General features: G+C 41.7%; 6 protein-coding genes and 2 pseudogenes across 9 annotated transcripts; 6 read left to right on the top strand and 2 right to left on the bottom strand.

Moving 5' to 3' along the window:
• The first annotated feature begins 13,105 nt into the window (after window positions 1-13,105).
• Window positions 13,106-16,761, top strand: LOC121765727 (protease Do-like 9). The gene is made up of 9 exons (XM_042161934.1): window positions 13,106-13,635; window positions 13,928-14,127; window positions 14,214-14,394; window positions 14,954-15,145; window positions 15,709-15,941; window positions 16,020-16,121; window positions 16,218-16,268; window positions 16,341-16,445; window positions 16,524-16,761. Exons 1-9 carry the CDS (start codon window positions 13,158-13,160, stop codon window positions 16,620-16,622), a joined length of 1,641 nt encoding a protein of 546 aa, XP_042017868.1. The 5' UTR covers window positions 13,106-13,157; the 3' UTR covers window positions 16,623-16,761.
• Window positions 16,762-21,159: 4,398 nt separating this feature from the next.
• Window positions 21,160-22,828, top strand: LOC121763736 (anaphase-promoting complex subunit 10-like). The gene is made up of 5 exons (XM_042159801.1): window positions 21,160-21,429; window positions 21,640-21,793; window positions 21,928-21,998; window positions 22,353-22,457; window positions 22,545-22,828. Exons 1-5 carry the CDS (start codon window positions 21,254-21,256, stop codon window positions 22,612-22,614), a joined length of 576 nt encoding a protein of 191 aa, XP_042015735.1. The 5' UTR covers window positions 21,160-21,253; the 3' UTR covers window positions 22,615-22,828.
• Window positions 22,829-24,781: 1,953 nt separating this feature from the next.
• Window positions 24,782-26,921, top strand: LOC121763722 (RING-H2 finger protein ATL47-like). Of its 3 annotated transcripts, none has more exons than XM_042159786.1 (3): window positions 24,782-24,894; window positions 25,265-26,242; window positions 26,587-26,921. In XM_042159786.1, the coding sequence occupies exons 2-3, from the start codon at window positions 25,352-25,354 to the stop codon at window positions 26,659-26,661; spliced, it is 966 nt and encodes a 321-aa protein (XP_042015720.1). In that variant the 5' UTR covers window positions 24,782-24,894; window positions 25,265-25,351; the 3' UTR covers window positions 26,662-26,921. The 3 variants fall into 3 exon arrangements, with proteins under 3 accessions (XP_042015720.1, XP_042015718.1, XP_042015719.1); XM_042159785.1 differs by lacking the exon at window positions 24,782-24,894 and adding an exon at window positions 24,936-25,018; XM_042159784.1 differs by lacking the exon at window positions 24,782-24,894 and having other exon boundaries at window positions 24,926-26,242.
• A 79-nt stretch (window positions 26,922-27,000) lies between these two features.
• LOC121765952 lies at window positions 27,001-35,184 on the top strand (annotated as a pseudogene).
• On the bottom strand, window positions 27,614-31,953 carry LOC121765953 (zinc finger MYM-type protein 1-like). 2 transcript variants are annotated; one of them, XM_042162250.1, is made up of 2 exons: window positions 30,710-31,953; window positions 27,614-30,287 (listed from the first exon to the last, which is right to left on the bottom strand). In XM_042162250.1, the coding sequence occupies exon 2, from the start codon at window positions 30,279-30,281 to the stop codon at window positions 27,912-27,914; it is 2,370 nt and encodes a 789-aa protein (XP_042018184.1). In that variant the 5' UTR covers window positions 30,282-30,287; window positions 30,710-31,953; the 3' UTR covers window positions 27,614-27,911. The 2 variants fall into 2 exon arrangements, with proteins under 2 accessions (XP_042018184.1, XP_042018183.1); XM_042162249.1 differs by having other exon boundaries at window positions 27,614-30,281.
• A 2,713-nt stretch (window positions 35,185-37,897) lies between the features above and the next one.
• On the bottom strand, window positions 37,898-39,003 carry LOC121763420 (protein NUCLEAR FUSION DEFECTIVE 2-like). The gene is made up of 3 exons (XM_042159432.1): window positions 38,815-39,003; window positions 38,534-38,628; window positions 37,898-38,419 (listed from the first exon to the last, which is right to left on the bottom strand). Exons 1-3 carry the CDS (start codon window positions 38,878-38,880, stop codon window positions 38,017-38,019), a joined length of 564 nt encoding a protein of 187 aa, XP_042015366.1. The 5' UTR covers window positions 38,881-39,003; the 3' UTR covers window positions 37,898-38,016.
• Window positions 39,004-39,660: 657 nt separating this feature from the next.
• Window positions 39,661-43,182, top strand: LOC121763416 (pyruvate decarboxylase 1-like). Its single transcript, XM_042159426.1, has 5 exons — window positions 39,661-40,197; window positions 40,267-40,430; window positions 41,476-42,126; window positions 42,208-42,325; window positions 42,685-43,182. The coding sequence occupies exons 1-5, from the start codon at window positions 39,724-39,726 to the stop codon at window positions 43,036-43,038; spliced, it is 1,761 nt and encodes a 586-aa protein (XP_042015360.1). The 5' UTR covers window positions 39,661-39,723; the 3' UTR covers window positions 43,039-43,182.
• Window positions 43,183-44,440: 1,258 nt separating this feature from the next.
• LOC121765982 lies at window positions 44,441-46,607 on the top strand (annotated as a pseudogene).
• The last annotated feature ends 8,081 nt before the right edge of the window (window positions 46,608-54,688 follow it).

Raw genomic sequence — 54,688 nt, 5'->3', positions numbered from 1 at the left:
GGTCATCTTGTTGGTCAGGAGGATATGAGTTGAGGAGCTGATTAATGATGCGCTTTTTAGCGTAACCAAGCTCTTGGCAAACGAGGAAGAATGGCATGGTGAAACCTTGCCCTAATTTCAACTCAGATTATTAGTGTGGCCGGCCGGAATTGAGGATGATAAGAGCATCTCCAATGGCGGCGTCGGCACCGGCACGCCGATTTTTCACGGACGCCGGTGCTGACGCCGAACCATTGCAGCCGGCGTCGGCAAAATCGGCGTGCCCACGCCGATTCTTGGGCTGACGCCGATTCTCACGCCGATCCGCACGGCGCCATTGTAGGCCCCGGATCGGCGTCATACCGGCGTCAGATTTTTAATTTTTTTTTAATTTTTCGAAACACTATACATACGCGCTTTGGACGTCATTTTCATTCGCACCACTTGTTTTAACGAATACTCTCTCTATCTTAATTTCTGTACAAGATCAACAACGAGAAATGAGTAATGCCGGTGGTAGTGGTGGTGGCCGTGGTAGGGATGCTGATGAGTACGAGCGTATGATGAACGAAGAGCTAGATACCTATACGAGCCGTGAGGTTGATCGATGGCTGCAGAGTTATATGCCGCCGGCGGTACCTCGCCCACGACCAGTTGTCCACCGTCGAGAAGTGGTTGATCGTGATCATGTAGCTGCACATCAGCGCCTGTTCACAGATTACTTCGCAGAGGAGCCGCGTTTTAACGCCAACCATTTCAGGCGTCGTTTTAGGATGAGGCGGGACTTGTTTATGCGTATTGTTAACGCTTTGGAGCATCGATATCTGTATTTCCGCTTCAGGCACGATGCGGCTGGCAGACCCGGCCACACCCCTATTCAAAAGTGCACTGCGGCAATCAGACAGTTGGCCTACGGGACTTCGGCAGACATGTGAGACGAATACCTCCACATCGGTGAGACGACTGCCATTGAATGTATGAAATATTTCTGTCAGGGCGCGATTGAAGTATTCGGTGATCAGTATCTCCAAAAGCCTACCCCGAAGATTGTCGGGATCTGCTGCGGATGCACTGGGATCAGCATGGGTTCCCGGGAATGTTAGGCAGCATAGATTGTATGCATTGAGAGTGGAAGAACTGTCCCGCTGTCTGGAAGGGGTTCTACACGACCGGCTACAAGGGAAAGAATCCCACGATGATCTTCGAGGCCGTAGCTGATTACCGGCTGTGGATTTGGCATGCGTATTTTGGGATAGCCGGTTCGAACAACGACCTAAATGTCCTCAACTCGTCGCCCCTTTTCAACGAGCAGTGCCAGGGCGTCGGTCCGACCATCAGTTTTGTCGCCAACGGCAACCAGCATGATATGAGCTACTACTTGGCGGATGGGATATACCCTAGGTGGCCCGCCTTTGTGAAGACGATCCGGTGCGCATTAGATGCGAAGAAGGCCTACTTTGCGACGCGGCAGGAGTCGGCGCGAAAGGACGTGGAGCGCGCATTTGGTGTGCTTCAGGCTCGATGGGCTGCAGTTAAGGGACCAACGCGTTTGTAGAATGTCGACTGCATTGCTGATATAATGTACGCCTGTATTATCATGCACAACATGATTGTCGAAGATGAAGGTGTACAACTGACTAATTGGGCCAACGACGATAATGAAGCAGGTCCAAGCCACGGCGTCGCCGCCGCCAACGTACGAGGTGGGGTACCTCACGATGAAGAAGCCCTCCTCCAAGCACATGCCGACATGCGTCAAACGGATGCTCATATTCGACTCCAAAAGGATTTAATTGAAGAGTTGTGGGCGCGGAGGATTGCAAGACGTTAGTTTTTATTTAAAATTATGCAATTTTTTTAAATGTACTTTTTAATTTAAATGAAAATAGTATATTTTCGCGTATATGTGTCGTATATTTAATTCCGTATTTTGTGTAATTGTTAAGGCTATCCACAATGGCGCCTAGCGCACCGCCTAGCCGAGCGCCGGCGCTAGGCGGTCGCTAGGCGAACCATTGCAGCTTCCGAAAACCGCCGAGCGGTTTTTCGGAATTAAAAATCGCCTAGCGCTAGGCGGTCGTCGGGCGCTGGGCGATGCGCTGGGCGATCCGCTCGGCGCCATTGCAGCGTCGGGATCGCCCAGCGCATCGCCCAACGGTTTTTTTGTGTTTTTTTTTTAAATTTTCGAGACACTATATATACGCGATTTGCACTTCATTTTCATTCGCAGCCGGGTGGGGATGACCCCACGGCACGGAGAAGGTGGACGGACGAGGAGAACGTTGCCCTGTCAAGGGCGTGGGTGAGTGTTTGCGACGATCCTCTTGTTTCTAATAACCATAGGATCGTCAACATGTGGGGCAAGGTAGCAACAGCCTACCAGCGATTTTGCCCGGAGGGGAGGCCACACAACGGGGAGGATTGCCGGAAGGCGTGGAACCGAATCAGGGCTGCCGTCTCCCGATTTTCGGGTTTGTACGCCAACGCCCTCCGCATGCAGAGTAGTGGCCAAATGGAGGACGACTGCAGGAGGATAGCGGAGAAAGCCTTCCCCCAGCCCGGGTTGTATAAGGACTTCACCTACTGGAACTGCTATCTTGTGCTGAACGACTCTGAGAAATTTCGAGTAGGTGTCGATGCTGGCTGGCCGAAACGGCAACGATTGAACTATACCGGGGATTTCAGCGGCAGCAGCGGTGGTTCCCACGACCTCCCCGAGACGGACCAGGTGCTCCCCAACCCTCGTTCGTTCGGCCACCGACCTCGCCCCGTTGGGCAAAAGCGGGCGCAACGGGCGGCGAGGGGGGTCGCTGGGGGTTCCCAGGAGGTCCAGTCGGCATCCCCCTTTGACCGCCAGTCTACAGAGGATCTCAAGTACTTCGCGCGTCAACAAACGCGCCAGATGATGGTGAAGACGTTAGCCGAATGGCGAGCGGCGACGGACCCCCAGGAGAAGAGATTTCTCTTCACATTGCTCGAGAGCATGAATGACGATCTGCGTGGAGGCGGCAGCGGCGGTGGCAGCGGAGGCGGCGGTGACAGTGGCGACGGAGGCGGTGGCGACGGCGACGGCGGTGACGGTGGCGACGTCGACGGCGACGACGGAATCGAGGGAGCCACCGAGTGATTTTTTTAAGTAATGTACTTTTTTTTAATGTAATTTTTATTATTAATGTACTTTTTAAAAATTTTAGTACTTTTTAAAATTTATTGTACATTTTTAATTTATTGTATTTTTTTAAAATTAAAATAGTATTATTAATGTTTCCCGTATATGTCTCGTAAATTAAATTCCGTATATTGTGTTATTAGTGATGTGGCTATTGATGTGGCTGGGCTATTTAGGCTATGGCTGGGCTATTTCTGATGTGGCAGGAGGATTTTTAGTATTGATGATGTGGCAGGAGGAGTTTGTGGCTGGGCTATGACTGAGCTATTGCTGGGCTATCACCACTGTGGATACCCTAATTGTTTGTTTTTCATAATTGAGTGATGTGGCTGGGCTATTGCATGTCCAGATGATGTGGCAGGAGGATTTTAGTGCTGATGATGTGGCAATAACAAGGCTATGAGATGACTATTGCATGTCCAGAACCACTGGAGATGCTCTGAGTGTATTGTCCAACAGCTTGACTGGAGTTTGGCAATTGTAATAATTTCCATACTGGAGACATGGATGGAAAAGTAAGATAATAAAGCAAGACTAATTACACCTATACTATTTGGTAGCAGCAGAACTCTAACCTCAGAACTTAGGTTTGGAACATAAACAGTTGAAAAAAGAAATCCAGCAACAATGTAATATGAAGGAGGTTTCCCCTAATTATGCGCTTGATGAGTCCGCGAATTTTCGATGATGATGAATGCTCGTAAAAATAAATTACGACACAGAGAATTTTACGTGGTTCGATTTACTGAGGTAAATCTACGTCCACGGGGAGAAATGGGGGCAGGTTTGTATTGCTTGATCTGCGAAATACAGCTTACAACACAGACTTGCTATATGATTATTTCTCTAGAGAGATTCTAACCCTTTTCTACCAGATCTAAGTTCTATTTATACATTGAACTAAGATCGTGGCTTACATCATCACTCTAGGTCGTGGAGGTCGTGTAGGTCATGGCCTAAGATCGTGGCCTGAGTTGACGCCACGTGGTAGTGGGTATGTTGGAAGTCGTGGAAATCCTGCATGGGTCCACTAACTCCTTGTTCGGTCGAAAACTGAGACCGAACTGCTTTGGTTGCCGATCTGAGAGTAGAGCTTGATGCCGACCTGAGAGCAGAGCTTGATTGGTTGGCTTTTACCGAGCTGCAGGCTGAGGCCGAACTCTTTGGTAATGCCGAACTCATACTCTTCCTTGGGCTTTGGGCTGATGGGCCGTCACTGCTGTTGGGCTTGTTTAGTCCGTACCCCATCACTACCCCCCCCGAAAGACGAAGTGAATCACTTCGGCGAAGCGAGTCACTTCGGCATTCTGGATAAAGGTACGGGGGAGGCTGACGTCAGGGGACGTGCCTTGCATGTGACTGCATTAAATGCGACAGTAAAATCCGGCCGTTGAATCCTGAAAAGGTGGGATTCGAAACGGTGTGACGATTTTGAAATCTTCGCCGAATCTGATAAATATGCTCTTTCTTCCTCATTTGAACACCTTTGCTGTTGCGTCTTCTATACTCTCTCTTTCTCGAGAAATTTTCTTCCGCTTTCAAGAGCTTCTTCAGACTTTCTTCACCTTCAAAAAGTAAGAAAAATGTCTTCTTCTTCTTCGGAGTCGGGTAGCGGTAGGAAAGGGGATAAGGGGTCTTCTAGCCGGAAGGAATCCGGGGAGAAGACCGTAGAGTATTTTCACAGTATCTTGAGTAAAGATACTGTGATATCCCTTCACGAGAAATATTTTTTACCTGGGGGGAAGGCGGTGGTTCCCGATGATGATCATAGGGCTAACGACCCGCCGGAGGGTTATGCCACCGTTTACGAAGCCTGCTTAGAATGCGGGCTTCGTTTTCCTCTTCCCCCACCTTTTGTAGAGCTTCTTGATTTTTTTCAACTCCCTTTAGGTCAGGTGACTCCGAACTCTTGGAGGCACTTATCAGCTTTTGCTGCCGAACTGCGTAGGCTAGATAAGGATCTGTCTCTGAGGGCAATCCTTAATTTTTTCCAGTTTAAAAGGAAGGGATCTTGGTTTTACCTGATCCCCTTACAGCCTTTTAGGGCCTTCTGCAAAACCAAGTGGCCGAAATGGCAAAACCGTTTCTTTTTTTATAATAGGACTTCGGCTCCGGGCTTTCCTTGGAGAAGGCCGAAGTCCGTGATTCCCCATCCTCGGTTAGAACCGTTGGCCGAGCTCGAGGGCGAGCTCAATAAGATTCCTATGATTAGGAAACAGTATTCGGAAACTGAGCTCGTCAAGGGCGACCTCGTGTTCAATATCTCGTCTTCGGACGAAGAGGCCGAGGGTGAGGATTTCTCTTTATCTTTATGCTCTACTGCTTTAACGAAGAAAACTAACCTTGTTTTCTTGCTTTTTTGCAGTGTTCATGCTGAACAAGGCTACCCGAAAATCTTCGGAGTCCCAGGAGCCGGAGAGGCCGAAAACCACCAGCTCGGCGTCTGATGCCGAGAGGACTCCGAAAAGGCAAAAAACCTCTTCGGATCCGAAGAAGCCGGAGTCGACTTCGGCAGAGGGGAAGGGGAGGGCCCAGAAGCCCCCGAGAGCGCCAGAGAAAGACATGGTCTTGGCGCCTCCTTCGGAGCATATCTGTGAGCCATTTTTATGGCCCACGGACTTTGCCGAGGTGAATTGTCTTCTTGATTCTTTGGCTTTGCTTCTGTCCTGTATTTTTGGTGCCCTCTGTTGACTTTTTTCCTTATCCATTTTCAGAGGAACGATATGCTCTCCAAGCTCGTCGCCGTCGAACTCTCCAAAGCGTCCAACGACTATGCTGAGATGCAGAGGAAATTGGCGGCTGCTTGTCACCGGGCCGAGCAGGCCGAGGCAAACTTTGAGAAAGCCAGAGCTGCTAGGATTTCGGCCCAGGATGAAGCTCAGTTTGCCAAAAACCAGCTCGTCATCCAGCGAGAGCAGACGAAACGGAGTGATGCTGCCGCCGTGGTTGCCCAGGGGGAGGCTCTCCGTGTTTACACGGAGAAACTCTTTTTGAGCAGCCAGTTCTCGGCTTTTGTCGGTAGTCTGGTAAGGCTAATTGCCGATAAGGGCGAGCAGGGGGCCGACGTCGTGCTGCCTCTGTACAGCCGAGAGATAGCAGCTCGGCTTCAGAATCTGCCGCTCCTTGAGGAGCTCGCTTCATCCTCGGTCCTGCTTTCTGCAGACCGAGTCCGGAGTTGTCGAGCTGATCGGGACGAGAACCTGGAGGCTATCTTTGCCTCCGTGGGACCCGTTTCACCCGCTTCGACTTACAACGGAGAGGGTGAGGCCGAGCCGCTGGAGCCGGAGGCCGAAGTCGAGCGGGCCGGGCATCCGGAGAAGGAAGCCGATCAGGAGACGCAGCAGATCGGCTACGGTGGCGCCGAGCAGGCTGGGGAGAGCAAGGAGGCAGAGGCTGAAGCTGAAGCAGATAAGGAGAAGGAAGCTGAACCTCACCGAGAAGGTGGAGACGAAGCTAGCGAAGTATGATTTCGTCTCCCTTCTCTTAGTTTAGTTTCTTCCTTTATGTAAAATGGCCTTGAAGCCCTCCTTGTATAGAAAAATTTTTTTCTTATGAATGAAAAAATTCTTCTTTCTGCTCTTGTGTCTTCGTATAGCCTTTCGTACTCTCTTACTCCCGTTATGGTTTACTACCTGCTCGGTAAGCTGAAATGCCGAACTGACGTAGCTGCTTTGTATTCTTAACTCTCAAGGAGCTGGAGATACTTCACTGGAAACGGCTGTACTCTTCGGCTTTGGACGAAGCTGAGAGAAGAGCTATAGCCGATCAGATGAAGAATGACGAGCTTCTGGCTCGTTTAGTGAAGCTGGAGGCCGATATCAAGGACTTAGAGTCCGATAAGAAAGATCTGGAGGCCGAGCTGAATACGGCCATTGCTGAGAGGACTGCGTATGAGGATTACATCCGTGTGCGCGGGGGAATGACCATATCAGATGTTCAGAGTCGAGTTGACGAACTGTGGGAGAAATATAATGTACTCCGGAGGAACAATGCGCTGGAGAGCTCGGCTTGCCAACAAGTTGTGACATCACTGCGGCGTTGGGCTTCTCGGTACAACATTGTTCTTTCTCGGCGCCCCTCCATAGAAAGATTCCTTCGGCATATCGTGCCAACAGATGCTCGCACTCCAGATCAAACCTCTGGTTCCCTTGTTCAAAATCCTACTCCAAGTCAACAACGAACTCTGGATCAGCCGGAAACGTCAAGACGAGAACGGGCTCAGGAGCAACCGGAATCGTCAAGACAGGGACGGACTGAAATTCGCCGAGGAGTTGTGACTATGAGCGAGCAAGATCGGCAAATGCTTCGTGAAGAGACTCTTCGCCGCCGAGGTGCTAGGGCTTCCCGGGCTCAGAGAAGAGGTGGCAGGTCGATTAGAGCATCTCGTCGACCTGCTTATTCTGCAGCTGCCTGGAACGCCCGAACTCAGCTTCACGAGGATTTTGTGAATAGATGGCTCAACTTTAGCAACCCTGGACAGTAGAATAGTCCTTTGTAATAGCGTAACGCCATCTTGTAGGGTAGCGGAGTTGTGTGCCGAACAAGATTTGAAAATGAAATTTTGTTTTTGTTTTCGCTTCTAACACTGTGTATTTACAGCTTAGCGAAAAAATTTCATCGTACTTGTCCTCGGTCTTATGAAGTAAACTTCTTTGACCGGACTTGTCTTTGGTCTGATGAAATAAACATCTTTGACCGGACTCGTCTTTGGTCTGATGAAATAAACATCTTTGACCGGACTCGTCTTTGGTCTGATGAAACAAACATCTTTGACCGGACTCGTCTTTGGTCTGATGAAATAAACATCTTTGACCGGACTCGTCTTTGTGTTCTAATTTGGCGATTTTCGTCGCCGGGATCGAACTTTCCCTTGTCCTAATTCGGCGAGTTTTATCGCGTGGATCGGACTTTCCCAGTTAACCGAAGTGGTCTTATGCAGTAAACCTCTTTGACTAGACATGGTCGTCCTCGGTCTTATGAGGTAAACTGCTTTGACCGAACTTGGTCGTCCTAATTCGGCGAGTTTTATCGCGTGGATTGGACTTTCCCTTGTCCTAATTCAGGCAAGTTTTATCGCGAGAATCGGACTTTTGTTGCAGTTCGTTTCAGACGAAGTGCTTGATTCTTAAGCAGAATTGTGGTCTTGTATCCTCTTTAGAAGCTTTGACACACAATCGTGGGCTTGTTGCAGCTCGTTTCAGACGAACTGCTTGTTTAAGCCGAATTGTGGTCTTGTATCCTCTTTAGAAGCTTTGACGCACAATCGTTGGCTTGTATGTTCTAAAAAGGGGATCAGCCTTTGAAGAACGAGATACCTCAGTTTTATTTGTAAGAGACGACACTCACATAGACAGACACAACGCACGTAGAGACAAGAACAAGTAAAAAACAAAGAAAACACATAAGACTGACTGACCGGACTGTCTCTTACAAATGGAACTTTTTGAGGTTGGAAACGTACCATGTTCGGGGTACTTGTGCTCCTGACGCGTGAGTCAATTTGTAAGACCCTTTGCCGAGGACTTCTGACACCCGATATGGACCTTCCTATGTGGGTTCGAGTTCGCCCAGCTTTTCTGCTCGGCTTACTTCGTTGTTTCTCAAGACGAGATCTCCCACTTGAAATTGCAGCTTCTTCACCCTTTGGTTGTAATACCGGGCTACTTGCTCCTTGTACTTGGCTGCTTTTAGGCAGGCCAATTCTCTTCTTTCTTCGGCAAGATCTAGTTCGGCTCTCAGTCCGTCACCATTCATTTCTGAGGAGAAATTGAGTTCGGGGACTGGATATGCCGATCTCAACCGAATCACGGCTTCAGTGCCGTACACCATCGAGTTCGGCTCCGGTGTGATTTCGGTCATTTCGCCGGCCTCTGATTCCGGCTGCTGTGATTGCTATGCTTGATGGTGCCGAACTGATTGCTCGGCACTTTTAAGCGCAATCTGCGAACACACTTGCTCTTTTTCGATCACCTCGGATGACCGCTATCTCTCCTTTAGTGGAGAAGGTGTTCGGCGAGGATGCCTCTGATCGCTATGACCGGGCTTCTTTTTGTCTTCTCTAGATGAGCTGTCTAAAGACCGTTTTCGACGGTCTGCCTCATCGGCACGAGAAAACTTGTCCGCAATGTCCCACATCTCTTGAGCTGTTTGCGGACCGCACTCCACGAGCTTTCTGTAGAGAGCTCCGGGCAGGATTCCATTTTGGAATGCCGAAATGATAAGTAGATCATTGAGATTATCTACTTGTAGGCATTCCTTATGGAATCTCGTCAGGAAGTCGCTGATCTTTTCGTCGCGACCTTGACGTATAGAAAGCAGCTGAGCCGAAGTAATCCGGGCTTCCGCTTTCTGAAAGAACCTCCTGTGGAAAGCATCCATTAGATCTCGGTAGGATCTAATGCTGCCTTGGGGGAGGCTATCGAACCACCTTCTTGCGTTCCCGATAAGCAGCTCGGGAAACAGCTTGCACATGTGGACCTCGTTGAGACCCTGGTTCGCCATGTTATATTGATAGCGTCCCAAGAGATCATGAGGATCCACGAGTCCGTCATAGGTTATCGACGGAGTTCGGTAGTTCTGTGGTAGGGAAGTTCGGGTAATATCGTCCGAGAACGGAGTCCTCAATGCTCCGTACATGGCGAACCCGACATCTCTTCGGTATGGAGGAGTTGGAGTTCTCCTGTGATTCCGGTACCGAGGATTCTCTCTCCTGGAAGACATGACACTACTGCGGTAGTGACTGTCTCGTATGGAGGGAGAGGGAGAATCCGCCGTTTTCGCCTCCGGCTGCTTTTGGCTTTTTTGCAGGAAGGTTAAGAATTCCTCCTGCTTTTCAGCCAAAAACAGCTTGACAGCCTCGTTCAAATCGGGCTGCTGGGAAGACTCGGTGTGACGGCTTTTGGAGCGGCTTGTTCCTCCGCCATGAGAACGGGTGGTAGATTTATTCCTAGGCCGTTTTCCAGACCTATGGGATGGATTGGCTTCCTCCTGGTTCTCACGGGCAGGAATACGGGTACTCTGCGATCTGGTATGCATTTTTTGGGTTGAAAAAATGGTCAAAAATTCGCTTTATCACAAATTTGGTTCTTCGTTTCCCACAGACGGCGCCAGTGATGAGTCCGCGAATTTTCGATGATGATGAATGCTCGTAAAAATAAATTACGACACAGAGAATTTTACGTGGTTCGATTTACTGAGGTAAATCTACGTCCACGGGGAGAAATGGGGGCAGGTTTGTATTGCTTGATCTGCGAAATACAGCTTACAACACAGACTTGCTATATGATTATTTCTCTAGAGAGATTCTAACCCTTTTCTACCAGATCTAAGTTCTATTTATACATTGAACTAAGATCGTGGCTTACATCATCACTCTAGGTCGTGGAGGTCGTGTAGGTCATGGCCTAAGATCGTGGCCTGAGTTGACGCCACGTGGTAGTGGGTATGTTGGAAGTCGTGGAAATCCTGCATGGGTCCACTAACTCCTTGTTCGGTCGAAAACTGAGACCGAACTGCTTTGGTTGCCGATCTGAGAGTAGAGCTTGATGCCGACCTGAGAGCAGAGCTTGATTGGTTGGCTTTTACCGAGCTGCAGGCTGAGGCCGAACTCTTTGGTAATGCCGAACTCATACTCTTCCTTGGGCTTTGGGCTGATGGGCCGTCACTGCTGTTGGGCTTGTTTAGTCCGTACCCCATCAGCGCTCGAACGAGCCTTGTTACTAGAAGGAATTAATTAGCTTTATCTACCAATTAGATTTATTTTTCTTTTAATTTTATTTTTTCGGATTTTTCTTTTATCTCTCTTGAGTTCTCTTTTGAATTTTTAACTCATTTGACTTCTTTTATCCAACTATTCACCACCATTTGTGGTGTTGTTGATTAAAAAAACAGAAGAAAACTTAAACCGGTATATATACCAAATACTATTCAATTTCAAATCCTTTGTTCGGTAAAAATGATAGTAGTAAAGCGTGCGCGCAGTGTGCAGTGTGTGTACAATATGTTTGGTGTGCAAACATCATTTGGAAAGGAGCTCCTGTATATGTGTATATACCTGCACTCCCAAAAGACACGCTGATCCGTGAACATACGAAACAACTCCACTTGTTACACAGATCGTATCGCCCTCGCCCCCAATCGGATAGCCAACGACGGTCACCGCATCTTGAAACCCCTTCCCAGAACTCCTCATCCTCTACTGTTAGCAAAGCTGTCCAGTATCAGTTAATGGAGTAGCACAAATTTTGAATTTGTAAGAAGCCTCACTCACCGATATCGCATTCTTCCCCAATTGCAAGCACAGTTTTGGTATCTGAGCCCCTCTTCTTCAGCTTAACAAAACCCTCCTTCCCTCGATAACAAAAAAGCTTGACCACCGCATGCATCGCTGGGGAAGCTGTGTTATTGTTGTCGTTGTCATTCTGTTTGGTTTGGCTGCACATTTTTTAAGCTACTTAGAGGGATATGTTGCATGCCTTTATTTTTAAGCATTTCAACTCATTTGAATTGTTAGACAATCTGAAATCCAAATTATGAAATCTAATATAAAATCCGATCTTATCTGAAAAAATCTGAAATTACATAAAAATATATGCCCAAATACCACACTTGCAAGAAGAGCTAAGATATAAACGCGGGCCCAATATACAACCCTTAATATTCGTGGACACAATTTGGTTCAATCGGGGGCTTAAGCCCATGTCAAGTTATTTTTAAATTATTTTTAATAACATTGTCGAGTTTTTGATATGGTAGGACAATCAAATGCCACAGTAGTCACTAATGTATACTAGTATGAAAATTATAATCTCAAAATTCAAAATTCAAAATTCAAAATTTAGAATCTACAACTCATATCTATTCAATTACTTGCATTTGCCTCGCTGTTAATCACGGTGTTGCAACGGACAATGCATGTGATAGAAAGATAATTTTATGTGTACATAAATTCAAAAGATTGAGATTAACACTCAAACGAACGAATATTTCAGTGTTTATCTCTAGCACGTGACGTGGATGAACAAATTTGAAGAACTTCTTAAATTGTATAGACATTAAAATTATATTGGTAACCTACAATAAATGTAATGGGACCCTAACAACTTTCCCTTTATAGGTGAGTAAATTAAAATTACTCTTGTTTTTTTACTGAAATTAGTAAATTATTTTTTATTATTATCTAAAGTACCATGAAATTATGCTTCCTTGTAGGAGTACTACTTATTGATTTTATTATTTAAATGAAAATTCATTATTCATAATAAGTTTTTATTTACATAGAGCATATGTGAATTATAAAACTTTGTGTTAAACAATTCAAATGATCGAATCTGATTAGTTTTTTGTAAAACTACTATGAAACAACTCCTTAGAGCATCCCCGAGGGAAATAAGTAAATTAAAAGGGTATATTTTTTATTTAACTTGTCCAAAAGGTAAATATAGTTTCTTAAAAAGGAGTACTGAATTCCAAAGAAAGAAAAGGTAAATTGAAAAAGGTATACAAAAATAACTACTTCGTCTATCTTCCATTAAATGTCCACTTTTATCATTTAGTCCGTCCCCTATTAAGAGTACGTTTTCACTTTTCACTGTAAAATATGGAGCAAAAAATAGGTAGGTCACACATTCCACTAACTTTTGTGTTTTAATGTAAAACTATATAAAAGTAAGATTCATATTCCAGTAATTTTTTTGAACTTATATTTTTTTTAATTTTTAAAACTCAGCTCAAAAGAAAGTGAAAACTTAATGGAAATAAAGGAAATACTCCTATATTTACCTTTTGTATTGAGAAAAAGTAAAGATACTTTAAAAAATTAAAAATGATCATATCATCTCAAATACTCTTTCTCATTTAAGAATGAATTTTCATAAAAAAGAAATAAATATTTTAATTATGTGTATTTACCTCCTTCCATCTATAAATAAACCCATGTAAGAAAAGTCTCTTGCGCCAAATTCCTCTAATAAGTCTGAAACCGAATTCTCTCGTCAACCAAAATTCAACGATGTGCAGCGAAACCCAACACCAGCGAGAGATCGACAACACCAACAACATAGCTTCCCCGCCCAACACCACCACCACCGCCGCCGCCGCAGTCGATAACGCGGAGCTCATCATCACGTCCGCCCCTGATCGCCGTCCCTGTGAAGTTCCCGAGCCTGAGCCTCCCGTCTCAGTCCCAGCTTCCAATGGAACAGTGTCTAATTCGCTTATCAAGGCGGAGAATCCAGTTTCTAGAGCTGTCCCGGCGATGGATGCGGTGGTTAAGGTTTTTTGTTTCCATTCGAAGCCGAATTTCTCGCTGCCGTGGCAGAGAAATCGGCAGAACAGCTCGACCAGCAGCGGATTTATTATCAAGGGAAGGAGGGTTTTGACGAATGCACACTCCGTGGAACACTATACGCAGGTTAAGCTGAAGAAGAGGGGTTCGGATACCAAATATGTCGCCACCGTGCTTGCAATTGGGGAAGAATGCGATATTGGTGAGGCTTTCTAACTAATTTGTGTTTGCGACTTTTAATTCAAGTAAAAATCGGGGATATTCAAATTTATGCTATTGGAAATTTGGAATGCAAGATCTTATCTTTGAGCTAGCTAGCTATGATTGTTCATACTCGTTTTACAGGGTTTTCAATGATAGATTAGTGATAAATCTTACTTGTTTTGGTCATTAGGTATATAGAGTTCTAATGATTGTAGATCTCTTTCATTGGCTAAGACTAAAAGTAGGTGGAGTAGTGTTGATATTTATTTGGTTTGTGTGATACTGGACAGCTTTGCTAACAGTAGAAGATGAGGAGTTCTGGGAAGGGGTTTCTCCTGTAGAATTTGGGGATCTGCCTGAGCTTCAAGATGCTGTTACAGTTGTTGGTTATCCAATTGGGGGCAATACAATCTCTGTAACCAGTGGAGTTGTTTCACGGATAGGAATTCTTTCGTACGTTCATGGATCAGCGGATCTTTTGGGATTGCAGGTATAGTCGTATAGAAGATAATTGAGCTCCTTGAATTGGATTTCCAAATGAAGTTTATGATATTTCTGAAATTTTCTTTCTTACAGATCGATGCCGCCATCAATTCTGGAAATTCTGGTGGACCCGCTTTCAGTGATAAAAAAACCTGTGTTGGGATCGCGTTTCAATCACTCAAGAATGAGGATGTTGAGAACATTGGTTATGTCATACCAACGCCAGTCATTATGCACTTCATTCAAGATTATGAGAAGAATGGAAGATATACTGGTTTTCTTCTGGCCCTTCTCTTATTTTTCTTGGTCTCTTTCTAGTCAGATATGCAATTTTTGAAGGGTCTTGTGGATATACCTTCTCATACAGAATTCTTCTATCTTGCCTCTTGAGGGATTTTGGAAAACGATAGAGTACTAATAGACTAAAATATAAAATATTGAGTACTTTAGTAGTAGAGGTCGGGGGCTCTAAGATTGTAGGTATTTCCCCCTCCTTCACCATGAGCACTTAGTGTACATGTTTCTAGACATGTCTTGCTTTAATGTGCTCTAAGTAAGTAAGGATGACGGTCAAGATTTTTTAGTTTGATAATCTTGGTCTCTGGTACTCGTTTAATGGTCTTCATTCTATTACTTGATTGATTTGATACTAATGTCCTTCTCTAGACAGCAATTAATAGATGAGTAAGTGTAGTATCTCATGATATTTTCTGCTTCTTCTTCTTATTTTTAACTTACTGTATACTTCCATTGACTTAAATTTAGCAATTATCTGACTAATCCTTTATTCCGAAATCCAAATCCCTGACACAAAGTATTCGTTTGCCTGCCAGGGTTCCCAGTTCTTGGGGTTAAGTGGCAAAATCTCGAAAATCCAGACTTGCGTTTGTCGATGGGGATGAAACCTGAACAGAAGGGTGTGCGCATAAGAAAAATTAATCCCACTTCACCAGGGTATTCTATTTTGAAACCATCAGATATTATACTTAGCTTTGATGGGGTCGATATTGCGAATGATGGAACAGGTATATGTTTATAAAGGATTCCCTGGTCCCTCCATGAATATGTTTACAGCTTCTATTTCCCTTATCAACCTCTTTCGTGACATGTGCTTGTTGAACTCTATGCTGGTTTTTTAAAATCAAACCTTTTTAAAACTGTTTTTTCTAGTGTCATCATCAGTAGGAGTTTTGGCTAGTTGTGATTTCTAGATGCTGCCTTTTATTTTCTCTGAATTTTGAACTTCCTAAGTAACATTCTAGCATGTAGAAAGAGGCATCCACCCGGCACCCCAAGCCCGGAAGTTCACTTATATGCTTAACTATCATTATTTCCTGAAAAATACGTATATTAGTAGAGATGTAACATACTATAGTTTGTCCTATTGACAAACGACTTATCACGTTATACAAGCAGGAATGGGTAGGGGGCAAATGGACAGGATGTGAAAACTTTAGCCAAGAAATTAGTTGTTAACAATAGGTAAGAAATAATTACTATAAGTGAAGTGCTAGTGTGTTAGACATATCATGATCTCTTTAAATAACCTTACAATGTGGTGTTCATAACATCATTTTTTTTCATGCAGTTCCATTTAGGCATGGTGAGCGCATATGCTTTAGCTACCTGGTGTCCCAAAAGAATACTGGGGATACTGCTACGATTAAAGTTCTGCGTAATTCTGAAACTCTGAAGCTGAAAGTCAAACTTGACATAGACAGAAGGCTCATTCCAGCTCACAATAAGGGGAAACCTCCTTCATATTATATTATTGCTGGATTTCTTTTTTCTACTGTTTCTGTTCCATATCTACGTTCTGAGGTTAGAGTTCCGCTCCCAACAGCATTGGCATCCAATATATGCCTAGCTTTATTATCTTACTTTTCTATCTGTCTCCAGTATGGAAAAGATTTCGAGTTCCTAGTTCCAGTCAAGTTGCTGGACAAACAGCTGTATGGAATGCCCCAGTCACAGGATGAAGAAATCGTTGTTGTTTCTCAGGTTAATCTTGACTACACCATAATGCGTATGTTCAATGTTACATCAGTGAGTGATGATTATGCGGTTAACACTTGTTGGTTGTGAAACTTGGTGAAGGTGCTTGTGGCTGACATCAATATTGGATATGAGAATATCATCAACTCCCAGGTTAGAGGGAAATGCTAGTAGTCTCCTGTGATATGAACATTCTTATTTAGACTTGTGTTTGTATGCATCTAGATTCTTGGTTTCAATGGTGAGCCTGTGAAGAACCTCAAGAGTTTGGCTAGCATGGTGGAGAGCTGCAATGAAGAGTATTTGAAATTTGATCTGGAACATCAAAAGGTGAGCATTCTGTCTCGCTTGTAATATTGGCAAGTAGTAGTAATTTGTTGAACACCTTCAATCTTCTTGTTGGTGCAGCTTGTGGTCCTCCAAACGAAGACGGCTAAAGCCGCAACCTTGGACATTCTGGCGACCCACTGCATACCATCAGCCATGTCGGATGACCTCAAAGCATGATACTATGCATATAATCTGTCCATCCGAAAAATAGTCACATTTTTTTCATATTTGTCTTTCACCAAAATAGTGAAAATAATGTATTGATTATTGCATTTATAATGTTATAAATAAATGAAAAGTACTCCATTCTGTTCGAGATTAAATGTCTCACTATTACATTCATTATTTAATGGAAATACTTAGTCCACTAATAATATTTGGCTTATAACATGATAACGTGCATTCATATTTGATACAGTACAAGGGTATTGATAAAATCTAAACTCTAAATATTGTACAAACTCCAAACTATAATCTGGATTGTTGAAAAATGTCAACAGATGATAAAATTACATCAACAGAAAAATGTCAGCATGATCCCAACCGTTGACATTGTGTTGACATTTTCTGTTGATGTAATTTTATCATCTGTTGACATTTTTTCAACAGTTCAGATTATAGTTAGGAGTTTGTACAATATTTAGAGTTTGCATTTGATTACATCCCGTACAATATATTATTAGTAATGATAAATTAACATAACTATACATACAAAAACTAAGATGATTTTGTTATTTTTAAATAACTTCTGAAAATAAAAGATTTAATTAGTTTTTATATAATTTAAAATATATTTCTATATTTTGATTATTCCTAGACTTCTAAAGTTTAACTAATGAAGAAATATTAGATACTCCTATTAAATTAAAGATCATACAAAAAGAATATATACTAAGTTTACAATAAAAATAAAATTTTACTTCCTACCATAAAAATTGACATGAAGATGTTTTAAAATTCTTTTTACATGAATGATGCCCATTTAACAAAAATAGTAAATAACAAACAAAAAATAAACAAATGTGAACATTGTTTTATGAACGGACTGAAATAGGTAATGCGGACATGATTTCATGGACAAAGAAATTACATTTACTAACTCCAATAAATGATTGATGTATCACAGAGTGATAATGAGTTGAACAAAATGACTTATAAATCCTTTATAATCTTAGGTGCAAAATAATCAGTCAAGACACTTCAAACGTGATTTTCCTTGTCCAAGTTCCTGAAATAATATGATTTTTCCTATTTTGAGGATCAAAAAGGTGCAAACTCTAATGAAATTCAATCTAAAATGAAATCTGATTGAAATCAGTTGATGAAATGTAAAAAATATTAATGAGACTGAGATATTTAATAGGAATATATTTAAATAGAAAAATGAAAATGGAGAATATATGAAGTAATAAAATGTGAATATATTGAATTAGTAGTATTTGATTTTGGGTATCCCAAAATGGTTGTTCCTCCATCTCATTTAAAGATCTGTTTTTTAGACGTCTATTTAAAGTGATATATTTTTCATAATAGAAACACTATGCTCTCTGTTTCATTTTACATTATTTTCTATTCACTATTTATAAGATAACACTGCATAACGATAACACTGCATAAAATCATGCACTAAAGAAAACGTTTTAGTTTAAATGTAACGTAGGAAAAGAAAATGTTCAACATTCATAACTATTTTAATATTCATTATAAAAAAGTTGCATAAAAAGACGCAGTTCTATTATTAACTATTATCACAATTCAAGTGATTTCTTTATACTAACTTGATATTATTAATAAATTAAATGAAATTATTGATATATTTGATTTGAGGGAACATCTTTTTAGGTTCATCAACTTTGCCAAAGTATCATTTTAGATCCGTAAATTTTAAAAATATCATTTTAAGTCCGTCAACTACAAGTTAATATCATTTTAGGTACTTTTTTAATATTTCAAGATTTTTTTTGCAAAAAATGCCCTCAATTCCTTGAGGGGCAATTATGTCAATTTAGTTTGATGGGTGGTCTGACGCTGCTACAATAAGATCGGCCTTTTAAGTGCTTTGACATACTTATGCACTTTGTCATACCGATGAGAGAAGAAAGGGAGGTCTTTCCTCTATTTACTCAAATAATTCATCCATGTCTCTTTCTTTCTCACATTTCCCCCATTCCTTCTCCTCCCCTTTTTCTCTCTAATTCGGAATATCTTCTAAATTTCTACATGTCGACCACTTCTACAAAAAGATGTCACTGGTTACGCTTTAAATATGTTAATTGTTTATGCCGTGAACGAGCAACCCTTAAAATCGCCGCAGATTCAAGGAATGTTATATTTTGTTTGCGAGAAGAAAGGAAAGAATGGTGGGTGCTCATTTTTCCGGTACTAGGAAGTGACGTATCTGGCGCAAAGATGCAGCGGTGAAGGAATTATCAAAATTGCCCTTTGAAGGCCTTAAGGGCATTTTCGTCAGAAAAAAGTTCAAAATACTTCAAATGATATTAACCTATAGTTGACAGACCTAAAATGATATTTTCAAAGTTCACGGACCTAAAACGATACTTTGGCAAAGTTCGTGGACCTAAAAATATGTTCCCTCTTTATTATCAAATTTTAATACAACACTGAGAAGCATTAGAGCATCCGCAGAGGCGGGCGTCCCGGCGGACGTCAGGCCAGCATGCCGGACATCCACCATTAGGCGTAAACTCGGCGGACGCGGACGTCGCTTGCGGATACCGGAGTTCCGTGGCTTTTCGACGACGTCCGTCGGGACGCCCGCCATTGCGGTGCCACAACGGATGTCCCGGCGGACGTCCCGATTTTTAATTAAAAATAAACTCTATATATACGGCTAGTTGAACTTCATTTCATTCGCTGCTTGTTTTAATGAGTTTCTTTCTCTACTTTCATTTCTTTTGAAGATAAATGGAGCACCACGATAGTGATTTCCCCGCCACGAGCGAGTCACAAACGCCGACTTTTCCCGTTAGAGTTGGGGGAAATGCTGGTGGAAGTGCACCGATGTCCGGGATGATGCTCGAAATGGCGTCGATGATGCCCCAACCCCAAATGGCGGGGATGATGCCTGGGTACTACAATATGTACTCCTTGGTGTGCATGGATGAGTGGAATGATTCCCCAAATGCCCCAAATGCCCGGGATGAGTGCCGCGATGACGGGGATGATGCCCCAAATGCCCGGGATGATGCCGGGCATGCCTGCCACAGCGGGGGGAGCAAGCCGCAAGGGGTCCCCCAATCACCTGGGAACAATGTCTATTGCCTCTACATGGATTTATTGTCTAGTGACTTCCCCAGAGTACTCATCTGGAGACTCAGTTCACCGGCATTGAGACTTTCTCTTTTGAGAAGTTGGGGTTATCTCCGGTCAGGGAGTCTCCCAATGAGATGCCACCGGCTGCAGGGAGGACGCAGAAGCAAGGGAGAGGGAAGGGCACTACCTCGTCCAGCGTACGGGGAACGAGGGTGGGGCGGGGGCCGAGGAGGAGGGGGAGGAAGCCGGCGGGAGAAAGAGGACCATCTGGAGCATAGGGGAGTGCGTCGCGCTGGCGAAGGCCTGGATCAGTGTAGTCGAGGATCCCTACGTTGGGGCTAACCAGCATATCGACAGAATGTGGTAGCGCATTAGCCAAAGCTACCTCCAATTCAAACCGCCAGGTAGGAAGTCTCACAATGGAGAGCAATGCCGGAAACAGTGGGAGCGGCTGAGGAGGCAGCTTAGCCGATTTGCCGGCATCTACCAAAACAACCTTCGCACGTTAACCAGCGGCATGTCCGCCGATGATGTGAAGCTTCTGTCTTACCAGCAGTTCCCCAACAGTGAATTAAGTTTCGGGGAATTCAAATATTGGGAGGTATATCTTGTGGTGCAGACTTTCGCCAAGTTTAGTTCGGGTGTTGAAGCTGGCTGGCCGAAGCGGACGAAGATCAACGCCTCCAGGGAGTACAGCAGCAGTGCCGGTTCCCACGAACTCCTTGACGCCAAGGCAGAGTTGCCGACCCCTCAATCGTCTTCCCGCTGCCGTTGCCCGGTTGGTCAAAAGACCGCGATGCAGATGGCTAGGGGAAGCGCCAGCGGGTCCCCCGAGGTCCAATCGGCAGCTCCTCAGATCGATCCAGAGCTCCCCTCACTCGCCCGCATACAGTAGCATGAGACCCTGATACACACCATGAAGAAGTGGTATGCAGCGACTGACCCCTTATACAAGTTGATGCTGAAGGATGTCATCGACAGTATGCAGCACGATTTGGGGATGCCATCCCTGCCCGTGAGTGACGCCGGGACCGGCCACGGGGACGATGAGGAGTGAGACGGTGGTTGCATTTGTTGAAGCTTGAGGTTTTTTTAACTAAGTATTTTTTTAATAATTATGTATGTTTTTTGTTTTAAATAAAGTTGTTGCATTTTTTCCGTATTCGTGTCGAAATTTTAATTCCATAAATTGTTTAATTCCGTAACTTGTTTAATTTGGTAAATTTGTGAATTTTTATTATTGTGGATGTCCGTCGGGATGTCCTTGAGGATGTCCGCCATTGTGCAGTGGGATGTTCTTATGACGTGACAATGCAGTTTGATGTCCTTATGACGTGATATGAAGTGTTTTTGGAATGTCTGTCGGGATGTTCGCCGGGATATCCATCCCAGTGTAGATGCTCTTAGAACAGAAATATTAATCCGAGTCTAACAACAATATATCACCTGCCGAATTAATTCAAAATTTCAAATGAAATCATATTTCGAATTTAGCGCTTAACCCTAAAATCCCAAATCAGGTGCGACGGTGAAAAATGGCTGAGTCGTCGGAGGGGGAAGAGGAAGGGAAGCTGACCGGAGGAAACCCGCAGCTGGTAGTGGACGATGACCTTCGCGATATGGCCAAGAAGGCGGCTTGGAGCGTCAGCTCCTGCAAGCCCGGAAACGGCGTATCTTCCCTCCGCGACGACAATCTCGACACCTACTGGCAGTTACTACCCTTTCACTCTTTGCATCTTTAGACTGAATACTAAGCCTTTTTTTTTATGAAATTGAGGCTTATTTGTCACTGTGTATACGAGTCCTTTCATGAATTTGATGGGTGCATGATGTTTGAATTTTCCAGTGTTAAAAGTTTCAGGTAATGATGTTGTTTGGATTCAGAGAAATGCTTAAAGTTTTAATTTTTGATGCATTTTAGGTCGGATGGTGCACAGCCTCATCTTGTTAACATCCAGTTCCAAAAGAAAGTTAAGCTTCAATTAGTTGTTCTGTATGTCGATTTCAAGCTTGATGAGAGCTACACTCCTAGCAAGATCTCGATTCGAGCCGGTGATGGTTTCCACAACTTGAAGGTAATTGTGAGGTGAATGCTATATTCATCAGATTTGGTTGGGTCACATCACAGTATATTAGTATACTGTTGATTCATTAACTCTGCCAAAGATTGCGCAAGTTATTGATTGATAGGGTCCAATAAAATTTTCAGGAGATAAAAACAGTGGAGCTTGTTAAACCAACTGGTTGGGTGTATATATCATTATCTGGGACTGATCCGAGGTGACTAGCATACCCTTTTCTTTAATCCTGATAATATAGATGTTTTTTCATCATTTGATAACAACATATATTAGTGTAATAGATTCATTAGTATTTGTCTTTGCTGATTAAACTGGTAGCAGTAGCTATTAGATTCTAGTTTCGAACTCTAAAATATTGTCCTAACTCGCACAAAGAAGAACAAGAAACTAGAAGCATGTCAGGACTTTCTTCTGAGACTGGTTAATCATCATCGAAAGATTTCAGGCTGCCTTCTTAAATGATTTTTTTTATGACACAAATCATTTTACTGCCAAAGACACGAACCTTAATGTGCCCTCATTGTAAGAAGAGTATTGATGATGACTATTTCAGGGAAACTTTTGTGAATACCTTCATGTTGCAAATTGCTGTTTTGTCAAATCATTTGAACGGAAGGGATACCCACCTGCGCCAAATCAAAGTTTATGGACCTCGACCGTGAGTTGAAGTTCTAGCTCAATGGCTATCTTTAAACGTGTTATTTCCCTGTACAAGTAAACGACATTATTGTGTATTATATTGCAGGAATCCCATCCCCCACCAACCTTTTCATTTCACTTCGACCGAGTTCATTACTTACTCAATTCTGCGATGAAGTGGATTTCCTTGGTGTGGATTAGAGTATTACGAAAGGCTCCAATGGTTTTTGTAGTAAGACCATATAATTGTTGGTGGTCTTTGCTTTCAGAAATCCTTACCATCTTGTGGTTGTGATATGGTGTAATATCTTTGTAACTACTATTCTTTAGCCAGATGTACGGATATGATTGACAACTATTTGGTATACATTAGCAAGCTTTTCTTGGTTTCTTGGTTGAGTCATTTGTATACACTGTAGGGATGTAAATGAAGTACATAAAATGATAAAATAGAATACACACACAAACTGACACAAAAGAAGAAAAATACATTGTCTGACTAGTTCCTGAAATTAATTTAGAACTATAAGAGACATTTACTTCGAGTAATAGTGCAGACTCTTCTTCTGTCCGTTATACTTTTTACGGTAAATTAAGGCAATTGAAGTTAGTCTGCAGCAGTTTCTGTAACCATTTTCAGCTCTTTTCTTCTTTCACATGGAACCTGTTCACTTCAGCTGAGCAGAATAAGAAGACTACAGAACATCATCTCAGCTGACGTAGATATACCATTCATCTTGATCATCTGTTGCTATCAGTGACAAATACAGAAACACCAGAAGCAAGGGCTGGAATCAGAGAGAAGTGAACCGGGGCTGGAATACGAGGGCAAATCCATGCAAAGATGGCTGAAAAAATGCGACTTGTGAGAAAAACTTCATCCACAGAATCGATCTTGCTGCTGAACATGATGCTGCCTCTGTGTGTGTGACCAAGGCTCTTGCTGTTCTTAACCTCAGATCCAATCATGTATTTGGAGTTTTCCTAAACGAGGTGATGGCTCTTGCTGTTTTCATAAACGTGGTGATGGCTCTAGTTGTGAAAAGAATCAGGGACAGGGGGCATTTCTGTATCTGATATAAAGACCTCGTGAGTCATCCAGATGTGATGCCTGCACTAGCATTCTACTGCTCCAACTAAGAAAATATCCTTCGTTCTTGCAGAATCTATAATGCGTTGAGTTATTATCAGAAACACCTGAATAAGATCATTCCTTTTCTTTTCAAACTGGATTTCCATCACATTCTTGCCAATTTCCAGAAATCCAATCGAATCATTGGACTGGCCAAGCCGGTTCAACATTGTAGCCAAAACCTTCGATGCATGGAGGGCTGCAAGCTGATGGAATCCTCATGGAAACATACAAATGCTGAACATACGAAATGCAGTCCTGCGTAATTGAATATGGTCTTCAAGACCTATCCTTTGTTGATCAAATCAAGAGCTTCCAAGCAAACAACTCGCATGCAGCTGTCACCTGAAATTAGGTATTCGAGTCATAATAGGAGAACCCCACAATTTAGACCAGACTTGGTAACAGCTGAAGTTCTCCACAGATCAGAAAGCGCGAACAATGAGCAGATGGCGAGGCTGCTGAAGTTGGCCTTGAGCTCATATACATTGAGGTTCAAGCATGATATGCCATTAAAATCCTCATCATTCTAATACAAATACAATCCATATACCATTCTCTCTCGCTTTCTCTCTCTCTTTCTCAGTAAGAACAAACATAACTTCTTGAGAGCAGACATTGACCTTTGACTTTGTACTTTTTTTTATCTGTTGTATTAAAATTTAAGAAAACGATAATATTTTTACGACAACTTTGTCTAAAATTCACAATTGACTAACAAACACATCAATGATATGTAAAAGAAAAAGTATTCTATACTTCACCTATAAAACACAAAAGAACAAATGCTTTTTGCAAAAGGGGTTGCTTCTCAGTGACTCAGCAGTTGGAGGAAAAAAAACAACAAAAAAACATGACAATAACTGCAAATTATGATTAGTCATAATCACCCTCTTGAAGAGGGAGTAGTCATGCGTGCAAGGCAAAATTTAGCAGTGTTTTTTTCCCATTGAAATGGACCCTCCATTGAGTTAGGTCTCTCTTTTATGGAGTATCATCATCAGAATTTATTTATTCAATGCTTATGCAACTAATTTTAATGCTTTAATCTGCACTAGTCATGCCATTCTCCATAGTTTTATTATACCCTTTGACTTCCACCCTCTCAAGTCTCACCCCTTTAAATATATATTCTCTTATATTAAAATGATTCATATTGGATCTTGAATATTGTTTGTTTATAATGGTTTTACATGTTTAAGACTAATTATGTTTGAAAACATAAAGATTTTCCTAAATCTTAGATAAAGAAAAGAAGCTCCTCACACACACACCATAAGGTTGGTGAAAGCGACAAATGAAGGAGCCCTTTTGCTGATATCAGGTAACTAAAAGACAGACCATAGTTTCAAATTTGTCATTACACCCAACCTTGTCTCCTCTCAAATCTTGTTGCAAATTTCAGTTCACACTCTAAACTCCATTTTTATCACACACTTGCACAATATGTGAGTAGTTTATTTATTTTTCTTTGCCAATCCTGTTTTGACATATTTTCTCTGGCAGTCTTGATATTCTCAAAAATAGTTCCATTTATTACCAACCCTATAAATCCCTGTGTGGATTGAATGTTCATAATTTCTGTCAGCTTAAATCAGTTTAGTTTGCCTGCAAGTTCAGATTTTTATTCTCTCTCTTACTATTACAGTTCTTGAATTATTTTACCAATGTGCTTTTTGACATGATATATGCAGTTCAGTATACATCCTTGCTAGAAGGGAAATTTGTTCAAGTTTTTCTTGAATTCTGAATAGCCCTCATATTCAGTAGTTGTGTCAACAATGGGCCCACTAGTTCTCCTAGTGATAGTGATTCTTGCAATTGGCTTCTTCCTACTTGGATTGCTACAGCTTGTGATCAGGTTTGTGATGAAGAGGCCATCATTTTCCTCAATCTCACATTCCAGCAGGCTCCCTGATGCTGCTCCCCACACATTCCAGAGGCAGCTGCAGCACCTTTTCCGTCTGCACGACTCCGGCCTCGATCAGTCACTCATCGATGCTCTGCCAATTTTCTACTACAAGGACATCATAGGATTGAAGGAGCCATTTGATTGTGCTGTCTGCCTCTCTGAGTTGTCATTTCTTGACAAGCTCAAGGTCCTGCCTAACTGCAGCCATGCCTTCCACGTCCACTGCATCGAAACATGGCTGCTGTCGAACTCCACGTGCCCTCTGTGTCGAAGCCTAATCGGATTTGGGAATTATACGGAGAACCCCTTGTTCACTACTTGTGATTTGGATCACCAATGGAGCAGCTTGTCTTTCCCTAGTGGCGCGTCTCCGGCCCACAATGGGCCAGAGATGAGCAATGCTGGCACGGGCAGGACGCTCTCCATTCGCCTTGGGAAGTTTAGGAGCACTAATGAAGGGGTAGAGAGTGAAATGAAGATGCAAAAAGCGGTTACTAGCAGCAGCATTGATGCTAGGAGATGTTATTCTATGGGTGCTTTTCAATATGTTGTTGGCGATGCCAATCTTCAAGTGGCGTTGCCTCATGGCAGTGGCGTTGCAACGAGGGCTAAAGCGCGACTTGGGAGTGATAATGTGGAGGCGGATGGGAAAAAGATTGGTGTTAGGAGTAGAGGGGATAGCTTCTCTGTATCCAAGATTTGGCTATGGTCCAAGAAAGGCAAGCTCACTACTTCATCACAAGGAAATGAAAGTATAGTAGTAAGTGATTTAGTATGAAAAAGGGGTTGTTTTATTATACTGTTAGATGAGGAAAAAGTATAGTATACTCACTGCATTAGTTTTTTAACTTAGCAGCAAAGTTGATTAATTTTTTTTTACTATAACTAGTTTTATTAGTACACTGCACACAGATGGAGGTGAACAAGTATGTTGTCATTTTTCACATCCCAGATTGTTTCTCAAGATGTTGGTATCTTGTTGCTGTTTGTTGATAATATGCTGTTTTTATGATAATTTTAAAGCATTATAATGATCACCAGTAAATTGGGGATTGTGTAGTGATTTCTAATTGTGAGGATTTTGACTAATAAAAAGTGTTTCAGATATTACAAGTGGTTGGCTGTGTTGAATGGAATTTAAAAATTGGCATTTCTTTTAGAAAGAAAGTGATAAAGTAAACAAGAAAGCAATGCATAGAGGAAAAAAGGGAAGGCGAGTGCTGAAAGCTGCGACTGGAATTGGATTCCCACTTGCAAACTGTAGTGTTATTTGTGGAGTGATTTTCAGACTTGATTGATCTTATTGTATTTATATTATACACCTTCTTTGTACAAAATAAACGGAGTATAAACGGAGTCAACTAATTTTCATTGTTTTTTTTTTCTCCTCTATAAATGAGGAAATTACAAATAATGTCAAGTTCGAATTCAGCACCTCATATAATAATGTCTAAGCTTCTTGCCGATAGGACAACGGCTCTGAACAACTAATTTTTATGGTTGTCCAAATTTTTTCTTACCCATTTTGAAGTCCATCAAAATTCACACTCGACACAGAACAGAAACACCCCTTCTTCTCTCCCTCGCTCGCCATGATCATCCCCTCTCTCGCAGAGGCAAGACCCACTCTCACCGTAAAGGTATCCAACATCCCACCCATAGCCATAGCCAGAGACCTCCAAGCATTTCTCTCGGACCAGACACCCTCTACGCTGTCGAAATCTTCACGGAGCGTGACAACTGGAAGTCCAGAGGCCATGGCCGCGTCCAATTCGAGATCCCAGAGGCAAAGATCGAAGCTTTATCCCTCTCCCAACACAGGAACATCCTTTTCAACGGCCATTACCTCACACTCGCCCACTCATTGGACGAAATCATCATTCGACCCTCCGACCCGGAGGCGGCGCCGTCTCCGTCCTGTTTGCTGGGATCATGATTAGGCCTGATTGCATGGGGACTTTGGAATCTTGGGGTGGAATGAAGCTCTGGTTTATGCCTGACAGGAAATGCATCCATTTTTTTGTGGAACACGAGCTCCAAAGCTACAAATTGGAGGTGCAATTTGGGGATGTGTTGGAGAGCAGACCGTGTTGCTTGGATAAGGGTCATAAGAAGGTTAACGCCATTCTATTGAAGGTATGGTTTTTTGCATTTTTTAGTGGTTTGGATTTCTATGCTTAAGGGTTTGGGGTTTCTGAACTAGTTATACTTTAGAATGTGTTTCTGTAAGTGTTGTGCGATGATGAATGCTGTAATGATTAGAGTTTCCTTATAGTTACTGTTTAGTTTGGGTGGCTATCAAGTTCTGTTGTTCTCAGGGGCGGAGCCAGAACATTGTACAAGAGGGGGCAAAAATATAAATATATACAAATAAATGAATAAACATAAAACAAAAAGATACTAAAATATATTAAGCATGGACTAAACAATTACAATTGTTCCCGACGAGGTCTCATAACTTGAAAACTATGCAAAATTCTTTCAGCATCAATCTTACAAAATACCTCTCTCTCAATATATGTAACCAAACAATCATTCATCCAAGAGTCTCCCATCTTATTACGAAGACGGCTTTTCACAATTTTCATAGCCGAAAAATACCTCTCAACTGATGCGGTCGCAACAGGTAGAACCAAAGCCAACTTCACAAGCAAATAAACCAATGGATGGACAATATGTCTTCCTGTAGCAACTAACCTTTGAGAAAGATCTCCAATACTTTCAAGATTTGAGAACTCTTCATGTGATCTCATGTCGCGGATATAAGTCTCGAGTTGTTTGTCAAGCAACCGAAAACTAACTTCAGAGAACTCCAAAGGATAACAATGAGCAAGTTCAATCAATTTGGATTTGTTAAAAGCAACAAAGGAACTCTTTGGGCTTAAGCAAGACACGCAAAGAAGCAAATTTGTGTTAGCCTCATTGAAGCGATTGTTGAGTTCTTGTAGTTGCCAATCGATCACACCATTAAAAAGCTCAAACCTGAAATAATTCAAGTTCGTCAAAACTTCACCTTTCCTTTGAGGACGACCTCGACCAGGAGTCTTATACATGTCCTTCATATCTAAGATTTCAATATCATTTTTCTCACAAAATATAGATACTTCGCTGATCAGAGACTCCCATCCTTCATCCCGCATATCTTGTAGATGTTGTTTTGCTACTTCAACTAAGGCCATCGCATTCACAATATCTTGATCTTTCCTTTGCAATGCCAAAGATAGTTGATTCGTGATTGCCAAGATTGTCGTCATCAAGTGCAAAATGAATGCAAACTCAAAAGTTGGCACAACACCTAATAACAAACATGCGTCACCACTTTGTTCTGCAGTACCATCTTCTTCAACGATTTGGAGAACCTCAATAACTGGAGTGAACACCATCGACAAATTTATCAGTGACCTATAATGAGACCCCCAACGTGTATCACCAGCTCTTTGAAGACTTCTTTCTTGATTAGAACCTGTGCCCGTTGAGAGTTCACCACAATCAAATGCTCCCAAAAGTCTTTCTATTTGCTTCTCCTGAAGTAAATCTTTGCGCTTGCATGAAGCTCCAACTATAGTAGTTATATTGTTCACCAAGTTAAAAAAAGCAGCAACTTGTGGTTTTTTCTTTGCCACTGCAACAAGAGCTAGTTGTAATTGATGAGCAAAACAATGAACATAATAGGCAGAAGAGTTCTCTTGCAGGATCAATGCCTTGAGTCCATTAAATTCACCTCGCATGTTACTTGCTCCATCATAACCTTGCCCTCGCACTTTAGACAAGCTCAAATTATGCTTCAAAAACAAAACTTCTATAGCTGCTTTTAATGAGGAAGCTTTGGTGTCTCTCACATGAACAATACCAATAAACCGTTCAACCACACATCCTTTTGAATTGACAAATCTTATAGCAAGCGCCATTTGTTCCTTGACTGATATATCACGAGATTCATCAACTAATATAGAAAAGTATTCTTCACCTACCTCATGAAGAATAACATTAGTTGTCTCCATAGCACAAGCACGAACAAGATCTTTTTGAATATCAGGAGCTATCATTTTTTGATTTCCCGGAGCATTATTCAAGACAACCTTCTTTATATCATCATTATGACCGGCAAGAAAACGTAGGAGCATAAGAAAATTGCCTTGATTTGTAGACTCTATTGATTCATCGTGACCACGGAATGCCATACCTTGAGATAGAAGCAAACGGATACAATCAAGTGAAGCCGTCAAGCGAATGCGATAATCCTTTCGTGCTTGTGTTGATTGCTTTGCAAAAGCAAATTGGATATGTTGTTGTTGCTTCATCAAATCCTCACAACTTCTCCATGCTCTATTGTGGGCACTATCTGGACCTCCAACGTGCTCGTTGAATTTTTCTTTTTTCTTCCAATTAGTATATCCATCTGATACAAACACTTCACCACTTGATTGTGCTCTAGAATTTGGCCTATAAAGATAGCAACACAAGCAAAATGCAGCATCTTTTGAAACACTATATTCCAACCAATTTCCATGTTCCTCAAACCATTTTGGAACAAAGCGTCGATATATGTTGCCAATTTTTTTCTGAGGAAAATCGTGTCCCTTCGGTTGACACGGGCCTTGTTGCAGATAATGTCTTCTAATTCTATCACGGTCATTAGGATGATAACTGAAAATATTCTTTCTAAGCCCGGGATCAGAAGGAAGGCCTTCCAAATTGATTTCCACATGTCTTCTTTTAGAGTGATCATCACTTGCTCCTTCTCCAATTGATGGTATTCCTTCTACTATTAAATTCTTTCTTTTGAGAAATTTCTCCATCTGTTACTTGAAAATCAAATTTTAAAATTGATTAGTCGTAGGTTTAATCAAATGATGAATATTACTAATAACTAACACTCTAATAGAGAACATGAAAAGTTAAAGAATTTAGGATTGTATTTGTACACTGTACAGTATACACAAATATGATAAAGTATGATAAATTAGAGACAGTAATTCAATAAGATTTACAGCATAACCACACATAAATTTATCCGCATAAACAACATTCCTACAATGATCACTCAAATTTGTTACCACAAATAATTTACACAGACTCGGATCAGATCAACAGTAAATCTCAATCTCTAAATTTCACAAAATTATAAGGAGGATGAAAAAAAAAATTCAACCAGCACTATTATTGCAGATCAACTGATCAACGATTAAACTAAGAGATGACATTTTATTATATTAAATATATATACCTCCTCGCTTCTCGGCTTCTTTTCCAGCAGCTGAGCAGCTTCTCCTCCACTCCCACAATCCAGCAGCGGCGAGCGACGGGCCAATCTCTATTTGGATTTAGATTGAATGAATTTCGTTTCCTCCGAGAGCCAAGTCACAACCTGCAAGAACTTTGTATAGGATTGTGATATTTTCTTTTGTATATCTTTCTTCTCATTTTTCTCTGCAAGTTCAACTGTTCAAGAGCAGATAGAGAGACACGTTTGCTTCTTCAACACTCAAAATGACTTTTTATCTTCCATCTAAAAAAACAACCAAGTTTTATTAAATATTATTTAAAATACATGTTTGACTTCCGTTTTTTTTTCAAGGTGGGGCAATAAAGATTTTTCTGTTAACATACTAAGGGGGCAAAGCTTTACATAATACACATTTTATAATAATATTATACCTATACCTATGTATAAATGAAATGGTGAGGTGGGGCAATTGCCCCTGGTCTATATGCAATAGATCCGCCCCTGGTTGTTCTTAATTTGATTATTGGAGTAGGGCGTTCTGGTTTTGTTAGCAGTTGGTATTTCGTGTTTATTTATTCCAGTTTGATCAGAATGATGAATTAATGTATACATGAACTGATTGGCGTCTAACACGATGATTTCTTGAAGTTTGGTTGCGGTGAGTTAGTTATGATTGATTTATTTGGTTGTACCGCTTAGGTAATGTAGAGGCTTATTATTCTTAAAGGAGATCTGTGTTTAAGGCTTGATGCACTTGTCCTTAGTAGATGTATGGACATACGAGATACGGTCGAAGAGCTTATATATGGTAATACGATGTGGAGAAACTGTTACTAAGGTAGAAGATTTGTATTGACTTATTCGAGTTTGGAAATTAGATAAGCAAACTGTCCTTTCTTCCCACTTGTTGGCACCTTAGGTTCATTGCTTTTGAATCTTTTCTTTCTCAATTCCAAGAGAGCTAACTGGTTATCATGTCCAATGTTTAACAAACAAGCAATTGCAGAAAGATAGTGAGCCGGGTCATGTATGGTCTATGAAGGCTGTACTTAGCTATTTGTTGTGTTTTTTTATTATGCTCATACGTGTGATATTTCTTTGTTTACACTATTGACTAATGATGTCCAAGTTGAACTCTTCTTTGTTCTAGGGCTAAAGTTCACGCATTGATATTTTTCTGTTTGGAATTGTTCGTTTTGTTAGAATTTGTATAAGTCAATTCTAGTTGCAGTCTAGCTTTATTCTTTCCTTTCTATTCCCCCAGCTTAGACATGCACCAAAAGTATTCAAAAAGGTTTCGGGGTCAAAGATTGCATCAAGATTCACGACTGACAGGTATCACATCTGCAAAGAAGATAGTGACTTTATATGGGTTCGAACAACTGATTTTTCGTGTATCAAGTCAATTGGATATTTGTCCGCACTCTGCTGGGAGATTGAAGAAGGATTCTCAAATTTAGACCTATACACTTCTTTGCCATACTACACAAAAGATGTGACTGAACTATGGTTTGAGGAAGTGCAGTTCGAACATTCCTCCAATTTAGTCCCGATTGTGAAAAACAACTCGGATTTCAAGCACCTTATGAGGTCCTTTTTCAGATTAATTCACTGGTGCATCGTCAAAAGTTGAGCCTTTCAGCGATAAACAACGATGTATTTCAGATCCTTAGCAGAATGGACATGGATACTGCTCTGTTAATTCTCAAGGAAATGCACAAGTTGTACTCTACTTGTTATGAAGCTAAGTCATTTATCGAGAACCAACCTTCCACTACTACTCACAATCGCAAGAATCTTCCTTCAGCGGCTTCCAAGAGACTGATCGAGCATAACATAATGAGCTCTCATAGAGTTATGGTGACTCCAACTAAGATATTTTGCTTGGGTCCTGAACTTGAATCCTCAAACTACATTGTGAAGAACTTTGCTGATTACGCTTCAGACTTCATGAGAGTCACCTTTGTTGATGAAGATTGGGGTAGGCTTTCTGTGGGTGCAGTTTCCACGAGCATAATGAAGGGCATCTTTGCAAAGCCTTATAGAACAGATATCTATCGCAGAATAGTCTCTGTTCTCCGGGATGGGATTGTTATTGGAGACAAAAAGTTCGAATTCTTGGCATTTTCTGCCAGTCAACTACGTTCGAACTCAGTTTGGATGTTTGCTTCAAACGATCATGTCAAAGCAGAGGATATAAGAGAGTGGATGGGATGTTTCAAAAAGATCCGAAGCATCTCAAAATGTGCAGCGCGGATGGGTCAGATGTTCAGCTCGTCGATGTAAACTCTGCAGGTCAACCCGAGGGATGTAGAGCTTATTCCTGACATTGAAGCTGTTTCCAATGGAGTGAAACATTGTTTCTCAGATGGAATTGGAAAGATTTCCACTGCATTTGCTAGAGAAGTTGTAAGGAAGTTGGGTTTGTCTCATATCCCATCGGCGTTTCAGATCCGCTATGGCGGCTATAAAGGGGTGATAGCTGTCGACCGGCATTCCTTCCGGAAACTTTCACTGCGAAGCAGCATGCTTAAATTTGAGTCCTCGAATTGCATGCCCATCATTACAAAGTGGAGCGAGTCCCAGCCGTGCTACTTGAACAGTGAAATCATTACTTTGTTTTCAACTTTGGGAATCAAGGATAGTGTGTTTTTGGCAATGCAAGACCAGCAACTACAACTGCTGGGAACAATGCTGACTAACGCCAAGGCAGCACTGAACGTGTTGGGGAGCACTGGTGGGGGTGATATGAATAGCTTCATGGCAAGAATGTTGCTCCAGGGATATGAACCAAAAAAACAGAGCCATATCTTCTGACAATGCTACAATCGCATCTTGAGAACCAGATCTCAGATATACGAAGTAGGGACCGCATCTTTGTCCCTAAGGGCCACATTTTAGTTGGATGCCTAGATGAGTCCGGGACTTTGGAGTATGGCCAGGTTTTCATTAGACTAACCTTGAATACAGCCGAGTTGGAGGGTGGAGATCAGCCTTTTTTCCATAGGGTGGATGAGACTACTTCCATCCTTAAAGGCAAAGTTGTGATGACAAAAAACCCATGCCTCCATCCAGGTAATGTCAGAGTTCTCGAAGTCGTATTCGACGTGAAACTACTGGAGGATAATATGGTGGATTGCCTTATTTTCCCCCAGAAAGGAGAAAGGTACAATATTCTTTCTTTCTTAGGTTCTTACTTCTTAGCTTTATAAGTTTCTGGTAAGAATTAAAGTGATGGTTTTGCAGGCCTCATCCGAATGAATGCTCCGGTGGAGATCTTGATGGTGATCTCTATTTCATAAGCTGGGACGTAGATCTCATCCCACCTCAAACTGTTAACCCGATGGACTACACCGGGCGATGGCCGCCCGGTGAAGTGACCTTAGAGGTAGTCTCAATTCTGAAACTTGCTTCTTTTCTTGTTTTTATTTTACAGTGTAGTTAGTTCCAATACCTATTTTTCTGCTATTTTTCTCAGGAAATACAAACGTTCTTCGCCGATTACATGATCAGCGACACTCTGGGAGCAATCTCTAACGCACATTTGGTCCACGCGGACTGTGAACCTGAAAAGGCTCTGAGCCCCAAATGCCTCGAGTTAGCAAACCTTCATTCTATGGCAGTCGACTTTGCGAAAACAGGTGCTCCCCGGCTGAGATGCCAAGGTATCTAAAACCCAGAGAGTTTCCTGATTTCATGGAGAGGTGGGAGAAGCCCACCTACGTCTCACATGGCGCGTTAGGCAAGCTCTATCGCGCCACCATTCAATTCATCAAGCAGATGAAGCCGGACCCGGTCTTTCCAGATGAGATCCCAGCAGACGCGTTTGATCCGGATCTCATCGTCGATGGCTACGAGTCCTTCATTACAGCTGCTGAGAGCCACAAGGAACAGTACGTAGACAGGATGAATGCATGCGCTTTTCAGTTACTACGATGCAGAGAGCGAAGTGGAGATTCTAACGGGGAATCTGCATCGCAAGTCAGGGTACTTGCAGCACGATAACCGGAGGTATGGAGAGGTGAGGGAGCGGATTTTGGTGTCGGTGAAGAGCTTGATGAAGGAGGTGAAGGGGTGGTTCAGGAGCAGTTGCGGGAGCGAGGGCGAGGAGCAGCAGAAGCTGGCATCGGAATGGTATTATGTCACGTACCACCGGAGCTACTCGAGTGGCAGCCGGAACTGCCTAGGGTTTCCATGGAGTGTGGGTGATATCTTGATGGACATAAAGGAAGCTAAAAGTAAGATGCTGCTTGAGTACTCTGCAGAGTGACGTCACGTGCAGGTGCGGATGCAGAAATTTGTTTTAGTATGGCCTATATATATAGTCTAAATTTTATAGATTCGGTATTTTGAGGCAAAATTAACCTAAATTTTTGTTGTGATGATAGGGGTTTCGCCAAAAATTCGACAATGCCAAATGAAAAAAAAAAGACTAAAGAACATTATAAAAAAATAGAGTATATTAAGAGACAAATTTTTTTAAAACGATCAATTGCTGGAAGAATTGATATTGACTGTTATTTTTTAGAGTGATTAATTGTATTAAATCTCTAATTATTCTATAATTATGCTGATAAGTTGGACAAATTATAAACTAACTAACAATGTTTAAAATATTTAACGTAGGATGTATTAACTTAAAACACTTAGTAAACTTTATGTATGTAATATGTAAACTTAATACTTTTTGTACTAAATTGAAACAAAGGTAAAATATTTTGTATAAAATATGTAATTACCCCGCAAATAAGATCCAAACTTACTCTCTCACAACTTGTTATCTTTTTAAACAATGTTTGTGATTAATTGTTACTTCCTTCGTCCCTGAAAATTTATCACTTATTTCCATTTTCGTCCGTCCCTAAAATTTGTCACCATTCACTTTTTACTAATTTTGATAATGAACCTCACATTCTACTAACTCAATTCACTTACATTTTTTTTATAAAATTAATATATAAAAGTTGGATCCACATGCCACTAATTTTTTTAACTCACTTTCTATTACTTTTCTTAAAATCCGTGCCGGATCAATCGATAACAAATTATAAGAGACTGAAGGAATATCATTTATCAAGAGTTAGTTTGGATATAAGATAGTCGGAGCCACAAAATATTAATCTATTGCATATAAAATAGAGCAAAATACTTCTATACTAGCGTCTATGGTGCGCTCTTCACTTTATAAAATAAAGCAAAATACTTCTATCATAGCGCCTACGATTGCGCTCTTCACTTAAATATTACTCTCTACTTAATACATAAAAAATAGTTTTTTTTTAATTTCCATCCGTTCATCAAAACTAATGTTATAGTACAAATATAAATTTATTTGTAATTTATTACTCATTTTTTAATATTTCTCTCCTACTTAACTAAATTTATCTCTCTTTATCTCGGGCTTTATCAAATTCGCAATAAAACTCATGCCTCCCACTAGTTGACCATTTTTAGTTGACATTGACCATTTTTAGTTGACAAAGAGAGTGAATTACCTAGATTTGAATATTTATTAGGATAAGTAAATATGAATTAAAATGATGAAGTGTTAATAAGGTTATTAATTGTAATTGTAGGAAGACAGCCAGCAACATTGCCAAAACGAAGAGCATTTTTAAAGAAAACACATTTTTAAAAGACAAGTCTCCTTTTACCAAAAACCAAGATATGCTAAAATAAGATTGTTAAAAAATTTTCAAATTATTTTAAGAGGCTAGATGGTAACTAACTTGTGCCTTTACAGCAGCGGTATCCTATGTCTGTATATAACAAAATTCAGATTATTTTAAGAAGCTGGATGGCCAACCTAACTAACTTGACCCTCTCTGGCAGCTGTACCCCATGTCTATTCATAAATATAACATGTTCTCAATTTTTCATTACTGGCAATGCAATACCAGCTAGTAACACACACACACAGGGTACATCATATTAATCTCCCAAACACAAAAATATACAGAAATGTCACTTTATACTAAATCCAGGATATCTCACTTTCTACTAAATGCAGGAAATGTCACAAAAATCAGCACATATTTGTTGAAACACACTAATTATGTTACATTATGTGACTTCTTCACCCATCTCCGTATAGAATCACAATCATGAGGGTCGACCAGATCGAATAGGATATCCCAAATGAGATACCTATCGTATCCAACATATGTACACGATTATACATGAGCCGTTATCATAGAATATGAACATGAAGATAGACGATAAAGTGTTTACTAGCAACAAACAGACAAGATTTATTCCTACCAATAGAAAATATCTGGTTTCAAGGAGATTGAGGCAGTTCTCCAGCCCAGACTGTAGAGTCTTTTATTCTGATTTGAGTAGCTAGATGATATTAGGTCACAACTAACCAAACACAAAACATTGTCACAAATCAAACTAAACTACGAAAGATTCAGCGCATTCAGAATGCATGTTGCTTTGGAACTTTTCCAAGATCTTTTTATTATAATTAAACCCTTCATATACTCATTAACTCATCTATGAATGCAGTGCTTTGATCCAAGTATTGATTTACCAAGATTCTGTACACTAATACAGGAAACAGTATATTCTCTTATGAATACCATTCTGTTCTAGTCTACCTTCCACAAGGTCAGCCTATTGGCTAAATTAATGTATGTTCCCAACAAGAGATCAAAATTGCACGACCAAGGTACATCGGACGTCCATCGTCCATTTCAGCTCTTTAATTGGTATAGCATTTCATTATGTGTTTCTCATCATACATTTACTACGTATTAACAGTTATATACTTCATAAATATACATCCAATTAAGGATAATTTATCCTAGGCTTGCATTTGTAATATACTATATGAGAAATAACAAGACATAATAAAAAAGAGAATCCAAAGAGACCTGAACTCCCTTTCCTTGCCCCAAGAAAGAAATATGAGAACAATGGTTGAAGAAAACTAAACATCAAATTATGCTGCCTAGTGCCTATATATGAAGTACTCTTAGTAAAATAAACATTTGTGAATATTGAGATGAGGCCTTTTGCTTACAATTCTGTATCATCTTTCAAAGGTCAAGAGCCCGACCAAGAACCATTTATAAGACAACTGAAAAGCTAAAGAAACTAGCCTGTCAAACAAGCTGCAACCATCAATTTCACCATGAAATACTTAAAACACACAATCAAGTAATATACACATAACACTCAATGTACCAAATTCAAACAAATAACATTAAGCTAAGATCGCAACTCTTAGAACTATCAAGTGCATACATCAGTGGTATTATACAGTTCCAAAAACACATACTAATAATATTAACAAGCATTACCTACACAGTCACCGCTCTCCCAACTCCAGCACGGATCTTTCCATAGACCTCCCCGGCCTCATCTGAACTCCCAGCATCAATTGCAATTGCCCCAAAAAGTGCACGGAACGCACCACAGACAACAGAAGGAGATGTGGCATTGGTGTTGCTCGCGACCCTCACAATATTCTGTAAACCAAGCCGGATTCCCTCAGCATTGCAGGAACCCTCCACCTTAGAGGCCTCAGTGATCGCAAGGTTCAAATCCTTGGCAGAAATATCCACATCTCTCCTCAGTGATTGCAGCGCCACAGAGGTTTCAATGACACTTTCGCCCAACACACTCAGAGCCTTGTTGTTCTCCTCTGAGTAGGAGGAGTGCGTCATTGCACGTCGCAGCAATCCAACTCCCTTAAATGTATAGCTAGCACGGAATAATTTCAACAAATTTAAGTATAGAGAAAATCTTCAACTGTTATACGCAGAGGAATCTCACAAAATACACATAAATGGTGTTTGTGAATACACAGAGGATTACTTGATCTCCTTTTGCAGATTAGAGAGTGATTTGGAGAAAGACGACGACAGTCTTAACGAGAGCTCCGGCAAAGATGATTCTTCTTCTGAAAATGCCTATTGCCAAAAAAATAAAGAAAAAAACTGAAGAAATGGAAAGCAGCGACAAGCACGAACACATATAAGTTATCTCAAAATGATAAAAAGCAAGGTTTTCGATGATCGTGCTTATGCAATTTCATGTACCACAATTTAATTACTCCTATTTATTTGAAGAGAGCGAGGGAAAGAAGGATAGATTACCTGCGGTGAGGAGGAAAGGAAGGTAACCAAGAGAAAAAGGAGTAGAATAGAAACCCTGAAACCCATGGTTCGCGCTCCGTAATCGTTGCTACGACTATGGTATATCAGTGAATTTGAGAGATGAACTGCTGATACTGAGTGAGCCTTTACCTTTACCTTTACCTTTACCTTTACCTTTACCTTTACCTTTACCTTTCTGCAAATTCAAGTCAACATTAACACCATTTCTTTTTCATTGTTTATTTAGCGGTTACTGATATTGATTGTTACTCCCTCCATAGCCAATTAATTGTCATTCTTTTTCATTTCGGTCGTCTCTCAATAATTGACACATTTCATTTTTACCATAAATACTAATTAAGTCTCACATTCTATTTTATTATAAAATCAATATAAAAAGTGAGTCTCACATTCTATTAATTTTTTCAACCAACTTTTCTTTATATTTCTTAAAACCCGTGCTCGGTCAAAGAGTGACAATTAATTGAGGACGGAGGGAATATTATTCATAGGCCGAATATGTATGGAACCTTTTTTAGGGATGTGAACTTAATTCGAAACTGGCGATATCAATGATTTGACCCGAATTTGAGTTGAAAATTCATAGTCCAAATTCCAAAATAATCACATCCGAACAACCTTAAATCGAAAAAACTTGTAATTAATCTCAGCCCAAAGGAGTGGTTGATAGTAATTTCGTAAAAAAGCTTTGTTGCAAGACTATGATCCATTTTCATTTCTTACGGTACACATTAATTAGGGAGATATTCTCCTTCCGCAAGAAAACATTAAAACACCAAATTCATAGCAATTGTGAAAGTCCTAATAAAATTTCCCGAGATCCAAGCCACTATATAAATAAAGACCCATTCTCCCCCACATTTGAGCACCACACTCTCCCCTATCGCCATGGACACCAAATCAAGCTCCGTCGACTCATGCAAGCCGGGCGAGACCCACCACGGCCCCAGCACCGACCCCTCGGCCACCCTCGGCCGCCACATAGCCCGCCGCCTCGTCCAGATCGGCTTGGAGGATGTCTTCTCCGTCCCGGGCGACTTCAACCTCACCCTCCTCGACCACCTCATCGCCGAGCCCGGCCTCACCAACGTCGGCTGCTGCAACGAGCTCAACGCCGGCTACGCGGCCGACGGATACGCCCGCGCGCGCGGCGTCGGCGCATGCGTCGTCACCTTCACGGTGGGCGGCCTCAGCGTGATCAACGCCATCGCCGGCGCATACAGCGAGAACCTCCCCGTGATCTGCATCGTCGGCGGCCCCAACACTAACGACTACGGCACCAACCGCATCCTCCACCACACCATCGGATTGCCCGATTTCAGCCAAGAGCTTAAATGTTTCAAAACTGTCACGTGTTATCAGGTACTACTAATATTGCAGGGCATGCCACGATTAATTGGATTTTAATAGTTGCATTATGTTATGTTTTAGGCAGTTGTGAGTCACTTGGATGATGCACATGAACAAATTGATAAAGCCATCTCGACGGCTCTAATGGAGAGCAAACCAGTCTACATTAGTATCAGCTGCAATTTGCCTGGTTTGCCACATCCTACATTTGCAATAGATCCTATCCCTTTTTCTCTCTCTCCAAGGTATGCATATTCATCAACTCAAATCTCTCTCTTTCATGAATACACTACTCCCACCGTCCCAACTAAGTGAATCGTATTCATTTTTGGAATTTCCAACTAAGTTGAATCATTTACTCTTTCAACAAAAAAATATCCCATCACTTTTACTTTATTTCATCTTTCTACTTTACTTTTCTTTTTCTTTCCTATTTTATTCTATCTCTCCTATTTTTTAGTACAATTTCTTAATCTACGTACCCAAAAATTTTGACTCAACTTATTTGAAACAGAAGGAGGAGTACTATCTAGCAAGTTTGGTTAAATTTTGGTTTGAAAAACAATAGAATTTGGCCTTGATGTGCAATATACTCCATCTGTCAGCCAAATAGTTTCATTGATAAATGACACAAATTTTAAGTACAAAATTAATAAAGTAACTAGTGGACATTGGTGAATGGCACGAGTTTAAATGAAATTGGAAAATATGAGAAAAACAAATAAACTGGATAAAATAGGTGATATGCGAAAATGTGAATAAAGTGTGAGAGATAGATACAAATTGAATAATAAATTGTGAGTAACTTTCCATTTTTAATACTCCTATATGACTAATTTTAGTGGACGAAAATAGAAAGATATGACTATTTTGACGAACCGATGATGCATTGTTTATATTTTTCAACTAAATGAGGTTGTCTTTTTCAAACTCTCTTTGGTCCCCAATATATGTCAAAAGTGCGGGTTTAAGAAATTGTTCAACTTTGCGAAGAAAATTGGGTGCGAAAAGTTAGTGGAATAGTCCTACCTTAGTTCTATATTGTTAATAGAATTAATTAGTTAGTATAATGTGGGTCCACTTAGTGAAATGAAGCATTTATTGGGTATAATTCGAATAAGAAAATATGAAATATTTAATGAGAAGTGAAGTGCTTAATAATAGATAACATCATTTAACTTATCAATGAGTGTATCACATGATTTTCAGTCCATTTAAGATTCAATTTCACTTTAAAAATTGTCATGAATAGTTGCAAATAAATTGAAGTCTGACTAATTTCGAAAACAGATTAAGCAACAAGGTAGGGCTAGAGGCGGCGGTGAACGCGGCGACGGAATTCCTAAACAAGGCGGGAAAAGCAGTGATGATAGGGGGGCCAAAGCTCCGGCTGGCCAAGGCGGAGTCTGCCTTGGTGGAGCTAGCGGACGCATCCGGCTACCCAGTGGCAACGATGCCCTCGGCCAAGGGGCAGGTGCCGGAGCACCACCCCCGCTTCATCGGGACCTACTGGGGATCGGTGGGCACGCACTTCTGCTGCGAGATAGTGGAGTCCGCCGACGCCTACATCTTCGTCGGCCCCATCTTCAACGACTACAGCTCCGTCGGCTACTCCCTCCTCCTCAAGAAGGAGAAGGCAATCATCGTCCATCCCGACCGCGTCGTCGTCGGCAACGGCCCCGCCTTCGGCTGCGTGCTGATGAGAGATTTTTTGAGAGAATTAGCCAAAAAGATCACCAAAAACACCACCGCCTTCGACAACTACAAGAGGATTTTCATACCGGATGGGCAGCCTCTTAAGAGCGAGCCCGCCGAGGCGCTGAGGGTGAATGTGCTGTTCCAGCACGTGCAGAAGCTGCTCACCGGCGACACCGCGGTCGTAGCCGAGACCGGAGACTCGTGGTTCAACTGCCAGAAGCTCAAGCTGCCGGAAGGATGCGGGTAATTACGATCTTCGTTTAAATTATTAATCCATTTTTATTTTAAATTATATAATTGGAGGGGGAAAAGTTGGTGTTTTAGGTATGAATTCCAGATGCAGTACGGATCGATCGGGTGGTCGGTGGGAGCCACATTAGGCTACGCGCAGTCAGTGCCCAAGAAGCGTGTGATCTCGTGCATCGGTGATGGGAGTTTTCAGGCAAGGGTGGCTCTAAAATGGGGGGAAATGCCCCCTCAGAAAATTTGCACAATATATATACAAATTTTTCTTCAATTTACACATTTATTTGTGGGATTATGATCAAAACAATTATACATCTTATTGCAGAATGCAAAACTAAATGGAGTATTTTTAAGTAACACAGAGGTCATTGTTAGTTCATTTTATAAAATCTGAATTTTGAAGATACGACTTGTTAAACCATTTTAGAACATTCTTACTAAAGTGAACTCAAAATGGCCTCTAGTTTAGAATTTTCCGTATATATAAGATCCTACAAATTATTTGCTTATGTATATTTTATCCCTTCTAAGTTTAATTCCCGGCTCTGCCTTCAGGTGACGTGTCAGGATGTGTCGACAATGATACGGTGCGGGCAGAAGAGCATAATATTTTTGATCAACAACGGGGGATACACGATCGAGGTGGAGATCCACGACGGGCCGTACAACGTGATCAAGAACTGGAACTACACGGGATTGGTGGAGGCGATGTGGAACGGGGAGGGAAACTGCTGGACTTCGAAGGTGCAGTGTGAGGAGGAGCTGGTGGCGGCGATTGAGACGGCGACGACGGAGAAGAAGGATTGCTTGTGCTTTATTGAAGTGATCTGCCACAAGGATGATTGCAGCAAAGAGCTGCTAGAGTGGGGGTCAAGGGTCTCTGCTGCTAACAGCCGCCCTCCTTCCTAAACCTCACTAGGATTTCAATTTCTCGACCAATTATTCATTCTTTTCAAACATTGTTCCACTATATTTTTTATAAACATCCGTCAAATGGGACAAGTTATTTAATACGAATAAATGAACATAAATTTAAAATTAAATTCTTTATTATCCTGTTATAGTGAACTCAAATTCGAAACTTTTAGCCTCGAATATAGCCACTTTACTATTAGACAACTCACACAAAAAAGTCACTTTCATTCTCATGCAATATATGCAATAAGACTAAAATATTTATTCTCTTAATTTTTTCCCTTCTTTCTCTTTTTCTTTTGTCTTTCCCATTTTTTTCCTGCTCTCCTTTAATAAGGATGCAAATTTTTTTTAATTAAGATATAAATTGAATATTTTAATAAAGGATAGAGAATAAATAGACTGGAATGCCCTCATGTGCTTGAGGGTATTTATTTACGTCCAAAAAGTTTGAAACAGTAAAAAAAATACCTCAAACGATATTCCATCTAAGTTAATGGACTTCAGAAGATATTTTCAAATATTATAGCCCAACCCTCACAAAGTTCGCGGACAAAAAAAAAATTTCCCTCCTATTTTTAAAACAGATCATGAAGTAATATCACTAATCGACATAAATCGTATACCCCATAGTTATTGAAATAGTTCCTTTAATTTTGTCTTTTAGAGAAAATAAGAAACACAATAAAATTCAAATTATGGACAACGACGAGATTTGTGCACTTAATTTGTTTAAATAATTCAATGGTAAAATGTGTGATTTGATATGATAGAGAAGAAATGCTGAGTCCATCATGTTTACATTGATCAATTTAAAGTATGATCACACACAATTTAAAGTATCTACAAAAATGAATTGTAAAGGGAGTAAGAAATTAGGTGATGCATGTCCAACAAACTTATTCAAAACAAAATCATGGTAAACAACAACATCGAAACTGTGACAAATTGTAACAGCTGCTGCAGGTTGACACACGAGAAATGGATCCACCAACTAAGCCTTACCTAACACTAAATTTCAAATGAATTTATTGTTTTAGTTGAAAATTGATTTCATGTTAGTACCTCGCAATCTTTATGTCATTTTTGCCTAATTTGCAATGTATGCATTTATTTGCAGTGGGCTTCCTGACGAGGTAATATAGCAATTGATTAGCACACAATTTTTATTAACTTTCAATTATTTGCGACGATTTGTTGATGGAGAAGGATTGTTGTTAGTAGGAGTCTAGGAGAGGTTAGAGTCCCCACGGATCAATTAACTAAAAGCTGCTTTAATTAATTTGGTGCAACATCTCTTTTTTTGTGCCTTTAATTTCTTTGGCTGGTATGTGATTAATTATTAAACGTAACTGTAAACCCTCATTAAAAAGGTAAACCATAACTGTTTATCAGAAATTTTAGAGGTTGAAAGAAAACACACATGCAGGAAAAAGGAGTGGGTTCTGAGAAAATAAGGCTGTGTTTGGTTCACTTCTCTATTGCTATACACATGCAATATCACACAACAACAAAATAGTGTTATATATGAGCTTATAATTCTAGTTTTTGACAATTGATAATCCTAGTTTTTACAATCTTGAAATTAATGCAAAGACATTTGTGTATTTATTAATTTTAGACAATTGATGTGTTTTTTATAGGCAATAAATATGGATTGAGGAGGGGAATTCAAAGATTTAGTAGTGTTGCTGCTGTTGTTGAGGAACCAATAACACACCTTCTGTTCAAATTAATCACAACAAGCTTTTCATCAATGGCCAATTTGTGGATTCAGCATCTGGTAATCACCACCTCAGTTATTGTATTATTCAAGAATTAGATTTTCTGCATATGGACTTAATCAGCAATCCTCTGTTCAGGAAAAACATTCCCCGCGTTGGATCCCCGGACTGGAGAAGTCATTGCGATAAGGAAGACATTAACCGCGCAGTCTCAGCTGCTCGCAAGGCCTTTGACGAAGGGCCATGGCCTAAAATGAGTGCTTATGTAAGGATATATGCATTTGTACTTCCCTACATTTGCTTGGAAAGTCAGCCCTGCTCTTGCTTGTGGAAACACCGTTGTCCTCAAAACTGCAGAGCAGACACCCTTGACTGCTCTGTACGTTGCCAAATTGTTCCGTGAGGTAGCTTCTTGGTTCTAACATGGTTGATTTTGTTTTCGACTTTTGATTAAGCCGGTCTTCCTGATGGTGTTCTCAATATCGTGTCCGGATATGGTCCAACTGCCGGTGCGGCTCTTGCCAGTCACATGGATGTAGACAAGGTTTTTTTCAAGCTGTTATTGCAAACAAACATACTGTTGATTCTGTTTTTCAAACTGCTTAAGCTATACATTGGTTTGCTATTTATGAAAACTCTGCTTCTATTATGCAGATTGCTTTCACCGGATCGACTGAGACAGGTAAAGTCATACTTGAACTAGCTGCACGAAGCAATCTGAAGTCGGTTACACTCGAACTTGGAGGCAAATCTCCGTTCATCATATGCGAGGATGCTGATGTTGACAGCGCCGTTGAGATAGCACACTTTGCTCTCTTCTTTAACCAGGTTATATTAACTACCTTAATTTGTTGATGATCATCACATAATCTACTCTCATAACTTAAATCTACCATCAAGCCTATCGGGACAATGCTGCTGTGCTGGTTCGTGCACATTTGTCCACGAGAAGATCTACGACGAGTTCATTGCAAAGGCTAAGGCGCGCGCTCTTAGGCGCACAGTTGGCGACCCCTTCAAGAAAGAGATCGAACAAGGCCCACAGGTAGCATCCTGTACTAGTACATTGTCACGATCTTCTTAGTCGAAACTCATGATTGATTTCGACATCTTATCAGATCGACTCCAAGCAGTTCGAGAAGGTTCTTGGCTACATAAAATCCGGCATTGATAGCAATGCCACTCTGGAGTGTGGATGGGCGCAGTTCGGGTCTAAGGCTACTTCATTCAGCCTACCGTGTTCTCCAACGTAGAGGTGCTATTTTTATTAATTTTGATATTGTATCAAAGCAGACACAAGTCGACGTGGATTTGTTTAGTCCACATCGACTTAGTAAATGATCATGGCTTTATGCGGTCCTAACTGAATCAGGACGATATGTTGATAGCACGGGACGAGATCTTTGGGCCGGTCCAATCCATCTTGAAGTTCAAGTAAGTCTTGCACTACTCTAGTTTGGTTGCGAATTTGGAAAAAATGTTGCACGAATGATCGATATTGGTCCGTGCAGGGACATCGATGAGGTGATAAGACGAGCAAACGCGACGCGGTATGGCCTAGCGTCGGGCGTGTTCACATCGAGCATTGACACGGCCAACACGGTGTCAAGGGGGTTGAGGGCCGGCACGGTGTGGGTGAACTGCTTCAACGTGTTCGATGCGGGGATACGGGTACAAGATGAGCGGCATCGGGCGGGAGAAGGGGATCTACTACCTGCAAGTGAAATCTGTGGTTACTGCTTTGAAGAATCCTGCTTGGTTGTAAGAATATCTTTGCTTCTGAAATGGAAGTGTCAAACATTTGTCATAAGGTCCAATAATTGTTAACTTATCATTCAATTTGAGCGCAATTTGCCTAATCTTGTCTGATAAAGACAAAATTGCCCCGGATTTCAATTAATTCACTAATTGCCACTACTCACAAAATAGGGGGACCTGACAAGAGACACACAATTTTCATTAATGAAAAAATGGGTGATTTGATTTTGGTAAGATGAGGTCGACCTAAAAATAAATATCAGTGTCACAATATATCTAAATCAAAGCATACTGTAGTGTATGTCTATGCATACAACATCGTATGGGCTACACGTTTCGTTTTCGTTTTCTTCACCACATGAACAAGTTATTGTCAATTTATTATTGTTTTCTTTTCTTAAAGAAAACTATAGTGTTCGTCAACATATACCATTCCCACTATACACACTATTGGGACCATTAGATCTTCGAAAATGAAAAAATAATTGCAAGTACAAAAATACAACTATCAGTCAATGTCACGTTGAAAGATTTTGTCACGCCCGCATTTCCTAAGGATAGGAAGTACGGTGGACCGCGACTAGGGGAGGAAATTACAACTGATGTTGTTAAGAGGGCTCGAACTCGAGCCTTCATGCAATAATGTCTAAGCTCTTTGCCGTTAGGACAAAGACTCTGGACATTATTGCATGAAGGCTCGAGTTCGAGCCCTCTTAACAACATCAGTTGTAATTTCCTCCCCTAGTCGCGGTCCACCGTACTTCCTATCCTTAGGAAATGCGGGCGTGACAGAGTGGTATCAGAGCCTAGGTTTTCTTTCTGCTCTGGATCCAAGAGTCTTTTTCTGTTTTGAGTAAGTTTTCAAAAGTGTCATTGGCTCAACATCCGACTCATCGCACTCAACCTGAAATGAGGTAATGAAAATTTTGAATTTTTGGAAAGTATATGGAAGTGGAGGAAATTGTGATTTTGGGTTTTGAAAATGATTTTTGTAAAGTTTAAGTAAATTTTGATGCATGTGGAAGGGTACAAAGTGATGTGAAAAGTTGGAAATTATGAGAGTTATGAACTGTTTTTGTGTGTTGAATTTATATGAAAGCATGTGGCTGATGTGTGATGCTATGATGACGTGAATGTTGATGTGAGCTGTTACGTGTGAATGTGTTGGCCTTTTGCATGATTGAACTTAGACGTGAGAGGTTTCACTAGTGCTTCTTGGACCTATAGTAGATAAGGACTTATGGCCTTTGAACACCAGCGGGCTTGGAATTAGAACAGTGATACGTCTGCATACACATATCTCTCTCTCTCTCTTCTTCGGTTATGCACCCTGTTTTTATATGCGAGGCGATTGTTTCTGTTTTTCTATAGATGGCGCGTATGTTCCGAACCCCGCGACGGAGTGATCGTGATAGACTTAGGGCACAGAGGGTGCTCAGAGAGTATAGAGTGTATCGAAAGAAGGATCACATACCGTTGATTGAGTTCGTAGCGCACTTCGACACCCTCTGGAGGGCAGCTCAGGAGTTCGGAGTGACAGAGCTTGACGGCATTGAGAAGCTAATAGAATTGCTCCCTGACAGCTGGAAGGAGTGGGCTGAAAGAACGGCGAGGAGGTACACGTGGCATGAGCCCGTTACCGATGACATGGTGGGCGACATGGCTGGCTTTCGGAAGGCCGTGTATTGTGCACTGGTAGACTCTCGAGAGGAGCAGCCCCCACAGGATGTGCGAGAGAGGATCGTGTATCAGGACAAGTACGTGAGCATGTACGAGGGTGATCAAGGGTTTGAAGATGACTATGAGGAGGAACCTGAGGAGGCTCCGCAAGGGAACTCCGAGGAGGACGATGACGAAGACCCGGAGGAAGGGCCTATGGATGAGGATGATCGAGTCGTAGTCTAGAAATAGAATAGTTGATGTCTTGTTAGTTTTGTTTTTAGTACGATCTGCTCTTGGGAAACAACGTTTGACCTCCTTTCTTTTAATGAGAATTTGATTTTGATATATATCCTATGTGTTGCATCTTACTACTTGAAGATTATGAGAAAATTTTGAGAAAGTGGTAATTTTGGATGAGAATTGTAGTAACACTTTTTGGATTTTGAATCAGAATGCCGCCAAGACGTGAACGCCGTCCACAACAAGGACCCAACGCTGAGGCACCACCTCCACCCCCACCCGACAGGCAAGTAGAATTCACGATCGATCTGGAGCCCGGATCGGCACCAATATCCAAGGCACCTTATAGGATGGCGCCAAAAGAGTTGGAGGAGCTTAAGGTGCAACTACAAGAGCTACTGGAATTGGGATTCATTAGACCTAGCGTGTCGCCATGGGGAGCACCAGTGTTGTTTGTGAAGAAGAAGGATGGAACGATGAGGATGTGCATCGACTATCGAGAGCTAAACAAACTGACGCTGAAGAACAAGTATCCACTACCAAGGATAGACGACTTGTTTGACCAACTTCGAGGGGCAGGAGTCTTCTCTAAGATGGACTTGAGGTCTGGGTACCATCAGCTGAGGGTTCGGCGAGAAGATGTACCCAAGACAGCTTTTCGAACAAGGTATGGTCATTATGAGTTCGTTGTGATGCCTTTTGGACTGACGAACGCCCCGGCAGTGTTCATGGATCTTATGAACCGCGTGTTCCATCCATATTTGGACCAGGTTGTCCTAGTTTTCATCGATGATGTGCTCGTTTACTCAAAGAACGTGGAGGAGCACAAAGCGCACTTGAGAACCGTCCTAGCAACTCTAAGGGACGAGAAACTATATGCCAAGTTCAGTAAATGCGAGTTTTGGCTCAAGGAAGTGAATTTTCTTGGACATGTAGTAACTTCAGATGGAATTCGTGTAGATCCGGCCAAGGTGGAAGCGGTGCAGGAATGGAAGTCGCCTTCTACACAAAATGAAATTCGAAGCTTCTTAGGACTGGCGGGCTATTATCGAAGATTCATTGAGGGATTCTCGAAGATAGCCAGGCCAATGACACAGCAACTGAAAAAGGGAGTCAAGATGATTTGGACACCAGAATGTGAGGCGAGCTTTCAGTTGTTGAAGGAGAAATTGACCACCGCACCAATTCTAGCTGTACCGGAGTCAGGGACTGACTATGCGGTGTATACGGATGCGTCGAAGGTGGGACTTGGATGTGTGCTTATGCAGAAGGGGAAAGTGATTGCATATGCATCGAGACAATTGAAGTCCCATGAGCTGAATTATCCGACACATGACTTAGAACTGGCAGCCGTGGTACATGCATTGAAGATCTGGAGACATCATCTCTATGGAGTCCGTTGTGAGATATACACGGACCATAAGAGTCTAAAGTACTTCTTTGAGCAAAAGGAGTTGAACATGCGCCAGCGTAGGTGGCTCGAGTTGGTGAAGGACTACGATTGTGGTATAAATTACCATCCGGGAAAAGCAAACGTAGTGGCCGATGCTCTTAGTAGGAAGTCTCAATCTCAGCTGGCCACTTTTCTTACTATCGAGGAGAGTTTGATCCAGGAGTTCAGTAAGATGCGGTTGGAAGTAGTGAGAATGCCCGAGACTGTGGAAGGAATAGTAGCCACGTTGGTGATGGAACCCGACCTAAGAGCCAGGATTGTGGAAGCTCAACGGCGAGATACGTTACTAGAAAAGATTCGCTCAGAAATGAGGACGGGTGAACTCGAAAATTTTCGTGAGGCAGCGGATAAGGGTCTCACATACAAGGGAAGGTTGTGTGTGCCTAAGGATGAAGGCCTGAGAATGGAAATCATGAGAGAAGCACATGAAACCCCATACGCTGCTCACCCAGGAAGTACCAAGATGTATCAAGACATGAAGAGGCAATTTTGGTGGAACGGTATGAAAAAGCATGTTGCAGCATTTGTGGAGAGATGCCTGGCATGTCAACAAGTAAAGGCGCTACACCAACGGCCCTATGGGAGATTGCAACCCCTTGAGATTCCAGAATGGAAGTGGGAACATATTGCAATGGACTTTGTAACAGGACTGCCAAAATCCCAGCGAGGAAACACTGTGATTTGGGTGATTATAGATCGCCTCACCAAATCTGCTCATTTTGTACCGGTTCGTGCTACCTATGGATCCAACCAGTTGGCTAAGATATATGTGCGGGAGGTTATACGTCTGCATGGAGTACCAGCGACAATTACATCCGATCGCGATGCCAAATTTACTTCTAGGTTTTGGACGAGCCTGCAGCGCGAGTTGGGGACTAAATTGAATTTTAGTACTGCCTTCCACCCACAAACCGATGGGCAGTCAGAGAGAACGATTCAAGCCTTAGAGGATATGCTGCGAGCCGTGGTGCTAGATCGAGGCTGGGGTTGGGAAGAAGTATTGCCATTGGTTGAGTTCGCTTATAATAATAGTTACCAAGCGACTATCAAGATGGCTCCATATGAGGCATTGTATGGAAAGAAGTGTAGATCGCCACTTTATTGGGATGAAGTGGGTGAGAGAAGAATTCTCGGACCAGACTCTGTAGAAGAGATGATAGAGATTGTCCGACAAATCCGTGGGAGGATCAAGGAGGCACAGGATCGACAGAAATCATATGCGGATGTTCGAAGGACCGATTTACAATTCGAGGTCGGAGAAAAGGTCTTTCTGAAAGTTTCCCCTTCTAAGGGAATAACTCGTTTTGGAGTGAAAGGAAAGCTGAGACCCCGATTTATCGGTCCGTACGAGATTTTGGATAGAGTCGGCGCGGTAGCATACAGATTGGCCCTACCACCAAACTTTGAAAATGTGCACAACGTCTTCCATGTGTCACAATTGAGGAAGTACGTGTTTGACCCCACACACATAGTTCACCAAGAACAGATGATGGTCCTAAATTCCGATCTAAGTTATGAGGAGAAGCCCGAGGCCATTTTGGATCGAAGGGTGCAAGAATTGAGGAATAAGTCAATTGTTTCGGTGAAAGTACGGTGGAGGAATCATGGGGTCGAAGAAGCAACATGGGAATTAGAAGATAAGATGAGAGAGAAGTTTCCAGAGCTGTTTGAGTGATCTAGGCAAATTTCGGGACGAAATTTCCTTTAAGGTGGGAGGAATGTAATATCCGAAAATAAAATAAATAAATAAGAATTTTACTCTTTTAATTAAGGTTTGAATTTTGTGAATATCTTGTTTAAGATATGGTTTGGTAGTCTTAATTGATTTATATTATTTATGTATGTGAATATTTAGATTTTTATGATTAATTGAAAAACAAAATAAAATCCTAATTAATAAATTAAATCTCTCTCTCTCTCCCTCTCTCTCTCGGTTTCTCTCCCTCTCCCCACTACTTTCTCAACCTCTCCCCACTCCCACATAACCGATACACTTTCTCCCTTCCAATCTCTCCCCCACATCGGCTTCTCTCTTTTCTCTCTCGCAATCATTCTCATCATCACGGTAAGGTCTCCCTCTTTCTCCCCCTCGGTTCTCACCTTTTTCCTTTCACTCCCTCTCATCGATTTCTTGGTTCATCAAGGTGTAACTCTCTCTCGTAGTGAATCGGAGTCGGAAGAGGAAGTAAAGCGTTTGAACTACGTTTGAACTATCCGGGAAAGGTAACCCAAGACCCTAACTCATGATAATTTCGAAAACACATGCATATAGGACGTTTTGAGTTGTTTAGATGCTGTATAGGACTTGTGGTTATGTGTTGGTGTGAGTTTGATTTTGGTTGTGACCGACAGTGGGTTCCGAACCCTTTTTGACGAAGCAAACGATCTCCTTTTGGTATGAAATTTTAACTGTGTAAACTTGGGTGTGTCTTCTGTGTGGTGTGTAAATTTCAGCTTATTTGGACGTCGGATGATTTTATAATGATTTTTGTAAGTAAACTGCGCAGTTCAGCGAGTTGTACGTTTCTGGGGGATGTGTTTTTGTGCAATGGGTGTGAATCTGGGTGTTTTGATATTATGATGTATGTGGGTGTGTTTGGCCAAGGGATGGCTCGGAGGAATCAGTGTTTGGTTCGAGTGTTTTGTGTGTGTTGGCCGAGAGTTTTAGGGTTTGGCCTAGGGTGGTGTTGTGGAGAGTTTTGGAGGGTTGATCTCTTGCTTTCGGGTGTGTTTTGGGATATAGAATGTGTGTTGTGAATGTCGTATAAGGTTTGAGAATCGTTGGTTGGGGGAAAACTGGTGTGCACTTGATCGGGCCAGCGGCCGAGATGCCGAGCCAGATGCCGAGCCAGATGTCGAGACAGGTGCCGAGCCAGTGCCGAGAGAGGTGCCGAGACGGGCGCCGAGCCAGATGCCGAGCCAGATGCCGAGACAGGTGCCGAGCCAGTGCCGAGAGAGGTGCCGAGACGGGCGCCGAGCCAGATGCCGAGCCAGATGCCGAGACAGGTGCCGAGCCAGTGCCGAGAGAGGTGCCGAGACGGGTGCCGAGCCAGGGCCGAGCCAGACGCCGAGACATGTGCCGAGCCAGGCGGCCGAGACGGTCGGCCGAGGTGCCGAGCCAGGCGGCCGAGACGGTCGGCCGAGGTGCCGAGCCAGGCGGCCGAGACGGTCGGCCGAGGTGCCGAGCCAGGCGGCCGAGACGGTCGGCCGAGGTGCCGAGCCAGGCCGAGACACCGAGCCTTTTCCGAACCTTTTCCGAGCCAAGTGAGCCGTTTGCACAAGGAGGGTATACCGGGAGTACGGGTGTTTCGGGTGTGTGTCGTGTGCGCGTCGTGGGTGCGTGGTATGCGTGTCGGGTGCGTGCGTGGTGTGTTTCGGACGTGTGTTTTTGTGTGATTGACTTATAAGATGTTGTTAAGTGTGTGTACGTGTAATGTGCTAGATGTTGAAGTCATCCACGTAGGAATAATGCATTGTCGTTTAAACCTCGTCTTTCCTGACTCTAATTATGATATCTATTTATCTTTCAAAAGGGTGATCTTTTACGAGGAAATTGTGGTTGAAGAAGGGAACTATTTAAAAGCTAAGCAATTGAGGTGGGCTTTTCTACCCTACTATTTTGTGGGTTATCTTTAATACGGACGTTGTTCCGGAAATGTTTATGGAGATGAACTGTTTGTCTTGCCAACTGTTTTGTTTTGAAACCTATCTGAAGTGGTTTACCACATATGTTTAATCGAATTCGGGTCTGTTGGGCTGCGAACCCTCAGGCTAGTGTACACGAGATCGGGAGCCATCTGAGAGCAAGTTGGCCGGTCTAGTTGACCTGGGGTGTGGCCACGCCCCTTGTCACCCGTTGGATCAGATAGTGTATGATGGTGGGAATAAGGGTGGCAATAGCTGAAAATGACTGCGCAGTCGAATTTATGAAATATGTTTTAGTGTACTTGGGTTATTTTCTTACACTTAAAACCCCAAGGTTACACTGATATGGCATGACAAACTATGACTTTGGCGTGTGTCCACTGAGTGCAATAAGTACTCAGCCCTGCATGTTGTTTTCTTAATGTGCAGGTTGAGCGACGATGGGGATGACGGATGTTGAGCAATTAAAGTCAAAATTGTGTTTTTACTTTGCCTTTTGGATGGTGTCGTGTCGTCATACCCGGCATTATCTATCTCTTGGTCTGTTCCGCTGCTTTGTAATCCGATACCATGTTTTCATTTAAACTCTGTTTACTTTAACTTTAGAAATGTCGCTACAGTACTTTGTTTTGAAGTGAACTTCCTCTAATTAAACGTTTCGGGTCAAGTATTCTTGTTCTCCCCTTTCTTCCCCGCTTCTTTATTCCTCCCCTAGTCGCGGTCCACCGTACTTCCTATCCTTAGGAAATGCGGGCGTGACAGATTTTATAGGAGTTAAGTTTTTTCTCTCAAAATAATTACCATAAAATAGATTAACGTTATCGTTAGTTGAAGTTAGAAAATACATTAGCGGTATAGTTAGTTGTTTTTAAAAAATAAGCGGTTGTATTATCCACTTGCAGTTAATTATAGTGTTCGAAAATTATGCGTCGATAGAGTTTGTATTTTGTCATGCCAAGAGCAAAAATTTTCTACGATAAGTTATAGCATAGTCGTCATAGTACTGTAGTATACTCATTAGAATTAAAGCTTACTTATGTCATAATAACTACTACTCCATTAGAGTAATCAGTCTAAAGTTACAACTTGCTCTGAGTTTTCAGTTTTCTCATATCAATATCATTATTATAAAAATCACAAAATAAACAAAGACAAATTTTCT

Source organism: Salvia splendens, chromosome 14 (genome assembly GCF_004379255.2).
Source record: "Salvia splendens isolate huo1 chromosome 14, SspV2, whole genome shotgun sequence".
Classification (NCBI taxonomy): domain Eukaryota; kingdom Viridiplantae; phylum Streptophyta; class Magnoliopsida; order Lamiales; family Lamiaceae; genus Salvia; species Salvia splendens.
The sequence above is the reverse complement of the archived record's forward strand: the minus strand, read 5'-3'. Positions and strand labels throughout refer to the sequence as shown.

Bases quoted from the DNA above. Each gene is read 5' to 3' on its own strand.
- LOC121765727 (XM_042161934.1), top strand. From the start codon at position 13,158: ATGTGCAGCGAAACCCAACACCAGCGAGAGATCGACAACACCAACAAC. The intron at 14,128-14,213 runs GTATAGTCGTAT...TCTTTCTTACAG, and splicing joins CGGATCTTTTGGGATTGCAG to ATCGATGCCGCCATCAATTC. The intron at 16,446-16,523 runs GTGAGCATTCTG...TTGTTGGTGCAG, and splicing joins TTGATCTGGAACATCAAAAG to CTTGTGGTCCTCCAAACGAA.
- LOC121763736 (XM_042159801.1), top strand. From the start codon at position 21,254: ATGGCTGAGTCGTCGGAGGGGGAAGAGGAAGGGAAGCTGACCGGAGGA. The intron at 21,794-21,927 runs GTAATTGTGAGG...TAAAATTTTCAG, and splicing joins ATGGTTTCCACAACTTGAAG to GAGATAAAAACAGTGGAGCT. The intron at 21,999-22,352 runs GTGACTAGCATA...TGACTATTTCAG, and splicing joins TTATCTGGGACTGATCCGAG to GGAAACTTTTGTGAATACCT.
- LOC121763722 (XM_042159786.1), top strand. From the start codon at position 25,352: ATGGGCCCACTAGTTCTCCTAGTGATAGTGATTCTTGCAATTGGCTTC. The intron at 26,243-26,586 runs GTAAGTGATTTA...AAAGTGTTTCAG, and splicing joins AAGGAAATGAAAGTATAGTA to ATATTACAAGTGGTTGGCTG.
- LOC121765953 (XM_042162250.1), bottom strand. From the start codon at position 30,281: ATGGAGAAATTTCTCAAAAGAAAGAATTTAATAGTAGAAGGAATACCA.
- LOC121763420 (XM_042159432.1), bottom strand. From the start codon at position 38,880: ATGGGTTTCAGGGTTTCTATTCTACTCCTTTTTCTCTTGGTTACCTTC. The intron at 38,629-38,814 runs GTAATCTATCCT...TTTTGGCAATAG, and splicing joins TCCTTTCCTCCTCACCGCAG to GCATTTTCAGAAGAAGAATC. The intron at 38,420-38,533 runs GTAATCCTCTGT...ATTCCGTGCTAG, and splicing joins AATCTGCAAAAGGAGATCAA to CTATACATTTAAGGGAGTTG.
- LOC121763416 (XM_042159426.1), top strand. From the start codon at position 39,724: ATGGACACCAAATCAAGCTCCGTCGACTCATGCAAGCCGGGCGAGACC. The intron at 40,198-40,266 runs GTACTACTAATA...GTTATGTTTTAG, and splicing joins AAACTGTCACGTGTTATCAG to GCAGTTGTGAGTCACTTGGA. The intron at 42,326-42,684 runs GCAAGGGTGGCT...CTCTGCCTTCAG, and splicing joins TCGGTGATGGGAGTTTTCAG to GTGACGTGTCAGGATGTGTC.